This window comes from Antennarius striatus, chromosome 18, assembly GCF_040054535.1.
Source record: "Antennarius striatus isolate MH-2024 chromosome 18, ASM4005453v1, whole genome shotgun sequence".
In the NCBI taxonomy this organism is placed as follows: Eukaryota; Metazoa; Chordata; class Actinopteri; order Lophiiformes; family Antennariidae; genus Antennarius; species Antennarius striatus.
In genome coordinates, this window is record NC_090793.1 from 12,628,829 (window position 1) to 12,697,755 (window position 68,927).

General features: G+C 39.7%; 8 protein-coding genes across 13 annotated transcripts; 1 reads left to right on the plus strand and 7 right to left on the minus strand.

The window, feature by feature from the left end:
- Positions 1-1,477: 1,477 nt before the first annotated feature.
- On the minus strand, positions 1,478-22,110 carry gpt (glutamic--pyruvic transaminase). The gene is made up of 11 exons (XM_068340532.1): positions 21,515-22,110; positions 16,589-16,678; positions 16,315-16,423; positions 16,054-16,187; positions 15,689-15,932; positions 11,707-11,786; positions 11,497-11,633; positions 8,569-8,743; positions 7,759-7,914; positions 5,923-6,035; positions 1,478-4,298 (listed from the first exon to the last, which is right to left on the minus strand). The coding sequence occupies exons 1-11, from the start codon at positions 21,860-21,862 to the stop codon at positions 4,208-4,210; spliced, it is 1,677 nt and encodes a 558-aa protein (XP_068196633.1). The 5' UTR covers positions 21,863-22,110; the 3' UTR covers positions 1,478-4,207.
- Positions 22,111-22,521: 411 nt separating this feature from the next.
- On the minus strand, positions 22,522-25,259 carry fuz (fuzzy planar cell polarity protein). Its single transcript, XM_068341227.1, has one exon. It carries the CDS (start codon positions 24,290-24,292, stop codon positions 22,991-22,993), a length of 1,302 nt encoding a protein of 433 aa, XP_068197328.1. The 5' UTR covers positions 24,293-25,259; the 3' UTR covers positions 22,522-22,990.
- A 437-nt stretch (positions 25,260-25,696) lies between these two features.
- LOC137612787 (guanine nucleotide-binding protein G(I)/G(S)/G(O) subunit gamma-5-like) lies at positions 25,697-27,376 on the minus strand. The gene is made up of 3 exons (XM_068341500.1): positions 27,218-27,376; positions 26,460-26,602; positions 25,697-25,987 (listed from the first exon to the last, which is right to left on the minus strand). The coding sequence occupies exons 1-2, from the start codon at positions 27,296-27,298 to the stop codon at positions 26,477-26,479; spliced, it is 207 nt and encodes a 68-aa protein (XP_068197601.1). The 5' UTR covers positions 27,299-27,376; the 3' UTR covers positions 25,697-25,987; positions 26,460-26,476.
- An 83-nt stretch (positions 27,377-27,459) lies between these two features.
- On the minus strand, positions 27,460-32,806 carry ssx2ipa (synovial sarcoma, X breakpoint 2 interacting protein a). Of its 3 annotated transcripts, none has more exons than XM_068341498.1 (14): positions 32,745-32,806; positions 31,773-31,917; positions 31,405-31,562; positions 31,008-31,217; positions 30,595-30,705; positions 30,347-30,482; positions 30,180-30,255; positions 29,910-30,084; positions 29,517-29,664; positions 29,275-29,411; positions 28,908-29,081; positions 28,700-28,808; positions 28,255-28,405; positions 27,460-28,054 (listed from the first exon to the last, which is right to left on the minus strand). In XM_068341498.1, the coding sequence occupies exons 2-14, from the start codon at positions 31,813-31,815 to the stop codon at positions 27,910-27,912; spliced, it is 1,773 nt and encodes a 590-aa protein (XP_068197599.1). In that variant the 5' UTR covers positions 31,816-31,917; positions 32,745-32,806; the 3' UTR covers positions 27,460-27,909. The 3 variants fall into 3 exon arrangements, with proteins under 3 accessions (XP_068197599.1, XP_068197600.1, XP_068197598.1); XM_068341499.1 differs by lacking the exon at positions 32,745-32,806 and adding an exon at positions 32,605-32,744; XM_068341497.1 differs by lacking the exons at positions 31,773-31,917; positions 32,745-32,806 and having other exon boundaries at positions 31,405-31,724.
- Positions 32,807-33,821: 1,015 nt separating this feature from the next.
- LOC137612819 (mucolipin-3-like) lies at positions 33,822-38,810 on the minus strand. The gene is made up of 13 exons (XM_068341538.1): positions 38,114-38,810; positions 37,476-37,713; positions 37,241-37,408; positions 37,008-37,161; positions 36,605-36,686; positions 36,435-36,531; positions 36,228-36,327; positions 35,924-36,036; positions 35,317-35,466; positions 35,099-35,200; positions 34,890-35,012; positions 34,586-34,792; positions 33,822-34,461 (listed from the first exon to the last, which is right to left on the minus strand). Exons 2-13 carry the CDS (start codon positions 37,692-37,694, stop codon positions 34,321-34,323), a joined length of 1,656 nt encoding a protein of 551 aa, XP_068197639.1. The 5' UTR covers positions 37,695-37,713; positions 38,114-38,810; the 3' UTR covers positions 33,822-34,320.
- Positions 38,811-39,011: 201 nt separating this feature from the next.
- On the minus strand, positions 39,012-41,245 carry bcl10 (BCL10 immune signaling adaptor). The gene is made up of 3 exons (XM_068341539.1): positions 40,792-41,245; positions 40,058-40,346; positions 39,012-39,960 (listed from the first exon to the last, which is right to left on the minus strand). Exons 1-3 carry the CDS (start codon positions 40,837-40,839, stop codon positions 39,554-39,556), a joined length of 744 nt encoding a protein of 247 aa, XP_068197640.1. The 5' UTR covers positions 40,840-41,245; the 3' UTR covers positions 39,012-39,553.
- Positions 41,246-44,106: 2,861 nt separating this feature from the next.
- LOC137612844 (outer dense fiber protein 2-like) lies at positions 44,107-50,718 on the minus strand. 4 transcript variants are annotated; one of them, XM_068341578.1, is made up of 16 exons: positions 50,680-50,718; positions 50,215-50,336; positions 49,995-50,097; positions 49,705-49,836; positions 49,466-49,540; positions 49,183-49,254; positions 48,634-48,687; positions 48,357-48,542; positions 48,157-48,266; positions 47,918-48,053; positions 47,145-47,255; positions 46,653-46,757; positions 45,664-45,764; positions 45,387-45,588; positions 44,627-44,752; positions 44,107-44,490 (listed from the first exon to the last, which is right to left on the minus strand). In XM_068341578.1, exons 2-16 carry the CDS (start codon positions 50,331-50,333, stop codon positions 44,314-44,316), a joined length of 1,809 nt encoding a protein of 602 aa, XP_068197679.1. In that variant the 5' UTR covers positions 50,334-50,336; positions 50,680-50,718; the 3' UTR covers positions 44,107-44,313. The 4 variants fall into 4 exon arrangements, with proteins under 4 accessions (XP_068197679.1, XP_068197678.1, XP_068197677.1 ...); XM_068341577.1 differs by having other exon boundaries at positions 45,387-45,549; positions 48,634-48,750; XM_068341576.1 differs by having other exon boundaries at positions 48,634-48,750.
- Positions 50,719-51,119: 401 nt separating this feature from the next.
- On the plus strand, positions 51,120-53,248 carry ift22 (intraflagellar transport 22 homolog (Chlamydomonas)). The gene is made up of 5 exons (XM_068341035.1): positions 51,120-51,179; positions 52,243-52,325; positions 52,429-52,515; positions 52,665-52,867; positions 52,951-53,248. Exons 1-5 carry the CDS (start codon positions 51,141-51,143, stop codon positions 53,097-53,099), a joined length of 561 nt encoding a protein of 186 aa, XP_068197136.1. The 5' UTR covers positions 51,120-51,140; the 3' UTR covers positions 53,100-53,248.
- Positions 53,249-68,927: the final 15,679 nt, after the last annotated feature.

Consider the following 68,927-nt stretch of genomic DNA (forward strand, 5'->3'; position numbering starts at 1 on the left):
TGCTTGTTTTAACCCCCCTCCGATGCTAATGCTTAACTAAGTTGCTCTGCTTCTGATGGTACAGCTATGTTTGACACACAGGTATGAAGTAGGTGTTAAGCTTTTCATTCAACAAATGCTAAGAATTTATATCAAAATATTTACTCTTCTACAGGCGGATGTTTCTCCTGAAAATGCCATTGATTTCCTAGTTTCTCTTTTCCCCATCATCTTTTTTGCAGGATTATAGAAACAGCGCTTAATGGATTTTCCTGAAACTTGCTGGTAGTGTTGGACATATCACAAGGGAGACGGTGGATCCAGAAAAAAGTTATGCTCCAAGTTTGTTTTTAGTTTCTTCAACATTTTGAGAACTCAGAGGGCAGCTGTTTGAACGGTGCAGATATCTTGATCAACTTCCTGTGAGTAACGTAAGTGCTTGTCAATTGTTCAGTTCATGCTCAAACAGAAATGAGAGACAAGATGCAAAGATGATACTAAATATTACATGGATGCAAATCAATATCAAATTCTGATACAAACACAAATTATGTGACATAGGAAGCAGAAATCTGTTTTCAGCACAGCTGTTGTAGTGTGGTAACCCCACAATAAACAGACAATAGTCTGGGTGTTAGTTTGAGAAGCTTTCCCACAATTAATTGTTTCCCCTTTCAGCGTGTTTAGTTTAGAAATCAAACCATGTAATATATACCTTGTGATATTGTGAAAAAACAAAAAAAAACAAAAACTCATTTAGATTCCAGCTCTTTGCGTTCCACAATCCTGCAGATCATCATAGCCAACAACATATATAGCACAGTGCTAATCCCCTTTGAATATTTTTGTGTAGATTGTCATTCATCCAGGTCATGGTAACGCTGTAGGCTGTATCACAAGCAACTGGCCTCCCTTTAGTGTCTGAAGTCATTTTGCCTCGTCTCAAGTAAAGAAGCCTCTTGGATGAGAGTTGAAACATCTCTGAACCCTAAATAGAAGCCCGGGTTCTTCTGATGAACCTTTGGGGGCTGTTAAAATGTCATGTTTTCCTCTCTGCTGCATCCCTTTGTCCTCCAGCAGGAGCTCCGAACCAAACGCGTAATCACTCACGTGCAGGCTGTGAATAAAATGTTGAATCACGAGGTGCATTTGAGGATTGACGGTGACAATATATAACAGAATATAAATGTTACTGATGTGCTAATCTAATCTCTGAGAAGAAGATCAAAATAGTGCTGTGAGTAAATATTTGAAATGACAAAAATAGTTTTCTTTTTCTGAGTACATAGAGAGCTGTTTGCCAACATGTCAGCCATATCACCATCGCCATCATTTCAACAGATTTTTGTGCTGGACCCAGACAATTTCACACATTTTGCCGTATCTGTGGTTCATGACATTTCTTTTAAATTCTCTATAAGACTATACCCTGTAGTGTTTTTTAAATATTGCATAATGCGTAATAAGGATGAGGAAGAATGAGTTGACAAATCTGAAATTACTTTTATTCTTTATCATCTTTAATGGCACATTTCAGTTTAACAATTAAAGTCAACCGTGAATCGAGAGTTTCAATATTGAATACCTTTGGTATGAGTCTTATTTGATATTTTCTGTGCAATCCTTTCATTCCTGAGCTAAATGCCAGCCAAATTTAAAACTTGGAACAGCTAAAAGACTCTGATGGTTATCACTTTCCACACATACAGAATAATGTACGGAGGATAATTGTCAATTCTCAAAACCCTCAGAGTCTCAGTAAGTTGTTCCAGTCAGTCAATCTCTACACAGAAGGCTGTACAGAGCGAAGAAAAGTACCAGTCAGGACAGGACAGCCCAATGACATCCCTGCTGTCTGATGCATGACTCTTTCATCCTCACCCGAACTAATGATAACCTTTGACTCTCAAAGATGTCAGGAGATGGGAGAGAAAAAAACCCAATTAATCTAGGGTGAAGAGGACTGGAACGTGTGAATGCGTCATGCTGCTGAAGTGAATGGCGAGGAGCTCCAGGAAAGACAAGGCTCTGTATAATTAGGATTCAGGAGGCTCATTGTCAAACATAATTAATGCTGACAGCCACTGTGGGGTAGAGAGGAGAGCAGAAAACACCTTCAAACTACATGCTCCACTTTAACACACTCGTCTTTCAATCTCTGAAAACCCTCAGTAATGTCCACCATCCTGTATCGCTCACAAAGTGCACACAAAGCAATAAATCAGATGAACAGAAGTATTAAAGGCTGCATTGCTATCCACACATGATGCCCGTATCTGGAACTGAACTCAAACTGTGTAACATGATTATTGGAGGTGATAGGTCAAACAGTTTGCAGAAAGCTGGGGATCTCACTAACAGCTGTAACACTTCAGAGCACCCACCAACAAGCTCATTCTTTAGAGCTAATTGGAAATTGTCTCAGTCACTTCACTATATATTGCTTTGTAAATGGGTTTAGCAAATAACCTTCAACTGCTTGATATTCCTACCAATGTAGCTTTTTTGTTCACACGTTTCTCCATTTTCAACTTTTAAATTGGTACAGCTGGTAAAATAAGTACTCAACACGTCAAAATTTTCTCAGAAAATATATTTATGAAGGTGCTACTGACATGAAATTTTCACCCGATGTCAATAACAACCCATGCAAGTCACACATAAGATATGTGCAAAATTTAAATGATGCAGGGCAAGTATATTGAGCATGTAGAGAAACAGGTGCAAAAAGAGACCTGCTAAAATCTAACAGTAATTAGAAAGGAATCCTGCCCATTGTCAGTGTCAGTTAATGTCATCTGGTTAAGTTCAACGGATGGCCTATGAAAAGGTGTCTCATTGTCAAGGTGTCACAAAAGAAACATCAAATGGTGGGTAAAAGGAAAGAGCTCTCTTAAGACCTTTGTAACTTTATTTTGACAAAACATTCCGATGGCATTGGTAACAGATTTCGAAATTCTAAGACGATGATCCCAAACATACAGCCGTGGAAACTCTCACTTGCATTTAGAGACAGAAAATAAAGCTGCTAGAATGACCCGACCAATCACCAGACTTGAATTCAATAGAAAATCTATGGAAAGAACCAAATATTGAAGGCTGCTTGTGTGGAATCACAACTAAGCAATGGGTGAAACCAGTTTCTCCATACAGGAGGAGTTCAAGACCCCTCTGTTGTTGGTACCAACCAAACTTTTGTACAAAGTATATTAAATAAATGTAGGAGTGTTCCATACTTTCCCCCATGTTATTCCATTTTATTATACAACTTAATGTATGGACCTCAAAGCTTTGATTTCTTTGTATGTGTGAGTTGCATGGATTTGTACCAACATCTGGTGACAATTTCATGTCAACAGCTCCTTCAGATACCTTTGTATCTATATTGTTAATCCAACTTTAAATTGTCTCAAAATAATCCATTATCTTAAATTAGCATCTTTTAGAGTAAAATATTTATTTGACCTAAGACAGTGTAAATTGTACAGCAAAATAATGCTTCTAAGCATTCCTATAAATGCACAATTTAAAAACCAAGATTCAAAATTATTCTTATATAATTTTATGCTGTTTCTTCTCTAATATCAATTTATTGACGAAATCCACCCAACAACAGAAACCACAGTTTTAGTCACCTGTTTATCTTTACATAACCCCCTAACAAATGTGACGGTGCTTTCCAAAATGATCAGACCTTATATGGACAATTTTAATTGGGTTTATTCTACAAAATCATCTGAATCATAATGCATACAGGACTTCTCTGCACATTCCCTGCTGAGTACTGCTTGCAGGAATGGAACAACTCAACTAGTTATACATAGACGGTTATAAGCAGCTTCATTTTCCTTCAGGACCCTTTTTTCAGTTTGATATTCACATCGACAATCTCATTCATATTTCTCAGATCACATAAGAGTCTTCACAGCTGAAACCACACACACATTTATATACACCACAATCTACTTTGTAATTACTTCATCTCATTTTGTTGTCTTCTACTTAAAAGTGCACCTTGTATAAACCAGAAAATGTCCAAGCGAGATGACCACAGAGGTTTAAGTGTGTCGACCTCTGGAGATGCTGTAGGAGAAAAAAGTAAAAGGCACTTATTTTGCGCTAGTTAAATTCTGACTAGTGCAGTCAAAATCTGATTGACTGATTTCTGTGTGTTTTGCTCCAGTTGGTGATCTCCTCCTTTTGTGACTGGAGGAGGAAATGTGGACATTTAAGAATACTGCTTCGTGAAGTTAAGGTGGAACTCCTTCAGTTTGTTCAGCAGGACTTTCAGCTTGTCTGTTGGTGGCAAGATGGTCATTCTGGGAGGGAGAGGGCAAAAAAAAAAAGACCAAAGTTAACAGAGGACTGAGCATTGTAGCAGCAGCGATGGCTAAGAATAAAAATTTAGTGTGGATTTTGAAAAACAATTGAAATCTATAGAGAAACAATATTTAGGAAAAAAAACAAAAAACAATTTCTTCCTTAAATTTAAGAACTGAAATACAATACATGAAGTTAGGAAGTGTAATTTGATACAAGTGGAGAAAGAAAATACACAGAGACCAAGTCAGAAATGTCATGATAGTGGGTAATAAGGTAGATTTTCTCTCAAAATGAACAACAGCAAGTGGCAGGATGATAAGTAGGTACATTTAAGTGTTCTGCTCATGTTCATTTATTGATCCATGCTGTTGGAATGAATGCATATTAAAACCAATTGTTGTTGCGACAGAGTTTGCCGTGGTCACACATTAAGGGTCTTTATTGGTTGATTTCAATTGAGTGGTTCATTTTTTAAACTGAGTTTGAGAACCTGAACATAATAAAATGAATTTGTAACAGGGATATTAAGTTGAAAATGATTTCACATCAATGCAGTAAGTACCGACACTGGCAAAAGTCAGCAGTAGAAAATCATTTCAACAATCATTCCTTAATTTTCTGTACCACTGCTATTTGTATATTGCAAGTTTTGGTGGTGGGGGGAAGTTAGAGAACCTGCAGAGAACTGACACAGACATCGAGAGAACATGGAAACTCCTCACAGAAAAGTCCCAGGTGGATTTGAACCTAGGACCGTCTTGCTTGTGAGGTATCAGTGTAATATTTTTCCAAAATTGCCATCAATTCCACTGACTTTTCTCTGGGCTACTATACAGATGACAACATAAAATCACATGGAATCTGATCTTTTCCAATTTGGATCCAGGCCACTTCAACATGTAATCCTAAACCAGGCATAGGTTGTATTTTTGGCAATGTCTCATCTTTTCATATCAAATTCATGCAAATTTGAGGCCATCTCCCCTTGAATAACTGCAATAATTAGTAATTATTATTGCAGTGTTTTCAATGCTGCAATTGAAATTTTAGGAATGAAAGATATTTGTTTCTTGTAGGCTAAACAGGGCTGATCATTATCCATCCTCTGGAGAAAGACCAAATATTATCCTTTCATAATCAATGAAAGGATAATTCCCATCAATACAAACAATAAACTAGGGGGAGCCCTCCTCATTCAAAGCCATGTATGACCTCCAGAGGTACATATTTTTAATTTAATATCATTTAATATTAATAGGCATAAGGACATGGCTTGAGTATGCCATCCAATCCAACCCAATACCACCAACTGTTAAGCCTTTTTTTTCTGTAAGATTGGTCATGTGACCCAAGTGTGATGCAGCGCTGCATCTGAAGTCTATGTTATTGTTCTTTTGTGCAGGCCCTACAGTTCAGGGCAGAGAACTGTTGAAACTGGAGTCTGATATAATCCCAAATTTAAAAGCTATTTAATAGATATCCACGGGATCTGATCTGAGAAAAACAATGAAACTGTGCATAAAGGCTGTGAAAATATCTTAAGATGTGGGTGAATCAATAATGAATATAGCAGCTAGTTGCGTCCCGAGAATGGAAATACAAATAGCAGTTAAATTGCACCTGAAGTGGTAGGTTCCATCTTTCTGGCCAAACCCACTTCCAGGAACAAGGCAGATCCCCGTCTCCTCCAGGAGTTTCATGCAGTAAAACATATCTGGCTTCTCACCACTGTCCTAATAGAGAAAAGCAAACAACATATTATTTGCATGTTAATATCCTTGTGGACTTATTCCATTCTTTTACTTATCACACAAGATTGGGCAACAATTCATGATGCAGTTCTACATTTAAGATAAACTGTTCACTCCTTTTTGTTGCATATTTGTGTTCCAAAGTTTCATGGCAGCATAATCTACAAGTTGTCATTACACAAGTGTCCTTCAGAGGTAGGGGTTAAGTGGTTATGAATAAGAAAATGAAATATTCTTCAGCCGTAAAAAAAAACAAAATACTGAGGTTTGAGGTAAGTTCAACAGGAGATGAGTATTACCCCCAAATTATCACAAGATCAGCAGCAGTGGAAGAGTTTGTGTGTCTCTGTGACCTGAGAAGCAGAGGTGATCAATAGGGACAATGATCACCTGTAGGGTCTCCCAATGCAAATTGGATAGACCACTTTGAGATATTTGAACTGGGGTACCGGTTACAAAGGGGCTGTAGCACCTCTGCCAAAAACATAGCCCCCCCCCTCTGGAGCCAGACCTGGGAGCTGTAAAATGTTGGTGGCGACAAAGATGTCTGGAATACCATGCTTTGCCTGCTGTCACCATCACCTGATCTTAATCAAGTGGAGCAGGACACAAGAATGGCGACGGCAGTTTGATTCAGTAACAGAGCGGTGAATTAAATGCATTTTATCAAAAGTAACCGCAGATAATCAAAATTCAATGTAAACATTTCATGTTCCGGCACAAAACAGATTCCAAGGGGAAATGAAGTGCAAGTACTTCTAATGTCCTCAGGCTGAAAACATTTAAACAGGGGATGCAGTGGCTCAGTGGTATCGCGGGTCGTCCAATGATTCAAGATCGGTGGGTCGATTCCCGCTCCCGCCTGATCATTTTTCGTTGTGTCCTTTAACAAGACACTCCACCCTCCTTGCCTTCAGTGAGGCACTCGCTGGTGTGTGAATGTGTGTGATTGTTCCGGTGGTTGTCGGAGGGGCCGTAGGCGCAGATTGGCAGCCACACATGCATCAGTCTGCCCCAGGGCAGCTGTGGCTACACACGTAGTCTACCATCACCAAGTATGAATGAGGAGTGTATGAATAATGGATCCAATGTAAAGCGTCTTTGAGTGTCCAGAAAAGCGCTATATAAATCTAATCCATTATTAGTATAAACTCTTGGATGAATCATTTTTGACTGTTGAGCTTAAGAATGAGTCCAACAGCAAAGACTGTTGCTCAATTAAGTGTCAGTATTGTCTTAATGACACAGCACAAAAACAAAGCAACATGGGAATGATCAAGATGGTAAGCAGTCTTTGGAACTTCTAAGTTGTTAGTAGGTCAACTTTCCTCTGATTCCTCTTATCCAATGTAGGGCTAATAAAACGGACTCATTCACCCTCCTTTCTGAGAAATCAACCTCAGGATAAAAGTGAAGGTAATAGAAATTATTATTCCCCAAAGCAAATAGAACCAGCTAGGTTAGTTTAATGCAGTAAACAGCAGAATACCGGATGTTTATTTAAGGACAGTTAGTGGGAAGTGTCTTCAAGTGCTTAGAGAAATATAAAAAGTGAGTGAAATAATAAACCATACAGTAGTGGGAATTTTTACATTATTGATCATCTGCTTCATCCTTCTTTTTGTAGCTTCAATAAAGTATCCTTGAATCAAAACAACACAAAATTGAATCATTGAAACTTTTTAACAGTGTATTGAGGACTAACCATGGCCTCTTTGATGGCCTTTTCAGGGATGGTTATGCGAGGGAAAGAGTACATAGCTCCCTGCACAGGATTGCACCTGATTCCTTCCACAGTGTTGAGGACTTGCTCTGTAAGCTTGGCCTTCTCCGCTAAGGCACTCAAGGTTGCTGTGCGCTCCTAGATGAGAAGAGAAAACATAGAACAAAGAGATAAAGAAAGCAAACCAAAGATAAGAGTTTACTCGCATGACGAGAAAACATGAAAAATCTTATGCAGCGGGCGTCTGCAGGAGATCTGAAGAGAATCTATGGCACTACAGGCTTTTGAGAAAGAAAGATTCTTCAAAAAGGGTTCAGTGTAGGTATTCTTCATTCATTGCTTTACCGTTTTCATTGGAATGTGCTGAAATTTCTATAGACATCTGTAAGGTCCACATATACAGCAAATGAATCTCAGATAGTATGAGATTGAATTAAATCTAATATGAGCAAGGATAATCCTTTCACATCTAAAGGAGAGCACTGCCTTTCCAAAACTCAAATTCAGCCCCTGATTATACATTTTTATTTCTCTAGAAATAGAGGAAAGTAATTTCATCTTAAATGTCTTTGTTGTATTAAAATGCGTACAAAATTACCCTCAACTATAATCTGATATTTTGATATTCATAATCAATATCAATGCACTTGTAGCACTTTTCAAAGAATGTATAATAATAATGTTGTCAGTGTACTGATGAAGTACACAGAGAGATTCTGTTGCAGCATATTGATGTATTGATTAATTTGTCTCTAAGAGAGATGAATGAGAGTTGTGGGACACCGATTGCACCTTGATGAAGTTGTCGTAAGACGGCTCCCCTGGCTGTGGTGGGTTGACCACTAAGTCCATCAAAGCCTGTCCAGGAACAGGGGAGCACAGACGGACTGACTCCAGTTTGGTCAACTGGGCTTTAACGTCACTGTCCATGTTGACGATCTCCAAGTAGCCTCCACGAAAGCCACACCTATGATGGAGAAAACATGTGACCCAGTGACACACAACTATGATAAAAAGTCTGACAGATATGACCCAGCATGAAAGTATAAATACAGAGAGTTGTGTCAGGAAGGGCATCCGACGTAAAACTTTTGCCAAATCAAACATGTGAATCAAATCTATGACTTTCATACCGGATCGGCCGAGGCCCGGGTTAACAACGACCGCCATCGGTGCTGTTCACCTACAGGGTGCCGGTGGAAATTGGACTACTGTTGGTCGAATAAGGAGAGGAGGAAAGTGTGTTCGTAGGAAGAGAGAGAAGAGGAACACCAAGAGTATAGGACTGAGAGTAGGGAAGTTGAATGTTGCAACAATGACAGGAAAAGGTAGGGAGTTGGTTGACATGATGCAGAGGAGGAAGGTAGACATACTGTGTGTCCACGAGACCAGGTGGAAAGGTAGCAAGGTTAGAAGTTTAGGAGCAGGGTTCAAGTTGTTCTATCATGGTGTAGATAGGAAGAGAAATGGAGTAGAAGTTATCTTGAAGGTGGATTTTGTTAGGAATGTCCTGGAGGTAAAAAGAGTGTCAGATAGAGTGATGAGTCTGAAGATAGAAATAGAAGGTGTGATATTCAATGTTTTTAGGGGGTATGCTCCACAGGTAGGATGTGAGCTGGAGGAGAAGGAGAAATTCTGGTTGGACTTTGATGAAGTAATGCAGAGCATACCTAGAAGTGAGAGAGTTGTCATTGGTGCAGACTTCAATGGACATGTTGGTGCAGGAAACAGAGGTGATGAGGAGGTGATGGGCAGGTTTGGTATCCAGGAGAGGAATGCAGAAGGACAGATGGTGGTTGACTTTGCAAAAAAGATGGAAACGGCTACATTGAATACTGTCTTCCAGAAGAGGCGGGAACATAGGGTTACCTACAGTATAAGAGTGGTGGTAGGAGCACACAGGTAGACTACATCTTGTGTAGACGGTATAATCTGAAGGAGATCAGTGACTGCAATGTAATGGTAGGTGAGAGTGTAGCCAAACAGCATAGGATGGTGGTGTGTAGGATGACTCTGGTGGTGAGGAAGATGAAGAGGACAAAGGCAGAGCAGAGGACAAAATGGTGGAAGCTGAAAAAGAAAGAGTGTTGCATGACTTTTAATAAGGAATTAAGACAGGCTCTGGGAGGCCAGGAGGTGCTTCCAGATGACTGGACAACTACAGCTAATGTGATCAAGGAGACAGGTAGGAGAGTACTTGGTGTGTCATCTGGAAAAAAAGTGGATATGGAAACTTGGTGGTGGAATGAGGAGGTACAGGAGTGTATACAGAGAAAGAGGTTAGCTAAGAAGAAGTGGGACACTGAGAGGACTGAGGAGAGTAGACAGGAGTACAGGGAGATGCAGCGTAAGGTCAAGGTAGAGGTAGCAAAGGCCAAACAAGGGGCTTATGATGACTTGTGTGTTATGTTGGACAGTAAGGAGGGAGAGAATGATCTATACCGGTTGGCAAAACAGAGAGACAGAGATTGGAAGGACGTGCAGCAGGTTACGGTGATTAAGGATGGGGATGGAAGCCTATTGACAGGTGCCAGTAGTGTGATGGGAAGATGGAAAGAGTTGAAGAGTTGATGAACCTGGAAAATGAGGGAGAACAAAGACTAGAAGAGGTGGCTGTTGTGGACCAGGAAGTAGCAAAGATGAGTTAGGATGAAGTGAAGAGGGTATTGAAGAGGATGAAGAGTGGAAAGGCATTTGGACCAGATAATATACCTGTGGAGGTCGGTGTAGGTTCTCAGTTATCCAGGTCATGGTAATCCAAAGCTGTTTAAGTCAATCCACTGGACGTTAAGAAAGTTCTTGAAGACGTTTCGTCTTCGGTTCTGGACCGAAGAAGTCTCTTGGATGAGGGACGAAATGTCTTCAAGAACTTTCTTAACGTCCAGTGGATTGACTTAAACAGCTTTGGATATACCTGTGGAGGTATGGAAGTGTCTAGGAGAGGTGGCAGTAGAGTTTCCAACTGGGTTGTTCAACAGTATCTTAGATAGAGAAGATGCCTGAGGAATGGAGAAGTGTGCTGGTGTCCATTTTAAGATGTGCAGAGTTGTGGCAACTATACAGGAGTAAAGCTGATGAGCCATACAATGAAGTTATGGGAAAGAGTAGTGGAAGCTTGACTAAGGGCAGAAGTGAGCATTTGGGAGCAGCAGTATGGTTTCATGCCCCCCCAAAAAAAGAGTACTACAGATGCAGTATTTGCTTTGAAGATGTTGATAGAGAAGTACAGAGAAGGCCAGAGGGAGCTGCATTGTGTTTTTGTAGATCTGGAGAAAGCTTATGACAGTGTGCCCAGAGAGAAACTGTGGTAGTGTATGAGGAAGTCTGGAGTGGCAGAGAAGTATGTTAGAGCGGTGCAGAACATGTATGAGGACAGTAAGACAGTGGTGAGGTGTGCTGTAGGTGTGACAGAGGAGTTCAAGGTGGAGATGGGACTGCATCAGGGATCAGCTCTGAGCCCCCTCTTGTTAGTAATGGTGATGGACAGGCTGACAGACGAGGTTAGACAGGAATCTCCATGGACTATGATGTTTGCAGATGACATTGTGATCTGTAGTGAGAGCAGGGAACAGGTGGATATAGTGAAAGAGGACAGGAAGGTAGTTGGTGTGAGAGAAGAGGATGCAGACGACGGTTAGATGGGGGCAACTGATTTGCTGTGGTGACCCCTGAAGGGAAAAGCTGAAAGGAGAAGAAGAAGATGAAAGTAAGAACACTTACTCTCCCATGTAGCACTTGGAGGTAGAGTGGAATGATACCAGCTCTACTGTATTCGAGTACTCGGGTCCCATCTCAAACAGGACCTTCTTAAAAGAGTGGAACTGGCAACCATCAGCATACACATTGTCCTGGTACACCTGGAACAAGAGGATACGTTAGCACAAGTGCATAATGACCGAGAAAGCAGACAGATAGATTCAGAGACCACACCTCATCTGCCATGAGGAAGAGACGCTCCTTTGCTGCAAATCGGATGACGCCCTCAATGCACTCTCTGCTTTGGACCTGACCTGAGAAACAGAGGGTGGAGATGAAGAAAATGTTGAAATGGTGATTAGGTAGACAGTTATGTCCTTTTGCTGCCATCTAGTGGCAATATTCCAGCACGCAGACAAAATGTGAGAAACTATTTAAAGAGAATAAATGAGATGTGTGCTTCAGGGAGTTGGGTTTCAAATTTAAGTAATAAATTCCTCTGCATCATGTTGAATCAGGTGTAGATACCGGAATATTTAGTTTGACTGTAGCTGATGAAATTTGTTTGATTTGTGTTTTCCCACGTTTTCTGTCTCTCCATAAACTACATCAAAGTGCCTCCAGAATAATCTATTGAAGATTATACTTGCATAATTATATAGTACTAGTGATGTTTTGTTCCAAGTGTGTTGATTTTTTGTCTAACGCTTTAATGATCTAAAAAGAATCATTAGGTTTTCTGGGCTTGCACTAGGAGCAAGTATGACTAAGCCACTGTGGCTCAGTGTATAAGAATATAGCAAGCCACAAATGGCGTAGTGGCGTAGTGCGCGGACGACCGACGCTTGTTGCAGGGGGCGTGAGGGGGGACACCCCCCTGGGGGAGATCGGGGGGCCTGCCCCGGGAAATGTTTTAGAAAATGGGGTTGTTTTCCTGCATTCTGGTGTATTCTGAGGACAAAATCTTGTGTTCAGTTTACCTACAGAAATACACTAAAGTCAACAGTTCAAGCTCAACTATCTTTTTTTCTGTCCTACTTTATGCAGGTATGAATGTGAGATTCAAGAATTGAAAACTTCCATTCACTATGTGAAGATACAGTCATACAAAATATTACTCTATGTTTACTTGTAAGTTTTACTTGGACTAGAAGACATTTTAACTTTGAGCACCATCAACACCATTGGTATGCCACGGTTTATTATATTTATTTATTTTAATTCAACAACATGATTTTTCATTTCAATTTAAAAAGGCGTAAAAAATAGCAAGCGAGGTGAATACATATTTACATGCATCGCTGGTTATTCCTGCCGGTCATAGGGATTAAAGATCTAAGACTACAAACAAGTATTGATAATATCTTTCATTTACCTTCTGATCGGTCTGTCACCACTCGCCCCCCCTCTCAGCATTCACCAATTGTTTATTAATGAGGACTTTAACACAAACTCTACTATAAAACACTGGATTCTTTGGATCGATCATCCTCGCCTTGTCGTACACAAATTTGCGGGTTCAGCTTGTAAAAAAACAAGACTTTGTTTTTCATTGGACGAAAGGAGGTCATGACCCGAGTGCATATTTAATAATCGGGAGCGTTCGGGTCACTTCGGCATGCTTCGGCTAAATTCCGTCGGCATGTGGAAATAGCGGCGCTAGCGCCGCTTGCTAGCGGAAAACTTTGTCGCTCGCTAGCGCCGCTCGCTAGCGCCGCTCGCTATTTCTGCTAGCGAGCGCCGCTCGCTATTTCCGCTAGCGAGCGGCGCTAGCGAGCGGTGCTAGCGAGCGGTGCTAGCGAGCGACAAAGTTTTAAGTGTTAGCCTTTTTTCCGTAAAAATAAGAATGCCACTGTGGCTACACAGTCTAAAAACCTTGCAGCCAATCTGGAATTTACTTCGCCTATGGCGAAGTGGCGAATGGCTAGTGCAAGTCCAGATTTTGATAATCTACAATACTGTAATGTATATAATGCAGCCCTACAGGGACACAAACCAGTGTCAACTGTAAGCCGGTCCCAAGTTCGGGTGTATGCAAACGGTTGTGGCAGGAAGGGCATCCGGCGTAAAATTTTGCCAAACAAATATGAGCATTCATCTTAAGGTGATCTGTAGTGAGAGCAGGGAACAGGTGGAGGAGAAGCTAGAGAGGTGGAGGTTTGTCCTGGAAAGGAGAGGAATGAAGGTTAGCCGCAGTAAGACAGAGTACATGTGTGTGAATGATAGGGATCCAAGTGGAAGAGTGAGGTTACAGGGAGAAGAGATCAAGAAGTTGGACGATTTTAAGTACTTAGGGTCAACAGTCCAGAGCAATGGAGAGTGTGGAAAAGAGGTGAAGAAGCGTGTACAGGCAGGATGGAACGAGGATAGTGTCAGGTGTGATGTGAGATAGAAGAGTTTCAGCTAAAATGAAAGGAAAGGTGTACAAAACTGTGGTGAGACCAGCGGTGTTGTTTGGTCTAGAGACAGTGTCACTGAGGAAAAGACAGGAGACAGAGCTGGAGGTAGCAGAGATGAAGATGCTGAGGTTCTCTCTGGGAGTGACCAGGAAGGATAGGATCAGGAATGAGTACATCAGAGGGACAGCACATGTTAGAGGTTTTGGAGATAAAGTCAGAGAGGCCAGACTGAGATGGTTTGGACATGTCCAGAGGAGAGATAGTGAATACAGGTAGTCGTCGACTTACGACCGCGATTGGTCCCGACAGATCGGTCGTAATTCGACTTGGTCGTAAATCGACTCTTAAGTAAAAATTAAATCCAGCAGCGCTGGTGCTTGGCTGGGGGTCGTCCGGATCGTCAGCTGGGGCAGCGTGTGGGTTGGTGGGAGCGGGAGACGATCTTTTCATAATCATTGTGAGCTTTGTCTGAATTGTTTGTTTCTTTTTCTCCTCATAAATTTCACGATATGGACGGAAAGCGTTGTTTGCCATCCGTTCAATCCTTGCAAATGTTTCTATGTTCTATGTCCATTTCTTCAAAGTGTGCACGGAGTTTATTTTACAGGGAAAAGCCTTCTGACAAGCCTTTGGTGGTGAACATTTTTTCTGTTTCCTCCTCTTCTTTCTCTGCTTCTCTTCTCTCTTCTTCTTCCACTCTTTCTTCTTCCAGCGCGATCAGTTCTTCATACAGCGCGATCATTCGTAAGTTCTCCAAGGAGAGGTTTTCTGCCAGTTTCACTATTTCCTCCTGAATCTGATCAAGTTCTTCGTCACTTTCAAATCCAGCAGAAGAGTTCACGTAACGCTTGACAGTTTTTCCATACGCCATTCATACATTTCTCCGTCACAGCCTCTTAAGCAGCCCAGCCCATCAGTAGTGGGCTGGGCTATTGATCTCACAGTGTGACTGAACAGCGTGTGTGCGCCGTGGTGACTGAAGAGAGCGCGGGAGCCTCAGAGCGTGAGTACTGTGGCTGGAGGGAATGCCCGCGTTGCCCGGACATTGTGGTCGTAAAGTCGGTCGGTCGTAAGTTGCATAGGTCGTAAGTCGACGACTACCTGTATATTGGTAGAAGGATGCTGAGTTTTGAACTACCAGGCAGGAGGCCTTGAGGAAGACCAAAGAGGAGGTTTAAAGAGGAAATGAAGGTAGTTGGTGTGAGAGAAGAAGATGCAGAAGGCAGGGTTAGATGGAGGCAACTGATTCACTGTAGCGACCCATGATGGGTAAGGAGAAGACGAAGATCTAAAAAATTCCATACCGAATTGGCTGTGGCCAATCCAGTATGGTTTAACATCATCCGCCTCTGGCGCAGTTAACCTATGCGGCATCCAAGGAAATTCAGCTACTGTGGTTTGAAGAAGAGGTGGACAGCGGATTTTCAGTCAGAAAAAGAAGAGGAAAGGAAAGCCTTAAGATCTAAAAATGGTGACTTTGACAGTTGGGAGTATAACATCAGCCACGGAGTTGGTTGATGTGACGATCAGGAGAAAGATAGATTTACTGTTTGTGCAGAAGAGCAGGTGGAAAGGCAGTAAATCTGGAAGCTTAGCAGAAAGACTCAAATTAGTTTGCTATGATGTTAATGCCAAAGAAATAGAGCACGGGTCATTATAAAAGAAGAGTTAGTGAAGAATATCTTGGAGGTGAAAGGAGTGTCAGATCGAGTGATAAAGGTGAAACTTGAAATTGAGGGTGTTATTAATCTGAACATCCATCTCTAACTCTAAAATATATTTGTCACTTTCACTAAAATCATTGATGGAGACTTTACCGGTGGGGTTTCCAGGGTTGATAATGCACAGGGCTTGGGGTCTGCAGTAGCTCCGGGCCTCATCCAAGGCTCGCTGCAGCTCACTGATATCCAGACTCCAGCACTTTTCTTCATTAAGATAGTAGTTGATCTGCACAGCATCCAGTTCAGCCAGCGCAGCAGAGTACAGTGGATACTGAGGTATAGAGATCATGACGCCTGTACGAGTCGCACCCTCACCACACACCAGCAGCTTCATCATGGTCTAAATGTGAAGGAAGAGGAGGTCTGGACTTTCAAGCGTTATGAGCCAAATCTAAAATTTTATCTGATTTAAAAGTACTGCATGACTTAAGTCATGATCAGTAGATGAGTGGTGATTTTACCATTATGCCATCACTGGCCCCTGTGGTGAGGTAAATGTTGTCTGGGTCACAGGGTATGCCACCATCCCTTCGCTCGATGTATCTGGCCACATTCTGACGCACATGCTCGATGCCCTGACTGGCACTGTAGGCACCTAAGAGTCATGCAGACAAAAAAACAAAAAAAAGATATCCTTAAAATTTTGACATAATAAAGATACAAGTGACGAGGTGATGATTCACTATTGGGCTTCCATAATACTTATGGTGAGTCATACAGACCTATACTGTTCCCTCCACAGGACTGCAGAAACTGACGAGCTCTACTTTTAGCATCCTCTGGGAATGTGCTGTCATTCAACAGTTCAGGATAAGAGCACAGTGCCAACACCTTCAAACAAAGGGAATGTCAGTATGCAAGGAGGAAGGAATGTTTAATCTTACAAATAATACTTCTCAAATAAATAATCCACAGTTTTAGAAATAGTTTCATAGACATCAAGATGCCAGAGAGATATAATTAGATGAAAGGCCGGGGGAGTGTTTGGGTGCAGACCTGTCTAAAGAAGGTGATTGGCTGCTGGCCCATTGCGTGTGCGTCACCAATGTTTGCCTTGATGACCTCAGAAAACGGCTTCTTCACTCCCTACAGGGCATAATCACAACACGCAGATATTATTATGTGCAAACAGCTTTTATTAACCTGGTGCACAGGATAATATCTGCTATCCACAGATATCAGAAACAAATATATCTACAGAGACTGCCATAAACAAACAACAACATTAGGTACACTGTACATTTTGTATCATTCTGCTATCTCAATTTTTAGTATAATATCTGTCATCAATTTAATAGCTGCCACCTTTAAAAAATTATTCATTGTGAGTCAAAGTTCACAACAGCACCGCTAACGCTTCGATGCATGTTAAAATCATTGCAGTTCCCATGATGCACTGAGCTCCTTTCTACTCCCTCCCACTGACATTATTTTTATCATTCTTATCAAAATACAGTACAATAATAATAATAATGATAAGAATCAATGCAGTCAGAGACTGCAACATCCCGCAACAGCCCCGAATTCAAAATTTTACCCTGACCTATTTGCATAGGTCAAAGGTCAAAGCTAGTGCTCTGACCTACTTTTACAGATCATAGCACTAGCTTTGATCTATGGTTTTACTCACACTGACCTTCTCCCTTTCGAAGATTTTTGGTGGACTAATGGACGGACGGACTAACACATGTACACTGATAATTACAATACATCACCGCTTTGAAACGGGATGTAATAATAATAGGTATAATAATACCAATAGTCTCTCTCTCACACACACACACACACACACACACACACACACACACACACACACACACACACACACACACACACACACACACACACAAAGTTTCTTCCTGTTAAAAAGAGAGATTTTCTTTGCCACTACCACTGAGTATTTGCTCATGGTGGATTGTCCGTGTAGACCTACTCTTATTCTTTGTCTCCTTACTCTTACAAAATGGTTTGACATAACTGTTGCTGTGATTTGGTACTGTATCTCAAAGCAATTCGAAATTGATGTACATTCATTAATTCATCTTCTTATGTTCTTCTTCGGCTGTTGCGGGTCATAGGGGTTGCAGGGGCCTATCCCAGCTGGCTTACGGGTGTGAGGGCGGGAGACAACAGTGCACTGGGGAGAATTTTTGTCCACCATTCTCTGATAAACTAACCAAATCTTATCACAACAGAATCTTTTAAACTGATTTTTGAGAGTCTAATCTTTTTTTTTTCATTAAAGGCAATTATTACCCAAGGATGACAAATATTAAATACATCTTTCTCAATAATAAAATGCCCTGTCTTGATTTTATTTTTATTTCCATGTAAGATGCTATTGGTTAATTCTTTATGCTTTCTATTGTCTTATCCTCTTACCCCCTTCGTTACTGACATTATAAAGTGAAATACACACTTTAATTACAGACACTTAAGCCCAAGTACATACTTTACATTCCTTGATTAACAAAGAAGATTACAGAGCAGCACAGAAAACTCATGTGGTAAGTAAGTTAACTGATCCAAACTTTACAGCTGATAGCCTGTATAAATATGGAAACACAACATCTTAACTTATACGTAGATAGCATTACCCTTCTGACACATGAACACAGACAGGCTTTTAACTTCCTAAGCACTGACTGAGAAAGAATAGAATGACAACAGAGGCCATAATATAGATATCAAAATTATGAGAAAACATTACCGAAGCATTAATTCATTTATTTATTGTTTTCCAGGCCATTAATATTTTTTGAAAAGATAATCTGTGGAGCGTCTCAGACCACTGACAGAGGACAGAAACCAACACCAGCAGACAAGTGCAGGTACACAAAGACACACATGCTGTGACCAGATGTTTGGAACAGCATGGGACAGTTTGGAACAGCATGATACTGCAGAACAACCACCTCAAAAACACACACTGCAGAAATTGAACAAGCCTCTTTGAATTGTCCAATGACTTCACATTTTGAGGGCCTCTCTCACGCTCTGACTGGTCAGATTTCATAGGCGTCTCCCAGTCATGACCAATGACAGAATCATCCCCTAGGTCAAAAGCATTGCCTTCAGTGATCTCTGCTCCGAGGAACCAACTGGAAAAGCTGGTGTTTTCTGTCCTTCACCGCAAACGAAAACTACCCAGTAAACAATGCTGACAAGGAAAAAAAGGTGGACCTGTGCTCTTGATGCAATTCCCATAAGCACTTTTTAACTTCTTAACAGTGGAAGTATTCCATTAACTAAACAAGATAATGAAAGCATTTCATGGCTTTTAAAGCAGATAGTATTATACAATAAAACCCAGATAATAAGAAAACGCCCTCTGAAGTCTCTGTTGATGTCCGCACACTCCCCACTCTGACCAAATGGATCACAGAACAGTTGCACACAGTTGCATTTTTTATTTCCAATCTAGAAAAACATATGGAAAGAATTTTCTATTGGCTGCTCTGTCTCTCTCAGCAGATCCTCATTTACCGCAGCGAGCAGCTTATGAGGACCAGAATAATGACCATGTGTGTGCTAAGGCTTAATCTGTATGAGTCTGGAATTATGGGAAAAAAATATGAACAAGGCTGCATTTGTGCTGTAAATGAAGATCTAGTTCTAAAAAAAAAAAAAAGCGTTCAGGAAACAGGAGGACGGAAGTCATGGTGTGCGTTCATGTGTGCATTTAATTCAAGGACAAAAGAGTGAAAACCACAGTGACCCAGTGATCCAACCCCCAGCCAAACTGCAGTTTCAATAGGAGGTGCTCAAAAACATGATGGTGAGTGTGCTTTGATAAAAGAGCAACAAGTACAAGTTTTAAGCAGGGCAACTAGTGATTACTTGCTGTGGTTTTGCATTGAGGCTTGAAAAAAGAAGACACAGAAAACAGTGGACAAACAACAATCCTTGTTGAGTCCTGAGTAGAAATGCATTCACGCACCAATGGGCTTCTGACACATGTCCTTGGTACAATCAAATGTGGCTTTTCCTTACACATTGACAAAATGTGGTAAAAGTCTGTCATAACAACCAATTTTTTTTCTAATGCTGATACCATTAATTCATCACAGATAACTGATATTTTTAATTGCTATATTAGCAAAAATGCCATTATTGATACAAAATATTAGTTCTTTTACATACGGTATATCGTCATTTATTTTAAAATTCTGATTATCAGAAAAATTCTGCATATACACTTGACAATCAATCTGGAAAATTAGGAATTGACTAAATTCTCCAATGTATGACACCTTCTTCTACCTTTTGAACATCAAATATCACCAGACAACTGATCAAACTCTTGTTCGGTCAAGAGGAAAATACATTTGCTGCAAAGACTGTGGGTCAGCTGGTCAAAGTAAACAGAACAAGAAAGCTATGTTCACACTGAGCCACCTGGACAAAAAGGTCAACCTGGTCATTACAGCGTGTGCTTTCACCTATGAGAGAACATTTATTGTAAACTCATCCCTTCCTGATGGAAAGTCTGAAAAAAGGACAGCTTTCACACGAGACCGCTCTGGTGTACACTCACAGCTGGATGCCACATCACCAAGAGTGATACATGAGGAAGCAATTAAAAGAGAGAAATGCAAAAAAAAGAGAGAAAAAAGTGGCTCCGGGAAGAACAAATAGTCAGTCAGTCAGTCATTTTCAGATTACCAGCGCCGTAGCCACCGCAGCGGGTCACGGGGACCCGGAGCCTATCTCGGCGGCATAGGGCGTGAGGCGGGGGACACTCCAGGCACGACGCCAGTGCACCGCGGAGCCACACAAAGACATACAACCATGCACACACACACTCATTCCTACGGGCAATTTGGAACGGCCAATCAACCTGAAGCGCATGCTTTTGGAGGTGGGAGGAAGCCGGAGAACCCGAAGAGAACCCACGCAGACACTGGGAGAGCATGCGAACTCCGCACAGAGGGGGACTCGAACCCAGGTCCGCCGTGTTGTGAGGCGGCAGCGCTAACAACTGCGCCACCGTGCCGCCAAGAACTAATAGTATCAAGGATAAAAAATTTTTAAAAATTCACAACAGCAGGAAATGAGAAGCTTGACAGATACTGTTGATGATTTCCACAAAGATATCAGGCTGTGTTCGGCTGTTATAATGAAAGGGTAAACTAGAGGATAGGACGGTCTTGTTGGCAACAGGTAAGTGTAACTTATTTTGAGACAGAGATATAAAACTGATAGAAAACACAGGTGTCTGGATTGACCCATGGACTTTCTCCACCCAATAAGGATTGTTAATCATACTGAGGAATAACTAATGGATGGCAAGCGTAATTCACTAACTGCATAACCTCCTCTAGGACCGATGGCTACCTGTTGGACTTTGTTCTGGGGGTGTGCATGCTGGGCATGAAGTGATAATACAGACAGATTGTTCTTTTGACATAATGTTGAAACTACCAGGATGAGAACATCAGCAGGAATGGAAACTTGCTGATCTGCAAGTATGTGTCAGGAAAGAGACACTGGCGGCACTCATACTCAGGCAAAAGAAAAAAGAAAAGAAGAAGAAAGTAAACCACAGTCAGTTGAAGGAAAAGAGGACACAAGCTTCAAATGTATCTTGTCATACAGATTTTCAGGGATCAAATTACTCTTAAAACACTTTCCACTTCCTTATACTGATCCAAAGATTCCAGACGTCTGTCAGTGTGGCAGGCCTTAAAGTAAAATGAAATTAGATCAGATGGTTTCAGTTTTGAAGTGAAAAGACTCTCTGATATATGACATATACTGGGCAAACGGGTTTAATGGTAAACAAATAGTATCCAGTTCAAACCACAGACTAAACACGCAACCAGCCGACCAAACGTTATGGATCAAAGACATTAACTTTTTTTTTTAAATTAACTACAAAGTATGGGTACATGGATTGAATCCATTAACAGACAGCCCAACCTCAGCGAGCTCCTTCTCCAGCTCCATCGCCCGGGTCACGATGGGACCCCGCACCGCGTACTCCACCTTCTTCACCGTGGGGTTCATGGTGTCAATGGTCAGCACTTTTGTCCGGGGCGACACTCCATTTTCCGTCATTTTTTCTCTGGGCAGCCCGCGTCTCGTCGGACTGAGGCTGGATAAGGCTCTGCCGGGATCGGTGGAGGACAGAGGCGGACGGGTCAGAGCGCGGACCCCGGAGCCGCCGATCCGCTGCCCGCCGCTGCAACCGGCGAGCAGCTCGCTTCGCCCGCGGCTTAAGAGCCGAACGTTCGACATGGATAGCAGCTTCATCATCGCTGCTGACATGCTGTCTCTTTCTCTGTCGAGTTAAGTCTGAACGCTTCTGCTTTGCACAGAGACCTGAAAACCACGCCGCTTTGCTTCCCTCGATGAGCGAAATAAAAGTCGTGCGAGCGAAAGAACCGCGCTCCTAAAAATACGCGCCGCGTTTTGTGACGCGAAAGACGAATCAGGTGCGATAAAGCTGCTAGGATGTTTCTTTTGGGGACGACTTGCATCCACACACTCTGATTGAACTATGCACCCCTAGATATAAAGATTTGTTTCCTGTACACATGGCAACTCCGCCGCCTTCCCTCCCCTTTGGGTCGGCCTCCTTTAAACCGCTATGCCGCCCCCTCTATCCCGTTATCCCACGCAGCCTAAGGTTGGCAGGCGGATTCGGTTATCTAGTTACTGGATTGAAACGGGTTTGGAGAAGTGAGCGTGTTCCTGAGACAGGGTACAGCTTCTACAGGGTACAGCTTCTACAGGGTACACCTTCTACAGGGTACACCTTCTACAGGGTACAGCTTCTACAGGGAGGATCACTGTGGGGGGTCATCAGCAACGTACGCATAAAGGGTTCTGCTTCGTCTACAAAGGTGGCTTTGATCACACTGGAAAAGTAACATAATACGACAAAATACTATTTATTTAAAAAGTCTAAAAAAAATTTACAGGGATATTTTAATGATATATACAATATCATTCAAATCTGATATATTTTAATGATATATAGTATCATTTAACTCTATATTATATAGTTACAGGTTTTGTATCTATTTTGCTCTTGTGATAATTGTCCCTTAAAGGAAAAGACAGGCAGACAGCCAAATCTCATGAATTAAATTTTCCGTTTCGCATTTTAAACAAGGGGATCCGGTTTCTTTGAATGGTTAATCCACCTGGAAGGTAGGAAAATGTGCACAAGAAGCATGACATTATTATTGCACTGTGAGGTGTTACTGATCCTCTGTGAGGCTGTCAAGAAATCCCTCCCAGAAAACTAGAATAATAGTTGTGGTTTCTCTAAGTATTGATTATAGAGCTGTCTCCCTGACACACCTTTAACTTAATTATTGAAAATGATAACTATTACATTCAAATAAGTACATGCATATAATGAACAGTGTCCACTTAGATCTTGTTCTCTTAAAATCCAGTGGCCGCAACGATGTCAGAGAGAGTTTGTGTGGCAACTGTACGCAGTACATAAGTGGGCACTGACAGTGGGATGAGCAGGAAGAGCTGGTGCTGAGGGGTCTGAAGTCCATAGCTTTTGCACTCTTCTGTAACCAGATAGCACTGAAGTGGTTGGTGGGAGAACCCAAAGACGTAGTCTACAGTGGTGCCTCTCTGAGCCCTCTCCTCTGTGGAGACACTCAAAGTGTCCTGCTGGGTGAAATAACGTGTTGTGCTGAAGATGTAGAAGAGCTTCAGCAGCTCCCAGCAGCGGGTCTTGGAGATTAATGGAGATCCAGTCTGCGAATGATTGGTCTGCACGCTGGAGACAGATCGATGCGTTTCACGGTTGATAAGAAGCAGTGCCATCACTTCAGGTCGCAAGGTCACCGATGCTGGTAAGCAGTGCTCTCCAAAAGCCAGACAGTCTCTTAGGGTGTCCATCACAGGTCTCCAGAAACGTACCACCAGTCCAGTCTCAGCTCTGTGCAGGGAGGGGGTAGGGCCACATAGTACGCACACATCTGCCCCAGGGAGCAGCTGGAAACGGAGGAGGCGATGGGCTACGGTGGGGCTGCCCTGAGGCAGGAAAACTGGATAATCACAAGAGGCTGATCCAGACGCTGAGAGTGACCGCATCAAAGCCGACAGCAGCACAATCTCCTGAGGTGCTAAACGCCACCACTTCTCTGTGGCGGCAGCTATCCTCCCGTGAATGATGAGACAACCAAATTCACTGTCGGCACACTGGGCAAACCCATCCACAGCCTGCTGAAGCAGAGTGGAATTAGGTGGTAGCAGTAAATCCGCACAGTGTGTCAAGTTACCCAGGATGCCCTCATGCCTGTCCTCCAACAGCTGATCAATGAGGCTGAAGCAGGACCTCAAGTCCCTCTTCAGCCTCCCAACATTCCTGACACTGACCAACTCATCTTGGCCCAACACCAGCACCATGCAGTTCCACACATTCTCCAGCAGGCGCTGTAAACACACGTCGCTTTCTCTGCTCTTGCCTGGACCACCGGGTCCACTTCCGGTCACAGCGATGAGCATCACACTGTCTTGAAAAACCCTCCACACCAGCTTACCCCCGCCTTCAGTCTCACAGCAGGACAACACGACTCCTTGACCCCCTCCGAACATGTGAACACCGTTCAGGGAGCCGATGATCGAGAAGGGCAGCTGTTTGGATCCCCCCCGGGTGAAGAGAGGAACTCCGCTGCTGGCTGTGAGACAGAGAAGCTGAGTCGATCCATCCTGAAGCATCATCATGAAGTTTGCTGCAGTTCATTCTCCCATGCACAGTCAAAAACCTGTATTTCAGCAGTAGTGGAATAATTAGCCAGTAAGCAAAACGTTTCAAATAATCGCTGTTGGGTATCTACGAACATAGACCTGAACCGAGTCGGATAGACGTCATGAGCTTTGCGCAGGTAGCTGTATTTAAGTCTGTTAAGGCAACACAGGAAGTTACCGTAGTTTCCACAGTAACGCGATCCCATGATTCTTAAAACAATGAACGTGACCTCATTCGGCTGGTCAAGATGCAGTTCTGATTTAGGACCTCCTTTGTGAGTGCATTGGGAGCGGGACTGGAAGACTGACCCAGAATCAGTTCTCGGATACGTGTCAACTTCTCGCGAGATTAACAATCTCTTTTTGAATATCGCGGTCCCTCCACCTGAGGGCGCTGTGATGATCTTAACATCAGAAGACACTAGAATTTTGAAGATTATGCACTTAATTTTGGGGGGGAAATCATTTTAAATGTGATACGCAATGCGTTTCAAAATTTGGGACAGTGGCAACAAAAGACTTGAAAGTTTGACATTCTAAAAGAAGACCCTTGGTTGAACATCGCAAAGTTCATGAAATTAACAGGCAACAAGTTAATCCCGTGAGTGTTTATAAAAAAAAAAAAGAATATCTCGATGAATCTGCCTTGATGTAACAATGGTAAGGGGTTCACTATTCTGTCACGAGCAGCACCGGCAAATAGTGTTTTCAGTCACAATATCAACATGAATCTGACATAATCTCTACACAAGGTACAGAGCTGAAAACCATTACTGGATGGCTGTGATTTTTAGAGGGTGCTGCATTGAAAACTGACAGGATTCTATAGTGGCATCGCTGCAATGATTTAACAACACTATCAAAAGACATTGTCAGTGAATCCAGTTTGTTGCCGCATTCACAAATGTCAAATGAAACATGAAAAGAGGAAACCATACATAAACCAGATCCAGAAATTCTGCCTGTCGAGTGGTCAGAACTTGATTTCTTTTTAGAAAGTTACACATTTTACACAATATCCCTACATTTTTTTGGAAAGTGGTATACTGAATTGTGCTTTTTTCACGAGTAAAAAGTTCACCACCAGTGATGTCCTTGACACACAATTCATGTAATATATGTTATACTAAGTCACTGAGATGGATTCACGGTAGGTCACAAAGCATATGGGTAGTGGTGGTTGGCTTTCCTTCCCTTGTTTTTTGAGTTGACCTATAAAACTGGGAAAATGGTCATGTAGCTTAACTTTTATTTTTAAAATTTAAATATCGAAAAGCATCACCTGCCTTTTACTGCCTCTCGATTACCTTTAATAACTTCAAGACGCATTCATGTCTTTCAAATTATTTCTTCAGTAACGACACAGAAAGTACCAATAAATAAATATGAGTAGTAAAGAATGTTTTTTTTTATTTTTTAAATACAAAAAAGTCCAGAAGAGTGATGACTAAAATAGAAAAATTGAAAAGGCACAATAATTTCGTCCAAAATTATACTGTGCCATGAAAAATAAACTTGTTTGCTTTCTTCTACTGTGGCTGAAAATAGATGGTCATCTTCCTGACATGATTCAAATATGTTCTACGCTCAAGAGATCCCATGGCAGTATAATGGCTTGGCATGACGAGCAGTGTTGAGGTCGACTTTTCCCTGTAGCATCAAAATGAAGGCCTGAAAGACAGAAAAATGAAGAAAAATAAAACACAGACAGACAACCAATGACTGTTTGAAGGGAATTAATGTCAGCAAACTGACATGAATATCTAGAAACAGTATGAATTTTCATTAGATTCTGTCCAGTTTCTGAGGAGATGTGGACTGACTCTTATCCAGTATGGGTCTGTGTGTGGGGAAAATATTCCTTTAGAAAAGAGTGAGCGTACATGTAAGTAGAAAATAAGTGTGGTTTTTATGGATTTTGGGGTTCTTTCCTCAAAATAAAGTTTTTAAAGGCTGGCAACAAGAACCCACCAACCTTTACCTGCCACCCTTAGAATTAAAAAGCTTTTGATTACAGAAAACACAAGCAGGAATATTTGTATCATTCACAATGATAAAAAAGATTCATACCCCTGCTTTCAAACCAACTGATGGGCTGTATATACACAAGTATTTCCACGCGTGTTGAAGACGAAGGACTCACCAATGGATACAGTGATTTCACAAGAAGGAGCAGACTTTCTGCGGCCTGAAAGGGTTGGTGCTGGAGGACACGCCGGTGAGGAGAGGGTCCTGCAAGGCATTCTGCATGCAGAACTGTTGAAGGTCAGCCGCTGCCTGGGAGACCTGGTCACAAGAGTGAAACCAAATTGTTAATCACAATAAAAATGAGATTTATAACAACCTTACAAATTAAGATTATTAATCACATAACCCCAATCAGTAAATCTACAGTGAGGCTTCTCGGCCACTAGAGGGAGCTTCATATCAGTGTAATCAGATTACTGAGCTGCGTAAGGCAAATCGAAGCGATATTAAGCTTTATCCACACTAGATTAGGTAAATTCAGCATCCATTCGCCATTGTGCCTCAACATTCAGCATTTCTCACTAATATTTCGACGAGTTTGGACGATTTCCCCTTCATTCACGAATGCGGTTTGATTGAAGATTACTTCGATCAAAGGACCTGCTTGTACTTTCAAGTAAGTTATGCTAGTCCGGTAATCGTTAAGTTAGTAGTAGACAGAAGATTACAGCAAACAAAATTAATATTTCCACCTGACTGCCAGATGACGACAGAATGATTTAAACGGTGTAACGTTATCACGTCTTCCAATACTTCACCATCGGCTGAATAACGCCCTTCACCGCCGCTAGCCTCCCGTACGTGTTAGCGTCGCTGGTGAACTCGTGTAGCGGTTTAGGTCTCCTCCGTTGTTTGACAAAATCACACTTTTACCTTCACTCTGTTTATGCTCGCCTCAAAGCGGAGCTGCTGTACGACTTTCTTCATGGCTACGAGATTGGAAGAACCCGACATTCTCGAGGTGTTGGTGAAAAATTCACGCCGAGCTGTGGGTGGGATTCTGGGGTAGATGCTGAAACAAAGCTAAAGATGATGACATCCGGAATCCGGTTGTTCCCTCTTCTGGCTGCAATACCATTTTTAGACATCAGATGGCGCCAACGACGAAGTACAACTTTCTTTTTAAAATAACTTTATTGTGCTCTTACAGCAGAGAAGATAAACACCAACGTATTGCTAATATATACTTCATTATATATACTTCATCAAGTTATATTTATAAATCTACAATATGTAAACAGAACATGTTTGAAACATTCCCATCCGATATCAAACAATCTACATGTAAAAAAAATAACCGTCAACATTAAATAAATTCAGCTTAGTGCTCAATACCCTCCCCTGAATATAACTATAAATCTGATTGGTCAGTGTTGATTGTAAGGAAAAGGAACAATGATAGAATAAATAAAGTGCTTGCTTGTTTGCTTTGGTGATAATCTGTGCATGTCCACAACAAAGCAATAAAACCCTGCTGCTGAGGAAATAATTTTACAAACGTAGTGTTTATCAGTGGTAAGGGCTTCAGGCATCAACTGTTCTCACACACACACACACAAAATTTTTCATGCGAGTTGGTTCTCATCTTCACACAAAGAGAAGATACTCAAGTCTCCATGTCGATATCTGCTTTTTGACTTGAACTGAACATCTCCATCTTGAACGGTGCTGGATTCTTGCCAGTATCCTCTATTTGAATGTTTGGAGGAACTGAAACAAAAGCACATTAGGTATGACATTTTACAAACACTACAAGCAAAGATCATACAGACATACATTTGTGTTTCATATTCTTTACTGGAATGAAGCATTTCTATACAAAAAATACAAAAAACAAAAACCTCATTAAATCTCAGCACTGAAAGTATTTCTTAAAATACATGCAGTGGCATTTTTGTACTGAATTATACCTATCTGGCCTTAACCGCAGTGTCCGGTAAAGTTCGGCTGTAGATGGCACACTGGCATTTTGTGTGGGTTTGGGAGTGGAGAACGTAGTGTAGGTTGAGGATTTGGCCAGAGGAACTTCGATGTCAGACATCCTTACATCTGGCTCACTTTCTGAAACACGAGGGACATTCACCCATTCATTCATTCATTGAGGATCATATTTATTTGTGCTGTGACTGATGTGCTTGTGTTAACAGATGATTGAGTACTACTAATATTTTTGTGTATCATCAAAAATGCTCCACATTCTTCAGCAACTCATAAAATGGATTTTTTTCTCTAAACATTTAAGCTAGCTATAATGTCTCCTTTCTCTAGTGATTTTTTCTTGAGAAATCATAATTACAGTCTGTTTTAACAAAAAAGTTCTATCATCTACAGACCGGAACTGAATTACAGACTTACTGATTGATAAGGCACACTGAGCATCCGATGAAGAACGGTCTATGAAGGGAGTCGTGTTCAAAAACTGATTCTTGAGCCAAGAAGCACGGTCCTCTTGAAAAGCCTTTTTCTGTGGAATACAACATTTTTTAAAAGAATACGATGTAGTTGTAAAATCAGCAGTAGAGGCTGATTTAAACGAGGCAATCCACCACAAGACTTAAACTACCTCTCGTCCAAGGCGAATGGCGGCATCTGTGAAGTTCTTTCTCTCCCTTTCAAAGTTTCTCTTTTGTTCCTCAAAGAGTCTCCATTCCTCTTTGAGGCGCTCCTTCTCCTCTAGCGTGTAGCAGTCGTTAAGAAGAGCTGCCGTCTCATCATCAAATGATGTGTTGAGTTGTTGCTTCATAGGCAGAAATGGACACACATCACTTCAGATTAAGTATTCTTTAGAATCTCACAGACATATTCAATAATACATAACATAAGGCTCATTCCTATTTCCAATGATTTCATCCATAAATCTGCACAAAAGTCTTGCATTGTTAACAAAGTCCAAATTGAGACATATTAACCCGAAATAAGCAAGAACTGACCTGGAGGAGTTGCTGCTGGGCATGAATGAACTCTTTGCACTGCTGCACTTCACGCCTCATCTGTTCCATTTCCTCTTCATAGTTCACGGTTTGAATCACTTCGTTATTGGACGACTGCTGATTCTGCACTTGCAAAGCTTAGCAAACATGGCAACGGTTGATAATCTAAACACTGGAAGAACAGCTACACCAAAACGCACACACGCACAGACACTTAAAAGTATTTTAACAGCTGCCTGTACCTTGGTTGTCCAATTTCTCCATGTGGTTCCTCAATTTCCGCCACTGCTGGCGGATGCTGTTAGTGAGCTGCTCCTTAGCATGTTCACAAGACTGGTCCAGAGTTTCTTTGCTTGAATTACATGCTCTCTCCTCTCCATCTGAGTCACCCTGAGCAGGGCAACAGAAACAAACGACAGACCTTTAAACATTAAAAAATCTATATTTTTTTAACAAGATCACTGCTTTTGTTTCCTTGAATTAAAAAGTGTTCCATATTTGCAGCCTTCCTCATAATCTTGACAAAATAGACAAAACCCAGTGGTCAAAAGACTTCTAAAACTCATTTAACAGGATAATTACTAATGGATGAATGATAGGAAGTTAAAAAAGAAAAACAAATTATATAGTATTACCTGCTCCTTACTGTCATCAGTTCCTCTGGTAGACTGCTGGCATGGGCTAAGGACATTTATCATCTCCTTCTTCATCTGCTGGAGGACTTTCTTAAGCTCAGCATTCTCCAGCATCAAGGACTTCTGACTCATCTCATAATCACTGAGCATGGACTTGTACATCTCACCTTCATGACTGCAGAGAACAATTAACAAATATTCAAAAGTTATAGGGTTGATGGCACATTCAACAAATATGGTTAGTAAAGGGTGAGGCAGCTTTCAGCATACCTTGCTGTTGCTTTTGCAGTCTTCCAATGGCTCCTTTTTCCATCTGACCGGCCCAAGCAGTTCAGTACATCAATAGCTAGTTGGGAAATGTGAAATGTTTTTTTTTCCTAAATTGCCAGAATACAGAATAAGATTTGTACATTTCACACGACAATTAGAATATTTACAGAGTTTCTTATCCTTCCTGTCAACGAGTAGCTGGCCAAGGCGTTCCTTGAGCTTCACAGCTTCTCTTTCTTTTCTCTTGGCGTCATGGCTGTACTGAGAAGCACGGCTGGCAATAATGCTCTGGAGCTTCTGAACCTGTTCATGTTGACTGAATCATGACATTTGCAGTCTTATGCACACATCAGGCTCATAAAACATTGTGTTAATAAAAATTACTAAAAAAATAATAAAAATTACTAAATGATACCTCATCTTTTTCTGTTTTCAAACAGCTCTGCAATGTCTTAATTTTGAGTTGTAGCTGCCTCTCTGTCTCATGTAGACCTAGTTTCTCCCTTATGGACAGTTCTAACCGATCCTGCAAAGGGATAGACACAAATCACACTATTTGCACATCTTAGCCAAGTAAAAGCAACTTGTTCAGAGTTAAAGCTGTAAGAACAGAAAATATCTAGGTTGTGTACATCCACACCTGTTACTGACATATAACTAACCTCGTTTTTATGTGTCTGATATATTAGTCGTATTCTTTTTGTAATGAGAAAAAAGAAAAATTACTAAATGATAACTATACACTTAATGTTAAAACATGCTAATGCACCCTCAAAAAAGAGTTTACAGACTGTTCTGTAAGAAAGGGATCAGTACTACTGTACATGCCTTCAGTCTGGAATTGTTCATCTGCATGTGTTCTAAGGAGCTGGATTTCTTTAGCTGTTCGGTCTCCAGTTGCTCTACGTTGGACATGTTGCGTCTATGAATCTGGAGCAGCTCATAAATGGCATTTAGGACTGGCACTGTATTTAGGCTAGCTCCCCCTGCTGAGCTGGCCTCAATACATGTGGAAGACAAGCCCAGTGAGGCAAGTTCCTGTCAAAGAAACAAGACATAAGTCACCATTACAGTGATCTCTACAAATATAAAAAAAAAAAAACTCCACAAATATTTTGCAATAATTGAAATTTAGAACTTGTTCAAATGTATCCGCGCATGTTAACTAAATTAAGTGAATTCTTTTTTAGGTGGGAGACATAACAAGAACAAGATACTTTCGTACCTGATTGATGTATAGAATACACTGAGGAATGTTATCCTCTGTGCAAAAGGCACTTATCACACTGTAGGAGTTCTTGGACAAGGAAGAGTACATCGACAAAAGACTGTTTTGTCTCGAGGGTGACATCATCACATGTGATATGCTGGAGTGATAGTTTTCTATAAAAAGATAAAGGAAAGCAAAAGTATGCGACTGCAGACACATGATGTAGTATGCAATCTTCCTGAGAAGTATGAATTAGGTTACTGCTCTAAAATGAGAGGACAAATGTGTGTCACCTCTAACAGAGTCTAAAATAAGCACAGCTGATGATACCTTCTATTCTTGAAATTTTCTATCAAAGTCACAAAATTAGCAGAGAAATTTACCCCTAGATGTTCCTATAGGTATACTTGTCCACCACTCTCCCATTTCGAAATGTCAGGACATCAGAATGCAAGGTTAGGATTTATCAACCCGGGAGCTGGATGGGCAGTCTTGTTGCAGATTGGAGACTTCCACTGGAACTGAGCCCTGTAATGGAGCATCAAACCATGAGATAGAACAGCGACAGATAATGTGGCATGCTGTTCCACCCACATATGATTAACTGTCCAGTGTGTGCCAGTGGGAATTATGCAGATTGGAATTTAAGAGGTCTATTTTTTGGGCAATTGCAAGTAATTCACAAGATAGATAGATCTTATTCTGAATCCATTTATATTGACAACGATGAAAGAAAACCATTAGAGGCAAAACCTGCAGCCATCTTGACAAATGCGACAGTAAGCACTTTCGCGCATGTTGGTGTTTTTGCAGCATCCTAGCATACGATCTCTGGTTTTAAGTTATCTCACAAACCAGACGACATGCGCCACCTTTATCTAAATTCACCTGGACTTTAGGCGGAGACGGGCGTGTTTCGTTTTATTAGACATGTCGTCATACACTGTTAGCTAGTCAGCTAGACGTACTTTATCACGAAAAGTTAGCTAGCGAAAAAGTTTGCCAAGTCTTACATATAATAGCAGAATTGGAGTAGAATAATTTATTAAGCTCTGACAAGTGTTAATTAGTAAACTTAGCTTACTTAGTGCCACATTCCTGATTTGTCAGAAGAATTGAATTAAATTTAAGCAGCGGCATTATCCATCACGTCCTTACGTTCCGTCCACACCGCTAACGTGTTGCATAGCGTTATGCCAAACCGAACACACTCACAGCAACAGGTTGACTCAATCCGACAGATGACAAGTTCGTAGATGCTGACAAAATGAGGGGGAAAAAAATCTAAAATGGAAAGAAACCAGAAAATCCAGCGACGAATCAAGCCAATAAAAACAGACAAAACACAAATTTACCTGCAGCAAAACACGGGAGTCCAGACAGTAATCAGGCTCGCTGTGCCTTCTGGTGATGATCATGTTTTGAGGCGAACTCCTCCTCTATCAGAGCAAGCGTCATTGTGATTGGTTGCGTCGTTGCTAAGCAACCAGTATCCGAGTCGTTCATTGGTTTTGAAGATGACCACCGCACGATTATGCAAAGAAGAACGCCCTGTTCGGGGTTGAGACAGCACTGCGGCAGAAAGAGGTAATTACATCCCGATTCAAAGCGGTGATGTATTGTTATTGTCATTGTTCATGTGGTCGTCAGTCCGTCCGCTCGTATGTCCATCAAATATCTTCTCAACTGTTGCAGATACAAAGATGAAACAAAAATGACATTATTCGGGCGGCAAAGGGGATGACAATGAGATGATGACTTTGACCTTGAGAAAAGTAGGTCAAGGTCAAATTTAAACTTTTGTACACTCAGGGACCTGGTAGGATAGAAAGGCAAGGGAGAAGGCCAGTGTGAGTAAGGACATAGATCAAAGCTAGTGCTTAAAATCAAAGATAGTGCTTTGATCTACCTATGCACTAGCTTTGATTTATGGTCAAAGCTATGCACTAGGTTTGATCTATGACCTTTCACCTTTCAGGTTAGGTCAAAGCTAGTGCATAGCTTTGACCTACCCTGAAAGGTCAAAGCTATGCACTTGTCTGGTACTACCTTCAGGTACCCTGACCTACCCTTCACGGGATGTTGCAGTCACTGACTACCTTGTTGTTACTGAGAGAGTCCGCATATCCCCACCTCTCTGTACCTACCAACTATATATAGTTGTTGGATGACTTTAGGAAGTTTTACCGGTCAGACAGGAAGATTACTACAGCTGTAATTCATGCTGATTGAGGACGCACAAATTGCTGATTATGCAACGTGTATTAAAAGTCGTGACACCTGAGGGATTTGTGGTGTTAATGAAATAACTAACAAATACAGGTTATAATTTTCATACGGCATTGACTAGCCAGACAAAGGTACCAACAAACAGTGGAGCATTTTTAAATCCAATTGTTTTATTTTATTAACAAATGGTTAAATCATTTTCAGAGGTGACAAAATACACAAATCAAAACCACTGACAGATTACACAAAATTCATATCATTATATTTATACACAGGAAATGTGGAAAGTCATACAAGAAAAGATGAAGTCAACCAACTACAATTCACTTTCCTTGATTTACAGTACAGTACTTAATTTCCTTATTTACAATACAGTACTTTCCCATACATGCTAGTGTACAATAATGTTTGCAAAAATAACACTAGATTTAATACTATGCTTTACTGTGATTATTGATTACACGATTTTTGAAATATATAACCAACTCACCCGAGCAGAAGAATTGTGAATTTATTTTCAGTTGTGTTTTTGGATGTCATTTGAATTCAAACAGATAATACTCCTATGAGAAGAAATTTTAAATTCTCATCACACGTCAGTATAATCAAAAGCTCCATTCAGAAAATCAGGACAGGTTGTGGGGTAATGAAATGCAAATTCTTGGTTAGGCATTCAAAGGTAAGAAGCCACCTAATCTCAATTCATCCCAAACAGTAGCAAGGAGGGATGCAGCAGGAAGTTTCATCTGATTTAATCTGGCATATTCCAGGATCAGGCTGATCCCTATGTGCTGCAACGAATGCCTGGAGCAGGGACACTTGCACCTTGTCTTGCTGGTGATGCTGGAAAAAGAGGACCATTGCAAGGTGTTAGGGCACTCGGGATAAATAACAGCAATGACCTGAAAACATCTCCTTACAGTAAGACCTAAAAATATATCTCAGTCCATGAGTGTAAGTGGCTGACCTTGATGGTTTCGTACGTGTCAGTGATGAGAGCAATGAACAGGCTGAGAACCATGTAAATGAAAATGGAAATGAAGGAGTAGAGATAAAGTCTGCTGAAAAGCCAGACCATGTAGCTCTTGCTCCTCATCTTCAGAAAGGTGGCGTACATGTCATCCCCATTGATGAGGGAGAACAGGCACTCAGTCACCTTGTCAAGTGTTCGGAACTGAGAAAATGTATTTGATAAGGAAGTCAGATATCATTCATACTTGACAATTTTATTAGGGCATTCTTATTTTTGAAATAAATTATTGTTGTCATACTTTGTCATGGTACGGCCCGAGGACGATCCAACCACAGAAACAGTACCCCAGGTACATCACTGCCACGCAGCAGCAGAATCGGATCACATTTGGGAATGCTGCCCTTAGGGTTAGGATTAATATCTAAAAAAGAAATACAAGTTTTCCTTACATATCTTTGACACTTTTAACACATTTCAACAACTTAAAGCAGAGTGGAAAAGTCTCACATTGTACTTCTGAAAAAAACCGAGGTAACAAATCACCCCGACCCAAACGAGCATCGTAGCAGTTCCCAGCAAGATACTGCACACATCATAGTTTGTCAGGTACTGCAAGAGCAAAAAACGTGCAATTACATAAACTTTAACACTTAACACTTTTACATCAATCATACTCCAAGTATAAGATTTACAGATTTCCCTAAACCCTCAGAGAATATGTCTACCTTTGTTTGAATTCCAATTTTGAGCGCTGACCCAGCGATGGTTAGCATGTCACTCACGATGATGAGAATATACCAGCCATTCACAAACTCCAGACGGTCTGACCATGACACAGTTTTATTATAGAAGGTGAGGGAGAATGCGCTGAACTCCTGCATGAGAGAAATTCAAGGAAGTTAACACAAAGCAAACACCCAACACAATGGAGTTTAATAAATTTCTGCTCTTTGAAGTTGGATTTCTCTATTTCTATTTTAAATAAATATATTATGCTTTTAATTATTCTTATTCATTAGTAATAGTCCCAAAGCAAATTCCTCAATAAATGATTAAACAAAAACAGAACAATTGTTGAAATTTGCTTAGTAACATTTCTCTCTGAAGCCAAAAACACTAACTACTATTCCAAAGGATTTTTCTCACTTTAAAACAAAATCCATAAAATATTTTTGTTATTCATTGTTGGATGAGAGCGGCAAACTTTAAATATATTAAATCTGAAACTAATAAATTAGTCTACAAGATTTCCTTTTGTGTTTATAGTTTTTTTTTTGATCCTATAAAGTGAAAAGATAAATTTCAACCATTAATGCATTCCACATAACTTACAAACTGCAGCCTGATGCCGTTGATGATGGATCGCACGCAGAGGATGACAGACGTCAAACAGGAAAGGATGACCACAGAACTGAAGGAAAGGAGGAGGTAGTCGTTTCTACCAGCTTGGAGCCAGATCCACAAGTGTCAGGTCAGTTATTAGAGGTCAGAGGTTAGGGTTAGAACAGTTGCCATGGCCTGTGCTGGCCTTTAAAGCAAATTTAAATGTAATTTAAGAATTTAAGTTGTAATTGTTTTACATTTACTTAAGTCACAACAAATCAATGGCTGAGATGAAATTGAAGGTTAAACTCACAAGTGCCTTCCACGTTCCAGTCTCTGCATTCATAAATGCTTACATCATTTTCGACATTGACCATGATTTTTCCGCTGTGTGCACGATTGTCAAACAGAATCTGATGGCAAAGTAATGATGATAATGACAAAACAGAAATGATCTATTATCACATCTGTTTCAAAGGCTCCAATGAGAATGTGGTTTTCTTTTAATGTTGTCAACAACCTTTATATGGAAATTATAACAGTCTGGAAGCTCATGATGGTGCATGGTTTGCAGATTGATGGATTTCAGAGCGAGGTAGACACTCACTGATAACAGCCTGGACATAAAATACATGTTAAGAGACAGGAGCTGCCATGAATGTTACTCGTATCTATGTTATGTATAGTTACCGTTTGAAATTTAAGGAGAAATTCACATATGTTGACAAACCACTGCCATCAAATGACTGCATGGGATATACGGAAAAACAATCTGTCAACACAAAATAGAGTTGGTAAGTTCACAGGTGTACTGTAGATCAGCAGATAATGAATTGTTCAGCAAAGGAATTATTCAGTATTTATGCCTCTGTTTGTGTGGCATAAGCTTCCTCTTTTTCAGAGTCACACAGAAAACACATTATGATTATTTTCCAGTCATGCTATGAATTTGCTTCCATAAATAAATCTCGCACAAAAAATATGGATGTAACACAAGGTAGGTAATCAAATTCACAACAATTAAAAAAATATACCGTATTTGATTTTTTAATGAAAGTTTATCATCTCTAAAAAGGGATTTTACTGTTTGTACCTTTTTCAATATGCGGATCAATATCAAAGGTCTCATTTTCAGGATCTATGCTGCTGTTTCTGCACAACTCTTGACACACAGACAGCGGGGTGTACTTTCCACCGACCATCTCGTGTGCAAGGTTACCAGCCGTCAGATTTGGGAGATTGATATACTATAAAATAAATATAAACAGAATTATTTTTTTATGAAGTAATGTTAAGATGTTGGTTCCAAATCTAAGAGGTCAGTACCTGGTTGATGATATAGTAGATGTGCTCGTTCACATCTGCTTTCTTATACAGTGCGTATTTTCCCAGCTGGTGGTCATTGTACCCTTTCAGGAATAGGTGTCTGAATATCATCAGATTGTCATCTTTAAAGGTGACCATCATTTCGTTGCTCAGGCCAAATGAGACCAACTGAAGACATACAATAGTACATATGATTTGAGATAAAGAGACGTTCAATCAACATTCTCTCTCGTACCTGGAATGTGATGATGGCAATTTTTAATATTTGTAACATCAGCTTCCATGGTTTCCGACCCCTGGCCTTGTGCTTCTCACACGGGTTCATGAAGAAGTACTTGAGCCTCCGCCTGAAGTCCTCCACCTCCTCTGACTCCAGGCTCAGAGTGCTCCACCTGAGACGGTTCAGCTTCCTCACGTCTGACCTCGGATCAGACTGCTCTTCACCATTCTCCATTACACCGACGTACAGAATACTGCCATTGTTCAGAAAGGACACTCATCAGATATACACTGAAGTAACAGTTCCTCCATTCTAGTCATTCCGATTTTAATCAAACTGGTTCCTCAGCATGTCTAAAGTCTGTGCTATTAAAATGAAATCAACTGGAATGCTCTACAAAACACAGCAGATTCAGTTTTGTTTTTTTATGTGGCAATTTACTCTCTCACTATATTTGAAATAGATGCAGAACAATCACAACACCCAGAGACGAATGAAGGTAGACAGTTATGTTGTAGATTATTATGATTATGTCATACTTTTACAACTCCTGTCTCTGAAATATCTGTACATCTCTATTAAAAAATAAAGACTAATCTGAAGGAATACAGTCACCATAAAAACAATAATAATGCAGATAATAAGCGCTTTACCTCCAGTGAGCCTCAGAGTGACTTGTCTCTCCCCGTCTGTGAGGATCACTTGCAGATACAATCACTTCACCAGTCTTCACCACAATGACAGTCTCTCCTCTGAGTCACTTAAAGCCTTTCCAGTTTGACACAAAAATAGATCTCCACATTCACACCAACTCCAGGCATCTTCTTCTTTTCCTTTCAGCTGGTACCGTTAAGAGTCGCCTCAGCATGTCATGCTTCTCCATGTCAGCCTGTCTTCTGCATCCTCCTCTCTAACAATGATATAGGAACCAATGCTGGCCGGATTAGGTTTCTGCCCAGAAGCAGTAACTGGCGCTAACGCTGAACTCTGAATGTGTTGCTATTTAATACTAACTATTGGTGGAGTTAACAGAGAAACCTAATGGAAATAAAACAATCATCAAACATGAAGTGGTGTGTTGGATTTTTGTTTACAAGCAAGAGCATCAATCAGCACATCATCATTGTGGCGTGGACATAAGTACATTGGAATACCTCAGTGGCTTAAAGTTTGGTTCAGCCTCTACACCCGATAGATAAAATTCATTCAGCTGAGGTAGAGACGTAAAAGGTGCATTACGATACTCAATATTTTATTTCATTTGTGTTATTTTCACATCCTATAATTGTTTCTAGTAAGTCTTAGGAAATAGTACTTTCGTATTTAGAGGAGTATTGTCATTTAAATGGCCTCCGCAGGGGATTTATACGTTGAAATTTAATAAAGACTTACGAACTATTCAGGTGACAAACAACCACTTGGGACCGATTGTGTCTGAAGGTCTAGGACTACCTGTCTATCTGCTTCTGAACAGCGTCACAGTAATTAATAAAGACAGACAGGAGTTTAATTCACAGAAAATAACTTATATATATATTTTCACACTATGCTTTAATATGTGTAGTGGCAAAAATATGAAACATTAACTTTATGCAACAGAGACTAGAAATCTTTCTGATTTGGAGCTACATCACTCTGGTCAAAGGGAGCGTCTGATGAGATCACACTCGATGTGAGCTGTGGTGATCATTCCAGTGTACAAGACTTTCAAACTGAATCCAAAAAGTAAGAACAGAACAGCTTATTGGGGAATGGGACATTTGATAAAAGGAAAGGCTGGGTAGGGCGATTTTCTTTATTACATGTGCATCAACCATTAGTAATCTGAAATTCTTTTGTGGCGTGGTCAATAAAAAGTATTTAACAGTTTTGAGTTCAAGTCAGCATTCTGTTTTTTAAATTTGAATTAAAATAGCGTTTTGTTGAAAAGTTTTGGTGGTTATTTTGGCTTTATTTTAACTGGTCATCTCATATCCCACGTAAAGTATTTGTCATACGTGGGAAGACACAAAGAAAACACCAGAGACGGGGGGTTTGTACAGGTGGAGCAGCTGAAGATCCTCTTGATTCGTCCCTTTATCAGAGTTGTGACATTAAAAGATGCTCTTATGAGTTGCTGGAGTGAGTGAGCGTGACCGGAGTGGTTGGAAGTTGGGGTCCCCCCCGCTGCTGGTGCATTCCGCTTCTCCTTCATCCACGTTGGATTGGGATTCAACCATTACCTCATCCGGCAGTGGAGGTGCGCCTGGTTCTCCAGGCCTTGGGAGGGTGTTGGAAGTCGTGCAGGACGCTACGTCTATACTGGCTCCAACTTCGAAAGGTAGAACGTCGGTTCTCTTTATTGACGGCAGACTGACTGAGCTCACAACGGTTGAGGTGGAGAGACTTTGCTCTCCGTCAGGGTGGAGGAGCAGGGTGGAGTTGTTCGAGTACATCACGGGGAGATCTGTGGTTGTGCTTGGACTTATGAGGTTGCTGTCTGATGAACTGGAAGCAATTGCTGTGGAGTGGTACATAGAGAAATGAAAAGTGGTTGGAATGTTGAATTACACCATCATCATCCTCATATACATCATAGACTGACTGATTTCATTCACCTCTCAGAGACTCTATCTTTTCATTTTTGGCCTTCTGAACTTCATCTGTTATTTTGGTAATGATGAAGTTTTGCGAGCGCATCTCCCTGATGGAGTCGGTCAAGGCGTCCAGGCCCCGGGGGTTCTCAGCCAGTATGTCCAACAGCATGGCCGTCCTCTTGGTTTGCGTGGTCCTGCAGCTGATTTCCTCGGCATCGTCCCTCGTCAGGATTCTGCGTGAACGCAGGTAGTCCAGGTGGCGTTCGGCTCTGATCTTGTCACAGAGGTAGTGCCGCAGTCTGATCAGCACCTGGGACACGACAGCGACCATGTGGGAGAGTAGAAGAAGAACAGAGTGAGATGTTAGGGGAGGTCAATGACAGGCCTTGGGAGGGTTAGGGTGAGTTATCTTCTTCAAAGTCTACAACAGCTGATCTGAGATCATTTCTAAGCCCTGATCTCCTGCTGCTCTCTGTGGAACACTGCTGATCTAGCTTCAGATAGTAATATAGATAAGAACAATATTTACAAAATGATACCCTCATTCTCCAGCCCGCGTCTCAACACAACCTGAAGAGCCGCACAGGCCGGCGTTGGCGCTGGTGCGGACAAAATGTCGAGGCGTGTTTCCTCCTTTAGCAGGCCTTTGACCCCCCCGGATGGATCACATCAAGTGTCAGCAGAGCAATAGATCTGCTGCCAATAACAATCAATAACTGACTAATGATTTCTTTCGTCCGATCCGCCATACTCACGTCTTTTTTAAGCTCTGCCATTTCTTCTTCAGTGAGATTGACATCCATCTCTGACCCGCAAAGTCAAAATCCTGTGTTCCGGGTACTGAACGACCACGAAATGTGAGTAAAAGTAATACTGATTAAATATGATATACCTCCAAGTGTCAACAAACACGGCTTTTCATCACTTATCGTTACAAGATGTCGTGTCCACAGTCCATTCTCTTATTTTGTTCCAAAAATCCCCGGACTTCCTGATTTTGTGGGAGTTTACGTCGACACGACAAGAGACGTACAGACAGCAGGTTTAAGACTCTGGTGTCATTAATGTTGTTCAAACCTCTTCATTCAAGATAAAACGTCTTTGACAGCAAGCAGACTGCGTTACAGTTTGATAATGTCTCCACCGACAACTTTCGATCGAAACTTCCTAAATCCGACAGCGTGTCTGATGCAGGTGGACCTGCCTTTCCGATAGCTTCCGCTGGGGGGCACTGTTAGACCTCCGCACGTCACCACCTGCCTGCGGGGAAATCCGCTGCTAGAACTGGTTAAAAACATCACATCAGAACAAATGCAATTTAAAAAAAAAAAAAAAATGTGTCAAAGATTAATTTTTCAACAGTTAAATACAAAGGTAGACAAAGCTTAAATGAAGTGACACCTGCATAAATTGTCCATTCATTTCGCGGGCCGTGGGGGGCTTGAGCCGATCCCAGATCCCAGCGGGGAACATTTTTCCACACACTAAAATAAGTCAAATTGTGCTAAATAAGAAATCTTAAGAAAACAAAAAGCCAAAAATGGTTGGATGAGCCAGAGAAAGAGAAATTGACAATCTGGGAAATTTGGAATACTTCTGCAGTCGGGACCTGTGAATATGAGGAAGGAAAAGGCTCTGGCCATAACAGGATCAAAGTGGCAAAATCTCATTTTAGATGAGAAATACACAACTCAAAACCCCACAATGTAAGTTAAACTCGATAAATCGTCAAACACATACAGAATAATGTCCCAATATATGTGTTGTGTTTAGTATTAACATTATTTGAATTACAGATCATGTAAACATGCTATTATCCATTTTACTATCTTGTATTCATGTTTTATTACTTAAAAGGAGCTGGTTTACTTTGTGAAGGACAAATTACTTGTCATTGTACTTAATGATAGTAGAACAAATTTTAAAAAAATGTTTGTTAAAAAATGTTGTGGATGAATAGAAGTTATGCAGGGTATTTCTTGGCTTGGTGAGTGAGCAGTGAGGAAAAGAGAGGGCAGCTTCTTATGGGATTATGGGAGGACTCATACAAAGAATTCCTCTCATAGTTTTAGGACACCTCTTCATCCCACACATGCGTCAGGTCTGTAGAAGTGTATAAAAGGAGATGAGGGAAAGGAGCACTCACCAATTTTCTGCTGTTTGAAGGAGATTTTCTTCAGTTCGTAAATATGTTGAGACTTTATTCTGTTGTGCTCCTCTGCATCAAAATGGTGAGAGATACTTAGCTGCTTGTTGTGGTTTTGAAAAGGAGACTTTTTGGGTGAAAACTTTTGATCAGCATGGCAGCTGGAATGCAACATTGTATGGTCCCGTTAAAAGAATTTTCGAGGTATTGTTTTGTTTTGTTTTTTTATTTACAGTAGCGTCTTTTACTCTTCAGGCTGCCTGTTGCACACCTCGGTGAATTTTGTACCTTGAAACAGCAATATCAGGTGGAAGAACATTCGAGTAGAACAAGAAGATATTCCAAAACACAGAAATCTTTCATCCAAACTGCAAACAACCAGTGCACGTGTATGGATGGTGCAGGAAAAAGTAGGGAGACAGAGTTGCAAATGCCTTGTCTGCCAGGATGAAATCAAGAGTGGAAGCTCTGTGGTGAAGAAACACAAGACAAAAACATTGCAAGTACAGTAGACCACCTGAAGATGATTTCACCAACAGAAAAGTGCTGAATCAGTTTAAAAATATGCATGAAATTAAAAACAGAGCATCATCTGCATTTTAGTAAAACTCAGTTTTATTCCCTGCTAAATTTTAGCCGTTGCTTGATAGACGACATGCTGGCAAGTAGGTGAGTGTGTGATTAAAACCACATCTGTGAAGTTCGCCTCTGCAGCCAAAAACCATTTCAGACTTCTGTTGTCCTAATTGTTTGATCACTGACATTCTACTGTTGTCTTCAAACAGAAGGGTCAGAGATTTAAACTCACAGAAAAGGCTTGCCTCCCAGTTAAACTGGTCTACTCAGGCTGCTGCAGCCTGAAATAGGTCCAACTGAGGTATTGTGGATCGTGCTTAGACAGACGATGCTGCATCCCTCACCAAACTCTACATATGATTTTGGTGCAGAAATGACAAGTTCTGCAGCATGATGGTGGTGATGACAGAGTCATGCAAGAGTAACCTGAACTGCCCCAACAGCAACAAGAGGGCAGCCACAAGCTGATGAGTGTAAAGTTCGAAGTTTAAATGGAAAACAGTGATGTAGACGAAGAGTGCACCGACAGTTCACCATGAGGTCAAACAGAACAGAAGATTAATGCTTCATAGCACTGGAGTCTTGTGCTGTTGCTTCTTTTTGAAGTGCATTTTGTAATAGCTTTTTCTAGTTAAACCAAATTATACACTTGTTTTATACCCGCCAGTCTTGACATGACATCACATCAGTTTGCAAGTGATGCAAATGCATGGCAGCTAAATCAGTCAATTTCATGCATTGTTAGTCAATTGTGGGTGTGATACTGTACAATATTGGTTTGACCTCCTATTTTGACAGAGAGCTGGAAATATACTGTACCATATGTAGGCTAGCAAGGTAACTGTAAAACTTAAACATTTTAATTTATCAGAAATAAATCAATAAACTAAAAACTAAGATTTTCCTAATTCCTAAGGAGTCTGGACACAGGTCTTACTATAGATACTTTTTGGGTAAAGGAAAGAAAAGAAAAAGTAAATTCAAGTACAAGAAAACTAAAATATTTTTAGGTAAACCATACAACAGCAGATGTGTTGTTGTCTGTATGCATCCTTTCATTACAAAAGCATGCCAAGTAAAACAAGTGTTTAGAGTGATTCGGAAAAAATCACCCCTTTGTATATTTGTCAGTAATTATTTTTTCAAGCTTCTAGACATGTTTAGACGGAGCACCGTTGATCCTCCCCACACACAGGTAAATGTAGCAGAGATGTATCTACTCCCCATAGAATGGTTTTCAATATTTTCTTGATTGCTTCTAGAATTAGGTGAATGTACAAAGTGTAAATATGTGAAAAACACAATTATGTTTGCTTTGTCTTGTAGTAATAACAGAGTGTCACAAGAATTTACAGTCAAAACATTTACACCTGTGAAAATACCACGTGTACAACTATAGATTTTCCCTGACTGTCAGATAAATACAGACTTACACATTTAAATACAGCACAAATGACAAATAAGCTTTATTTGTGCTGAATGTATGAATTAATATGATTGAAATTACAATGCACAAACAAACAAACAAAAAAATCAAAAGGAAAAAAAATTTCAGTCATTTCAGAACATATGGAGATGATGCAAAAGTTGATGTTTGTAGTCCTTCAACAAACATGGTCTTGTAAGAGTTTTTGAGAAAATCCACATAGTTCTGAATGCTTTGCTTGCGGCTTTCTGATTGGTCCAGTCTGAGCTGCAGGTCATTCAGACGCACCTCGAACTGCTTCTCTAACTGAAGATTAAGGTATGAACATTTAAATTTCCATGACATTGTCATACTGCAGGATGTATCAAGGATGAGTTCAGTACTAAGTGAGCATGCAGTATAACAATTTGTTCTGTGAGGACAAGAAGAACACGGTACGTACGGAATGTTTGCTCTGGACAAGAAGTCGAAGCTCATTCTCCCTTCTGCTCTTCTCTGCTTCAAGCTCCAAGATTTTGGTCTGAAGGAACTTCTCTTTGGAAGAAGCCTGGTCTTTCACCTTGTTGACCTAGTCGCATAAAAAGTTATTCAGTTATTTTTTTAGTGTATGCACATTTGGACAGCAAATCTGTCTCTTCTTTGTTTAACCTACCTATAAATATGCTGCAAAGACCACAAACTGTCACTACATTGCACGTCACAGTGTCGTACAAACAGTAATAACTGACCCTGCACTTGGAGTGTATGTTTGGTTGTGCGGAATTGTATCAAATGGAACATTTGCATTGCTATTTAAGTGCTTGACAGTCTGCTCTTGTCCATACTGGATGACAAAGCTAAAACAGCCATATATGTAGAGAAGTATTTAATCAAACTATTATTTTATAAAACAGGACTGTAGGCAGGAGAAAGATGCAAATATTTGAGCTGGATAGAGATCTGGAAAAAGGAATAAACAAGACACTGTGTCTGGCAGGTTATTACCAGTAACAGCAAATGATTGCATTACAGTAAACCTTTGAAAACATCTGACTTGAGAAATAAGTTTTGAAACATAGCAAATCAGCAAACGCTCTGTGTAAGACAAGTGGAGAGAAGTGAATGTCTTTGAACTGACAACACGTGGATTCAAGCTATATTTGAAACATAGTTTCATTAATAACTTCTTTATTACATGTAATTAAAGTTTTTCTGAACCGTACCTGTTGTTTGACGTCTGATAAAGCTGCCTCCAGCTGTCGGCTGAGGGCATGACATTCTGAAGAACGCTCATCTAGCTGACGGTTACTGTAGCTCTGAGCCTCCTCCTGAGCTGCGAGCCGACGAACCAGCTCAAGGTTCTCCTGTTGCAGCTTGTCTATCTGGCTACAGGCAAACAAACAAACAAACAAACAAACAACCAAACTAATATGTTTTTTAATTTGCACAAAGGAAACACAAACTTTTGAATCATAGACCACAAAATCAAGAGGATCTTACTTGTAGAGATGATTCACTTTCTCTTGCAGTTCCAGATTGGCCTCATGAATGGACTCTCTCATTTCTGCAGTACATCTAAGTAGTTTTGCCTGACTGCCCATCTGTGCATGTAAAAGTGGAAAATTCAGAATCACTTGGATTGATTATGAAGAGAAGAAAGCAAACTACGCATGCTGGGCAGTTTTCAAGACACCAAAACATCATTGCTGAGAGGAAAATATAGAGGATCGAGAAGGACTCCACTGTACTACAGATTCCACTTCAAACAGAATTTTTGTGTGACGACAAAATGAAAACAACCTCACAACAGGTCAACAAACACCTGGGATTCTACTCCCACCCAGTGGTCACAAATTGGAAAACGACTACATCTCACACTCTGAGACCACTACAGACCAACATTGCACACCTCAACCTGCAATTGGCTAATGGACTCAGATTTTTCTGAGCACCTCCTCGCCGAGCTTCGCAGGTTCTCCTGACACTCAAAGAGACTCTGCTCAGCTCTATTCAGTAACTGAGGGTAAGATTTCAGCTCCTCCACTCGACCCTGCAGTTCCTGCCTCACCTGGGGTGCAGACGATGGCAGAATGAGTTTGATGTTTGGAAAAGAAAAAATGTTAGGATGAAGATTCGTCATATCTCTCAAAGTGATGCACAAAGGTTGGTGTCTTTTACGGATGTATTGGAAGTTGTTAGCTGAAATAATAATAATAATCTATACTTTAATCATCCTTCTTGAGGAAATGTTTTGATGCTCAGGTTTTACTTGAGAAAGTTAAGTAATTCGCAAAACATTCAATAATAGGAGAAATGCATGGCAGAACTGAAAATGAGAAAAACGACAAAAGCACTATTTTTACTTTTGTTGTTTGTATCTGTTACTCAAGAAAGTTATAAGACATAAGACTATATATATATATTGTATAATATTTATTGAATTTATAACCTGATATAACAGAGGACAAAACACAGAGAGCTGAGCTTACCTTTTCAACTTCTGTTTCTTTTTCATCTCGTGCCTTGTTCATTTCTCTTAAAAGTTTTACATATTTTATCCTTAGGTCATCGATCTCAGTCTGAAGCTCTGTGATCTGAAAAATACAGTGTAAAGCTGCAAACTACTAGAACAATCAGAATCATTCATTCAGTGATCAAAATACTGATTTACTTATTATTAGTTAAAATGATGTCAAATGGTTACAAACACTTAATGTAGTCATTCATTACGACATCATTTCTTGTGAAGGACTCTATGAAACACTGTTAAATTACACTGTGAAACATACAAATGATAATACAACAGTAAAAATAGTTTTAGAAATGCATAAAAAAGGACTGATTTACAATAAAAATTAAAAAAAAAAGGTTAACTGCCATCTGGATCTAAAGTGTCACTGTGTGTTGTCTATAAAGTTGTTCCATGTTGAAATTGGTCAAATAAAAAAGGTGAAAAGGAATGTTATTAAGCACACGTCAACCTGGCATCGACACTGTTCAGCTTGATGTTTCCATTCCTGACACACAGCAGTCTCCTCTAACAGTGCAGACTCAGAATCAGCCAGCTGCTGCTCCAGTTTAGTAAGAGAAACCTAAAATCACACAAATATCAAAACAATTTTAATGACGATAAATTCGGAGAGGAAAAAAAAAAGGGGGGGGGGTCAGAGAGAATCCCTCACAGGATCAAACAATAAAAAACTACAATCAAATCATTTTTCTCACTGGATCAGCCCTTCAACCTGCCTCAAACTACTAACAGGACAGCTATTCAGTACATCTTTTAAATTTCATCAAAGTTGTTTACAAGAGAATACTATTATTACACAGACCATAGATCCCTTTAAATCAAGACTGTAAAGAACTCAGGATCACCTGCCTGAAACCTGTTATGTATTGTGAGTAGCCAGTAAACAGTTTAGGACATATCAAGACTTTTGAGAGTATCTGTGTTCCAGTATATACAATATATAGTACTTGAGAGAAACACACCTCAATCTTCCCACACAGAGCCAAAACCAAAGCCAGTAAATATATAAATAAAAAAACAACAATATTTGATTGTCAGAGCCCTACGCAATCCAAAGATCTCCTGACTACTTTGGAAGAGGAGGACCTGGCCCCACAATTTCTTTTGGTATGTGTGCCTCAGATTACAAAGTGGAAGAAAAAATGTAACCAACACAATGTTCTTCGAATGTTTTTTTTTCCTGCTGTAATTATTCTCAGGTACAAACTGTTTAATATCATATACCTTGAGTCCTGCATTATCAATGGAGAGTTCTTCATTTTCAGCTCTGAGTTTTTCAACAAGCTGCGTCGCACTTTCATTCACTGCAGTAAACTCATCCTTCTCGCTCTGAAGCTTCGCTGTCAAATCTGCAATTTGGCTTTGAAAACACATTTTAAATTTAGTGATACTTTGTGGTTGCCATGTGTGTACTGATTCCCACTATAAAACGTGGTAGTTTGTGGAAAAAAGAAATGAACAACCTTTGTAACAGCTCCACACGAGCAATAAGTTTGTTTGTCTCATCCATCATCTGCTCCTTCTGCTGTCTCTTGGAGTCTCTTTCTAAACGTGCACTGGTCAGTTGAGCTTCCTGTTTTCCAAAAAAGACAAGAAGGTCAAAACAAGACCCTGAATCCCACTACTACATGTAAAAAGTATATTATTTTGGAAAAAAAAATACTTTTTCCTTCAGCTGTGCAAAACATTTCTCAATTGCAACTTCAAATCTCTCAGCTCTTTGTTTCTGAGCTCGAGTAGCTTTCCTGAAAGATTCTTTGTCCTGTTCTGCCTTTACAGTCAAGGAGGAGATGCAGCCTTTCAGATCATCAATCTTCAGTTTTTGCTCTGCCAGGGTTCCCTCCAGAGACTGGAAAAGGCAGCATATCCATAAGAATACATGATGATATTACAACATTTTCTTTAATTTAGAGAATTAGGTTGATAGAAGGCAGTTCTACCTGTATGTGTTCAGACAAAGAACTGTTTTCAGCTTCCTTGTTGAGTAACTGTCCCTGTAGGTGAGTACAAATTGCCTCCACAGATTTAGTCAAGTTAACTGCACTCTTTAAGTTCTCCTGTAAAAGATCAAAGAAGGCAGAACATTTAAAACACACTGCATTTTTAAAATCTGAAAGAAAATCAATGCATATAAAAATGAATATAAAATTGGCACGGCAGTGGCTCAGCGGTAAAGCGGGTCGTCCAATGCTCCCAAGATCGTCGGTTTGATTCCTGCTCTCACCCAGCCACCTGGGTGGTAGGTGTCAGCTTACCTCCCGAGCACTGCCGAGGTGCCCTTGAGCAAGGCGCCATCCACCTTTACAAGTTGCTCATTTGGGGCGCACAGGGAAGGGGCTGCCTGCCACTCTACCACATACTGTATGCTTACAGGCCCCCTTGTGTATATGTGTATTAGAGGGGCCTGTACATATTAATATACATATGCATGCATTTGATTGACTTACTAGAGTGTGCTCTTAATTACCTCTTAAGTCTGGTCTCCTTACCTGCCCTTCTCTCCGCAGATCCATCGCTTCCTCAAGTCGTCTTTCTGTCACACGAAGATCACTTTTTAAATGCTTGAGAAGAAAAATGATAACAGTTAATTTGAAATTGGTACCTGTATGAATCAACAGTTTCTTCAGAATAACAAGTACTGTATTCACTTTCACCCAGTAGAATTATTTATGCCATCCTCATCCCTTTATGGGTAACACAACCTTAATATTATATAGACTATCCAACTAATTTGACTTGCACTTTATTGCAAAAATGGAATAAAACACTCACCTCGTTTTCACTGTCAGCCTGTGAGACCTTCCTAAGTAACATGTCAATTTGGTCGTTGACATCAATTCGACCTGCCTGTACAAAAGGACATGGAAAATATATTAAAATCCAAAAAACGATTCTTATTTCCAATAAGCACTTAAGCCAGTTTTACATTTGCTCTTATGAACTACAGCACTACTGCTCAAATAGCCCCATGAATACCTATCCAAAACATATATAATGCGACTATAACCTACTTCCATTTCTTGAAGCTGTTTAAATTTTTGACGAACTGACTTATTTTTTTGTTTAAAATCCTCCAGTTTCTCCAGCAGAAGTCCTTTCTGCCTTGTGAGTTGATGCTTATTAGTGGCTAAATGTCTTGAATCCTTCATTTCAAGAGAGAAAAAAAAAAGGTATAAAGGCGGGTGATGAATGTTTGAATTATTTTAAAATAGTTAAAATGCTTTAACTTCCAAAAATGGCAGCTCATGTTTGAACGAAACTTGTAATGAAAATAAAAAAAATATATGCCAGATTAATTTACCATGGAGTCTTGGAAAGATACGAGTTGAATGGCAGCAGCATTGGAAGCAGCTTCTGCATCACTCAGCATTTTAAGGAAAAGACTTTCCTTATAGTTTCTTTGACTATATGAAAAACAGACGGACAGTTTCTGTCAATAAGATTACAGCTGCTGTTAAATGTATAATTGATCTTACAAATTGGGATGAAATGTACACGTGGATAAAATTTTAGAACCATACCAATTGGGGTCTGTCTCTTGGGATCCTGGGATCACCTCATCGGAGGCAGCTAGATCACCACAGCTCATACCTGCGTCCTCCTGGGTAGAGCTGACACTAGCAGGGACTTTAGAGTTCATCCTCTGAAAACATTTTACGTTATTTCGTACTACAATCAAAAATACATACAGTTTAAGATACTGTCGACATAAAAAGGACTACGTGAAACTAACACACAACTCTACATTAGCTTACACCGCATGTAACCACTTGGATAATAGCAGGTTGTAATAGCAAGCTAAGTTAGTAATGAACATTGGACAAATATTAGTATTAACGGTTAAGCTTTTTGAGACACGAACAAGATGTTAATTCCTTTACTCTTGTATTGGCCAAGATGTAGCATGTACATCTTGGCCAATTCAACGACACACTTGTATTTATTTACAATAGAAGGCCGCTTTAAAATGTAAACACAGTGCTTACGTTTTCGGCATCGCTCTGTTGTGAATACACAAAAGTGAAGTGCCCCCACCCCTATCCCCCCCAAAAGTTCGAAGCGGATTGGTAGCTTTGATGTGACGCAATCGCTCTGAGTAATTTGCTCGCTTTTCATTTGTTCCCCAACAGTATAGTGGGAGGATCTACATTTAATTGAAGTTGCTAACGACCAATGAACGGAGGAAAACAAAAAGCAAGGTCGAAACCATAGAAACGAAACAGAAGTTTACCTGCACTGCATTTAAATCTGAGATCGTGCCACTTTAGGTTGCGAAGCTAATAATATTTTGTAAATCTTATTGCATGCGTGCACTCAAAACCCATACAGTAATGTTCAGATTATATTGACGTTCAAATTTACAATTATTAACCACGTTTTGGGGGGCGCAAGTTAGCATCTCCGAATTTAGCCACGTAGATCGCTAATATTGAATTTTCGAGTGGAAATGTTCAAAACAAAAATACTCTTCATTGGACCCAGTGAGGTATGTAAATGCACGACCTTTTTTTACCAATTTAGATAATCGCTTTCCATAATCATAAAACAGTTAATAATTTATTTGAGTGGCCCATTTATGCTAGCTAGTAGCCCTACTCATACACTTCATATGACGCCAAAAATTGCAAGTTTGCTTACATCAGAAAAGAACGCACCTGTCAGAGCTTTCAATGTTGACAAAAGTTATGCTTATATATGTTGGTGTTTTTTTTTGTAACGTTGAAGTTCACAAGCTAAGTACGTGGTAATAGTATACTAATACACATACGAAGTTTTCTTGTACATTACTTGTCTGGGTAAGTATGCAATCAACCGCGGATCAGATTCCCTGGAGGTGTTTGACTTGACATTCAACTACATTCATGTAAAAACAAAAAAAAAATGTCTGCAATTACAGCTGATGACTTTGAAATATTTTGCTTTAAAACCTTTTTAAATTGGTTCCAACGCAGCCGGCCGGAGTGAAAAGCTGCTCACAAGGCTTCAGCTAAGATTTCCATATATGATGACACTGAATGATATACTTTACATCTGACTAGATTATAATTTGACTTTTAAAGAATTAAATTTTAGGAGATAATCAAAGTAAAGTTTTAAGACTATCTGTTCCATAGTTATAAGGTGTTTGAAAGTCTCAGAGTCACCTATTATCTTACAATGAAAAAGAAGATACCACCAATTACATTTATGATGGCTTATTCCATTCATATCTTCCACACATGTACAAATACCCCTACCTGGATTGCAGGATTTATTACAATTGAATACACTCGTGTTTCCTGCTATGACACCAAATGGTTGCCACAATAATTTTCCCGACAGTAATCACTGCAGTACTTCCAAAGACAAGTGGACCATAAGGTGCATGTGTAACTGAATGGATCCTTTACTTTTTCTTTGTAAGACCTGTGTGTTTCTCGCTCTGTTAAATGTCCGCTGTGGAAAAAGGGCCATTAGAAGTTAAAGTCAGTCATTTTACAACCCTTTACCGAGTGTACATGTACTGAATATGAAGGATATTCTTCCAGTAATTTGTTGATTTATTTCAGAGTGGGAAAACAATTCTTGCAAATTTTCTCTCAGATATAACAGAAAATGTGGGAGGTGAATACAGACCAACTCAAGGAGTAAGGTAAAAGCCACATCAACTCTTAACTCTTGACATTGGCAGTTTCTATTAAGTCATTACTATAGAAAGTGCATTAAAAAAATTAAAAAAAATGTTTTGTTTCCAGGATAGTGGAATTTGAATCACAGCTTGAGGGCAGCGGTGACAACAGAGCATGTGATGTTGAACTATGGGACTGTTCAGGAGATTTGAAGTAAGTTGATTATCATCACTTTGTTGAACAGCAATGAGACATCATCCATTGTGTTATTTAACAGAAGATCTTATTTATGTAAGTTGCTTGCTATGTTGTGTATAATATCAAGATACATATATACTATACATTGTGTCCTTGTACGACAGGTTTGAATCATGCTGGCCTATACTGATGAAGGACTCAAGCGGTGTGGTGATCATTTTTAATCCAGATGTTCCGAGTCACCTCAGAGAAATAGGAACATGGTATTCGACGTTCATTGCCTCTCAGGGTATGCAGGACAACCGGTGTTTACTCATTGCACACCATAAACCTGGCAGTGGAGTAGAAGACAAACGGCTACCTTTAGGTACTTGTACTGTACGCCTGTCAGAGCTGTTGTGAGTTTCTATAGCTATTTGTAGGCTAAACAATTTATTTTCTCTGATGCAGCCTCAGATTTGAGCAGACTGATGCTCATTCATTCCAACCTGGAGGAGGAACCGGAGGATGTGAGACGTGCTTTCAGCAGATATTTGGGAAATGTTGTAAATGCAATGTCTGAAAGTCAAGAACAAGAGGAGATGTCTATCTTCACATAGCGGCAAAAATCTTTTTTTTTTTTTTTTTGAAGTTGTTATTCAAGACATGTGTTAGAATCAGAAATCTTTGTTTACAGTTTGTTTGACAATTGACAGTTATGAGAATTTCCTTTTTTATTAATAAACTCATCCAGCTGCACATGAAGTCTCCCAAATGCCCTTTAAAACAACGCATTCTGATGTATTCTGTTTCTGGTTTCTTACACTTTTTAATGTTCTGTGTTAACATAAATCAGTCAAAAGGCATTGAAGACAACTGTTTATGTGAGAATTAAGTGCACATTTTTTATGACATGCAAATTAGAAGTGCAAAAGAAGAAAAAAATCCAGCCTTTAGACATATTCAATAATGCCTCCTTTTGTTTTGCATTCGCCAACGTAGGACCACATCAGCACCTCATTGGTGACAAATCCATTCCTGACAACCTCCTATTGAAAAGAGTTTTTAATCAGAATTACCAAACATTATGATTAATGTTTTATATTTAAATTAAGGGCGGCACTGTGGTGCTTGGGTTCTCTCCGGGTTCTCCGGCTTCCTCCCACCTCTAAAAACATGTGCTTCAGTTTAATTGGCCAGTCCCAAATTGCCCGTGGGTGTGTGTGAGCGTGCGTGTTTGTCTGTGTATCTTTGTGTCTCCGTGGTGCGTTTGGAGCGTCCCCTGCCTCACGCCATCAGTCGGCTGGGATAGACTGAAATGGAATTTGGAGCAATTATTCTTCACCAGATCTGGAGTGTGTTATAAAATAAATCACTAGAGGGTGCACTCTAATAAGGTATGAAACCAAAGATATCTCAAAAGAAATGTTATACATCCACCAGTATGTGGTTTTGCTTGTTTGAGTAAACCCCATTGATTTTCACAGCAATTAAATGTGATATTAAAATAATCTCTCTCCTTGCCAGGTAGGGGAGTTTTTAATCCATTAAGATTTAGTTTTTTTTTTCATTATAATAACTCCTGCACAAACAATCAAGGGAACAGCCAAGGTGAAGGATTTTGGAGAGAAAGTTGGAGAGAGCAGACTTCAATGGTTTGGACATGTCCAGAGGAGAGCTTGTGAGTATACTGGTAAAAAGGTGTTGAGGATGGCGCTACGAGGCAAGATGAAGAGTAAAGAGAAGGTGGTTAGGTGTAATGAGGGAAGATATGAGGGTGGTGTTTGAGAGGAAGCTGTAGAAGATCGGCTGATATGGAAAAAGATGACACATTGTGACGACCCCTAATGGGAAAAGCTGAAAAGAAAAACATACTGTCCCTCTTCACAGACAGTATTCTGTCACAGTCATCGCATGCTCATTGGCTAAAGATAATTTCAAAGAGGGTTCAAGATGGATAGATAGATGCATGAAAGCATGATGTAAAAGCAAGACAACCTGACAAATTTTTCTTGTTTGCAAATAAAAATGTTTCATATAATTGAAGTTTAGCTAGTCCAATTAAAAAGCGTACAGTTGGAAAGATAATCGGGGCTGTCTTTTTCTATGTATGGGAGAATGCTTGGTTTAGTTTTTGAGAGATTTTAGAGAAATATTCATATGCAAAAAAACAATTGACAGTTATGAAAACTTCCTTCCTTGTGGGTCTAGAAACCCACAAGGATTCTGGATCAATTTTGCAGCACTGCAAGGTAAGGTCTGTTTTTAAATGTTGTCAAGTTCATAAAATATTGTAACAGCCCACAGCACACACACATGGACAACCAATGATAGACAAACCTCTATGAAAATTATAAACCAGTTCTGGGAAATTAACATATATGCTTGGAGGGTGGTATTACATTAAACTATTTAACTTGGAATGAGGCAGATTGGCGTAAAGCTACAATGTGCTACAATGAAAATGCTCGAAGTTATCAGGAGGCTGTTCTTTCAAAATACTCTTTCATTTTTCTTTTTGTAAACTTAAATTTCCCCATGACCTTAAAAAGCAAGAAGCAGATAAGAATATGAAGGAATGAATGAATATGAAAGGAATCAGTACAGTTTTAATAGACTGTGATGTCAATCATCCAATTTCACTGATTAAAATAGGAAACAAGCATTTGTCCCAAAAAAGTTGAATAATCTTGAGGTAGAGCTGAAGAAGAGCAGAATAAATCTGATGATGAAAGACGTCATAATGATGAATATGTACTTCTCGAGTTTTTTAGCTGACAGATTTAATGAGAGTGCATCTTTGTGAAAAGTTCTTCAGTGAATCTAATTTTCTCAATAACAAGAAGATAAGAAACCAATTCTAAGGAACATGATTCATTGACTTTGGGTCCTTTTAAGTTTTCCCCGTGGGTTTGCAACACAATGTTCAATAGAGAGATACGTGTTAGTTCAGCAGACAGAAGGACTGTGAGTCATGGAAAAATAGAGAAGAAGACAAGTAAAATCACAAGATGACTTTACTTGTCTTTGAAGCCTGAAATGTGGCAAAATGTCAAAAAGTTCTTGTGGGGGGCCAACACTATCGCAAGGCACTGTATATACAGATTTACACACAGATAATAAACCTTGTAAAGTTAGCAGTTTATCCTGTGGTGTGTTTTGTGATCACAATGAAGCCTTGGTGGAGGTATGTGTGCTCCAAATGTCCTTAGGGCTAAAATGATCGTAGTTTTTACTTTTCATTTGATACTGTATTTTTCACCTCTCTTATATACTTTGATAAGCCATTGCACAAAATTACACAAAAGTCCAATATAATTTGTTTAACTGATGCAGGTCTTATTTTTCATCATAAAAGTAATGCACAAACACAACAGGAGAACAGGAAGCAATGAATTCTGAGTTCACACAGTGTACAGAAGCTACTTAAAACCAAAATCCAAGCACTTTGTCCTAAAGGAATTACCAAGGGACTTAGCAGTAGAAATGTGACCATTATGTCAAACCACACAGGTGGTAAGTGTTTTAAATGTCATGTTGATTTACGGATTTATCCTCAAGTAGTGCACAGCCAGAGGCTAAAGGCAAGTCAGGCAGTCAAAATGAAGAAATGAGGCCTCTAAACAGTGTGACTGGCCTCTTTTCCCTGTGGACCTTCACAGTGAAGAAGGTATTCAAACTGAAAAGTTTACTAGAGAGCCAGGTCATCTGGTGGTTTGGTTTGGATCATTGTTAGATCCCAACTAAGAAGTGGAAAAGTGAAATTCATCCACATGCCCTCCTGCATTAAATGTTGATGAACGTGAGTTGGAACTCTGGAACTCCCACAGTTATTGTTCAAGAGGTATAATGGCTCTTTTTTCCAAGACAGATTGCAAGCTAGCTCACACTGTCGATATTTGCTCAAGAAATACCTATTTTAGCGATACTGGATGGAGATATTAATAAAATTAGATTTGGCTGCCTGTTCTTTTCTATCTACAAGAGCTGAACTGATTTGAAATCCAAATCATTTGGCTTGAATGAAGACAGTCTCCCTTTAAAGCCGCCTTTGCGATTTTGTGAGATTATACGTTGAGAACTTTGTCACACACAGAACCTATAAGTTCCCCCCCAGCGTGCCTCGAGCAATTTTGTTGCACGAGTCAACTGATGCAATGTCTGTGTGCTCAGATGGCGTCTAACTGAACCTCTGTGGTTTAAAGTTGAGTTATTTTCCTGAATCCATGATTATATATTCAGATAAACACATTATTTTCCAAAACAGTAAAATAATGTGTTTTGATTTGTGTTAAGAAACTGCCAGGGAAAAACAATATTTTTTACAAATTCATCAATCTTCCGATTGATAACTTGGGGGGGGGGGGGGGTTTAAACATAATTAAATGTGTTTAATACTGTCATTAGCAGAGCTGTGTTACCATTAAATTCAATAACATTATAAGAGGAAAAGTGAAAGCAGAAACAGTATACGTATGTGATGACAGATGAGCTGCAGGGGGGAGGGGGGCTCAAGACAGATACGTCATTAGTTAAAGACAGACCTTCAGCACTTCCTCAGGTGAAATGGGGATGCAAATCTCTACTGTCCTGGGAAATTGTGCTGAATCATAATGTAATATGAAGTATAACAGGATCATTTAGTAATGCAGGAACCAGCATTAATCTGCACGCATACACACTTTTTAAAAAACATTTCCTTAAAGAAATGATAAATGCGCAACTAGTTATAAGATTTATGTTTCACCTTGTATACCTTGCACAATCCCTTGCTGCTCTTAATGATGTTGATCACACAGTATTTAATGTGCTTGATTGGTTGCCAAATTGTCGCTTTCATAGCCTTCAGGATATCTCTGTGGAAACATAATGATTTCTCGTCAGCTGGCCTCGGGTTATGTCAATTCCAGCGTTACACTCCTTTGAAGCCTCTAACTCCCTTCCAAAGTGTCAGATTTAAACATCAGAAGTTTCATGTTTCATGTTTTCCTGCTCAGTCGTCACATTTTGTTTCAAATAATGGTATGACAAACCTTTTTTTTTTACTTCACTTGATGAAGAAGAAGCTGTTTCATGCTTGTATTAACATGCAGCTGATACCTTGGCTCAGCGATTGTGTGCATGGTAGTACCAATGAATTAAAGCATTGCTGATTGATTGATTGATGTCTGTTCCTTCACCGACACTTCAACATCCACCTGTAGGCTGAGTCACAATCATGTTATCACACTCTTCAAAATCTGCTAAACTGAGCTTGGTGATTGTTTGCAGGGAGTGGTGAAAACAGCCGCAGTTATGTGCACACATCTGTTTTTTTGTTTTTTTTAACCTAATTTTCCATTTCAGTTTGAACCAGCGGCATTTTTAGGAGTTGACAAGGTCTGGGGTTCGGCCCAGACCAGTTTGAGCTGGGTCTGGATGCCAAGGAAAGTTCTTTTGGGTGGTCTTTCATGTTTGGCACAAACGATATCTCTGATATTTATTCAGATTTACTTCAAATTGATGTTTTAATAGTAATGTCATATCTCTGGACAGGACGGGGCAGCGCTCCAAAAGGCAGCTCAGAATTCTAAAGTTCTCTCACCAGTGTTCAACTGACACACCTATGAGTAATTTAAAGTTGTTGATGCAGCTGAATTGCATGTTTTGGACTGTGCAGAAGCAGAACAGATGCGGACCCAGGGAGAACTGACAGACTTCACTCAGAAAAGCCGGTAGATATTCAGAGCGTTCATGCTGTGAGCTGGGAGTGTTAACCGCTAACCCGTGTCACCCAATAAATTTTCAGTGATTTTGGAAAATGTGCCTGGAAACAATTTAATACAACTGCCTAAAACTCTGTTTTGTTCATCTCATCTCCATCTCAACCAAGCGAACACTCATGAAAGGATTTCAATGTCCAGAAGACTTGGAAAAAAATGTAAGTAAAAGAAATATGATTAATGTGATATCATATCAGCTGCTGTTTCACATTAAACTTTAAGGCTAGAGACTTCAATCTAAAACCAAAGATAGCTTCAAAAATAGCTTTGGTTTCATTAGTTTTATCATAACTCCTTTATCTTTTATGTAAAAAAAAACACCTATGTTTTATAATTGACTATATTTTCCTGATTTAATTTTGAGGAATGTTTCAAGTGATGAAAAGAATAGTGGGAGTGTCACATGGTAACACTCCCACTAGCAGTCTATTTTGCTTATCAGAACTCCGTACTTCATGCTGGGGTTGGTTTAAAGACAAAATGACATGTCAGAGATTTGATTTATCTCCCCACCTATATACCTGTATTTGAAATAGCTCACTTGAAAACCTCACGCTGTCACGCTTCCGGCGTCAACCTGAAAGTTTGGGCCACTAGCCGGGTTAGCTTTGGTCTTCACATTTGTCCATGTCTCTCACTTACAGAGCCGTCTTGGCTTCGTTTTTTGACTGTGATGGACCTCAAGTTGTCGTGCGGGGAACCCCGATGCTTTATTCACCAGGACCGAACTCACGAAGCCGGCGTCTACCCGAATCGTAACGCCGAAGCGGCCTTCGTCTTCGCGTTTGTCCGTTCCACACACATAGAGCTGTTACAGCTTAGTCGGTTTGTTTTCTTGTGATGGAGAAGAAAAAAAAAGAGAACTAAACCAAATCTGATATTATTGTTTTATCGTGGAATTTCAACGGGTTCTTGCTATTCTTGATAAATTTTATTGTATTTTTAAAGCAAATAGAGACACATATTCACACTCACAGCTGTTCCTGTGGTTTTTCTCTGATGTAAGATGATCTTTTGTCACGCAAACGGGCTTCTCCTTCAGTATAACATTGCAGTGGTATTTTTTAGTTTCTTACTAAAAGAAGATCACACTGTGTACTGATGTAAAGCCAATCTGAAAATATATGTTGCTGTGGCAAGTATCCCGTATGTTCCTGTGAAGGGTGATGGTTATGTAAGGCAGGATTTTGTGTGGATGCAGGTGTGTTTTTAAATGTTTGCCCGTGTTACTGCTAAGACCTGATATGACAGGCCACATGACAAACAAGAACAAGTACATGACTCATGGTTGTGGTATCCAGATGGAGAACAGAAGCAAGGACTATTATGTTCTTACTTTTTGAACCGTGGACCACCTCCTACCCACACACACACAACACAAAACTTTAAACCTGATACGTAATGTTGTTACTTTGTCCCGCCAATTCATTTTTCTCTTACAGCTAAAATGACAAAACTTTAACAATAAATCCATGTATTTAATGAATGAAACTCAATCTTAATAATAAACTACAGGATTCACTGAAGGAGGATTTTTTTAACCTTGCATTAGTTATATACATTTTAGTGCTTGATAATTTATTTACTTTCATGATTTGTAGATTAGCTTTAAATAGTATTGTGAGCATTGTAAGGCAAGCAGTGTGGGTGCCAGTTTGACATCTGACTAGAGTCAGATGTCACCAAGACAGATTCTTTTCATTCTTTATTCCCTTCCTGACTGATTTTTTGTGTGTGCAAAAACACAACAAAGACTTGATAAAGGATTAAAGTTATACCTTAAAGGTCAAATACCAAACAAGAGTATGAGAAATACACTTTTTAACCGCAAAGGATTTGAGTAACGTCTCCACTCTCCTCCTGGAAGTCGAGCCAGTTTGAAGGGTCTGTTTGTGTTTATTCCTCCCCAAGGTCACACTGGCCCTGGCTGTCTTCTTTGGAGCTTGTCAAGTTTCAGCTGCTGAGCAGTGCTCTGCCCCTCTGGTCTATGTCCACAAAAACTCTGCAAACCTCTGTGACAAAAGACATTTTTTAAAAAAAAGTCATTGCAATGATTTTTTTCTGGAACACACTATTAAACATACAAAAAGGATTTTTGAGACTTAACTAGAGTACGAACCTGCAATTTATTAACATTATTCCAAGAACATTTTAGTACTGCAATTTTCTTTATTTACTGACCCCCCCCCCCCAAAATAACAAAAACAGATCCGGAAGGAGAGAGCATTTCAGTCCAGTTACCTTTTCTCCAGCATCTAGAACTGACCTCAATGACTTCCTCTTCCTTATATACTTAGGTCTTGCTGTGAAATCTCTTTTTCCATTGTTTTTAAAAAAAACAAAAAACTGCAATCATCTACTGCTGATTTGTTTGAGGTTCTCAGAAAAAGTCAAAGGAAATATGGGGATACATCTTTTGTCAATTATGGCCCAATACTACAAAACCCGCTACCTAAAGCCATGTGAGGGTCCAGCTCTCTCATTTTCATCTCTATTTTATGTGTTTTTAATATTATTGTCCCTATTTTCCTGCATTTCTGCTTTTACTTATTTACTATTCTTCTTCCTCATTATTATTATTGTTATTATTATTGATGGAGGCAATTGATTCGATGTGGTGACCTCTGAAGGGAAAAGCTGAAAGGAAGAAAAGAAGATTAATATTATTATTATTATTATTATTATTATTATTATTATTATTATTATTATTGATTACTTTAGCTATCTTGATATGGTTTAATTTTATAATTAAAGGAAGAATTCATTGTCCCATGGTTTAGTATACATTGTATGTATTGTGAAACCTGCATATACGTGTGCATAGGCCGCTGAAGCAAACCCCTGAAACTTTTATGGCTTTTTCTTCTTTTCAAAAGGTGCTATGTAAATGAAGTCATTATCATTTATAAAAAATCATCACTGCGATTAATCTCAGCATTACTATTTTTTTAAAATTAAATGCAAACACAAGTGAAACCAAATTACTGTGTTCAGCAGGAAAATATTTTAACTCACAAATACAAGACAGTTTATTTTATACCCCCTTTTAGCACTTTTATGTTTTACTGTCTGTGATGAAAAGATACAATTAAGTATTTATCACTATAAGTCAGTAACTGATCTACAGTGAAAATCAATAACCTTTCCCTCTTTGGAATACTAAAAATTACTTAGATTGTTGACGAAATGGTTGTTGTTACCAAGTAATGACCAACTCCTCTCAAAATAATAACTGTGATTTTGAGAAGAATGAACATTGTAAAATAATGACAATTTTTTATATGAATACTAGCAGGAACCTAAGGAAATTCCACAAGAAAACAATAATATCAGATATCATACCAAACATATGAAAACAAATGTACTGGTATTTTAAATCAAGCGTACCCAGCAGAGTTCTCCCACCAGCAGGCAGCGCATCCTGGTCTGACCCAGAACTGGCGTCGGCATCAATGAATGAATACATAAATATATAAACTTTATGACTCATAAAGAAAGAAACACACGAACAAATATCCAACTGTCAAACATGTTTATCAACGTGTCTTCGACGTGGAGCTGTTACGTATATGTCAGAAAATAGCTGGTTTTAACTCCGTCCATTCTGTGTCTACTTGTAGACACGGGTCACACACACTAAGGTCACAGCGGTTTTCGTCGCAGGGAGACGCCCCCCGGATAGAAAAAGTTTTGGTTACAGCGTCAACACAACGCAGACCCGGCGTTTCTCAAAAAACTTCACTTTGGCCAGTGTTTTTGTCCCGGATATCTGCGTTGTCGTGTGGACAAAAGGCGTAAATGCAACAAAAAGCCTCGCTGCCCGATGTCTTACGCCATATTGTTCACGTGATTTCTTCTGGCAGATGCGCCATGACTGGTTGGGCGCCGTGATTGGTTGGACAGGTAGTGGGTGGAGTTAAAATGTGACAACGTGAGGTTTTCAAGTGAGCTTTTTCAAATATATACTGTAGGTGGGGAGATTTATAAGAAATGTAAAAGAAAATCAATTTCAAAAATTGATATGAATTTATTACAATTATTATTACTCTGTGAAACACTTATCAGAGATACTCTGCCATACCACCTAAAGTGACAAAAGTCATTTGGAGAGTTTATAATTATTATGACACACCAAGACATGCTTTTATGACACGGTCTTATTGAAATTATTTTTTTCATCAGATTGGTCTGTCATAACGCTATAGAATGATTATAAACTACAATTTCACAATTTCACAGAAGCACTCCAAGCTCTTCATATTTTGTATAAAGAATTGGTCTGATTTATTCATTTCATTCTCTTTCATACTAATTTTCTTCAACATGGATAATTCCTTCTAGATCAAAATTTCCCTTTCATGAAGATGCATACACAGGCAAACATAGATAAAAAAATGTTTTTGTAAGTGTACGGAAAATGTTATTTTTGAACCACTAATTGCGCACAAATATGAATCAAAGTAGAATACTTTCTTATTAAACCATGTTTTATTTTTGGAAATGATTAAATCCAAGCATGTTATATTGGACTGACAACACAGCAATTTATTGGAAAATGTTACATGATGTTACATGCCCACATGCAATCCTCTGCTAAATGAAACTGCGATTTGCTTACAAATACATTTAAGTTGAAGGACATAGCAGCTGAAAGCATCCATTTTCTACTCAGACAAATCAAAATGTATGAAGAATGCGGTTTTCATTCAGTTTAGGAAATCCCACAAGCCAGAAAACATTGAAGTTTGCACTGACTGACCAACTGATTGAACAGATATCATCTCTGTTGTAAGGCCATTAGTGAGGGTTTTTTCTAAAATAATTGAAAACAATTCTCGAGGTATTCCTCCTCTTCATCTGTTTCCAAACATAACACAAGTACAAAAAGTTGTTCACATTGAAAATATTGCAAACCACATAATACTGACATTAATAGACCATGATACACCAAAAAAAAGGGGGGAAAAAAGGATTTTATAGCACAATAATTTATTTTACTTCTCACACATAACCCTGCATGCATACAGACAAACTGACAAACATTATTCCAAAGATAGTTTTAACCAGGATGTAGCATTTTATCTATTTTGAAATATTAAAAATTTTCCAGGACAAAGATCTTTCCTTCGGGGCGTACCGGAAGGTTTGACTTAACTAGACAGAATAAAACTATTAGAGAATTATCAAAATACTATTTCTGAATCAAAAGTCAAAAGAGTTTTCTTGGAACCTTTGTGTGGTGCATTGCAGATAGTACGACTGGAAAAAACACTGCTCCTGTGATCTTTTAGTTATACCAAACCAACAGAAGCAGATTTCCTCCATCATGAGACTCACAGTAAGAGATTTAATTTCAGGGCGGATGTGTGGCCAAAGCTATGTGTTTTAGAACTTCCCCAGACTCTGATTAATGGATGATTACCTTCTGTTTGTGGAGACAAAAGTCAAATGGGTTTTAAGAGGATTAAAGAAACAATGAGAACTGTAACAAAAAAGAGTACACCCCCTCTCTCCCACAGATAAGGCAGTCATATTTCCTCAGATGCAAAGACAGGTCCAGCATTATGGAGGCCTTGCATAGAAATCAGTGATGTGTGTATGACATGTCGTCTTCAGAGTCGATTGCAGCTGGTGACCAAAGCTGATGCTGTTTCTAGAGGGCACAACTCCGGTTCCTGCTGAACTGAGCCAGTGTTGGTTTGATGTCAAACTGTTATCAGCTCAGTAGGCACAGGAGGTTGAGCCCAGGCAATACCTTACTTTCACCACGAGGGGAAGCAAACAACAAACACGCACATCACAACTCTGGACTGCAACTGAACACATTCCACTGAACTAAGTTCAGTGGAATGTGTTACATAGAGTCTAAGACATAGTTATGTCTAGTAGATAGTTTTCTGTGTATCCAGATTTAGAGACATGACTGATATTTCTCCATCAGCAGAAAACAGAAATGACATTTTTTCAACAGAAAAATATCTTTCCAGAACAAAAATCATCATCATCCACAGATCAACAGAAACACAATGCTAAGATTTTCATTGAAAAAAGGCCACCATTCTGTCAAACCGATGTTCCATTCATATACATTGTAAGTGTTGAGCAGAATTATAAGAAAGAAAAGTGTTTTGTTTGTATGACATCATGCAAAATGGTAAAACTACAACATAGCTACAACATACATAAAAATGGCAAAATTTAATTAGCAAATAAAGGATGATAAAAGTGTGAAAGATGTTACATTGTAAATAGTGTCTTCAACAATATGACAACACTAGGAAACAAAATGCCTTAAATATTTAGAAAAAAATATATTAAAATGCTAAATGTGATAATTTGGCACTCAACAAAGCCTCTTTCTCTTTTACATGTTTACTCACAGCACACACAAACATAGGCCTAGACACACACAGTCATTGCTTTTCTCTCATGACCACCCAGACAGTAAATGAGCTCAGGAATCCATTGCTACTTGCTTTCCTGATGGGACATTTCCTGTACTTCCTTCCTGTATAATAAGCCCTCCCTTCCCTGCTTCCTGCCCTCTCTTCCCGACCATTCTTTTTTGTCATCTTAATAAGATTAGTCAGAGAAAAAGAAAAGTGCCTGTTATTCTCTAATGCATACCAGAGCTATACATTACATGTTTGGTTTATATGAAACATGTGCTCAGCAATGGAATTCATACAACCATTGGGTTAATAATATGACAGGTGTATACATAGCTTAATATCTTCATTTTTGGGAGACAAAAATGCAAATATGGACTCCCAACACAATTTTTTTATTTTCACATCCATTAATTGAAGCTCTTACGAACATTTATGATGGGATAAGGCAGCTGTTAGTGGTTGTTGAAAGCTGAGTGGGCTTGTGAGGAGCGGAACTTAGCCACTGTGAACACCGGCTTTCACTGAACTGTTCACAGAGTGAGCTAAGCCCTGTCCCTCGAGCAAACTCTCACCAAAGGTACCACTGCTGCTGACAAATTAAAACATTATGGGCTTGATCTAAGTGAGCAAGTACGTTTTCAACAAATCCAGCTCCAAATTGTCGGTTAAACAATGCAAACCTGGCCTTGAAGTAAGGTGATACAAAGGAGTTATAGTTAGTCTCATGAAATACACATGTAGGTGTATTTGGTCATTGAAAGAAACCTATTGCATTCCTTTTAAAGTGAAGTATCCCAACACCCAGTTAATTGCTATTTAACCAGATAGTAATAGGTATGTGGTCCTCAGTTGATGGACCTTCTGGCTCCTAGTCCGCTGTCTCATTATCAACTCTTTTACTGATAAAGGGCAGATTTAGCTGAGGGGGAGGTTGGCTGCTGTGCATCACATGGGTTGTAATAATGATCATAGTCTGCAGATCTGTGCATTTACACATGAAAAACAGCTGCTTAGTTTCAATCGTTCATTTAATCTCCTGACACACAGTCAAGCTCAGCCGGTAGCCAAAAGCAATGGTTTGAGAGTGGCTGTCAATCGTCTCATCCAGCCCAGAAATGAATGATTATTTCCCACACGAAGATTCCTTTGAAATGTGAGATTATATAGTATTGCTGCCGTCGCGAGGGATGTTTTCAAAATATTCAGAAAAGGATTGCGTGTTGACTCCTGCTCATGCAGGTGTTTGTGAGTAGTTGTCAGGAGCTGGAGACTGGTGTGGGTTTCAGCTGTAGCTGGTTGGAAATCCCTGGCAATGTGATTTACATTACATCACAATCAAATCACTCTGCCAGGAATCCCTCCAGCTAAACCAACCATTAACCATCCTGTTTTGGAAGATGGAGATGGAGGAGGAGGAAGAGGGGATGGAGTGGAGGGAGGGTGAAGGGCAGTGACAGGAGGTCAAGTTGATACACCAAAAAAAAAAGAGAAAACTTTTATGGCGTTGATGTGAGAAAGTTGATTTCCAGGACGGATGGAAAAAAGATTCAGACTGCAGGTGTCTATCTGTGCACAGATCAGCATGGCTGAGCACATTTGTTCCCTCATCACTATGTAATTATAGAAAACATACACATCTCTCTCTCTCCCTCATATACACTTTTAAATGTTAACACATGGACACGCACACATCACACATGCTAGAGAGGAGAGCTGGAGAGCTGGCCAAGGTTTCTTTCATTGACACACCTGAACAAACAAGAGTTGAGTGTTAATTCTATAGGCACCGGCTCTGAATGAGGGAACGTATGCAGGTGTGTCAATGAGTGCTTACATCTGATTGATTGATCAAGTTTGTGCTACGGTTTGATTCAGGGCTGTACGGGGCTGAGTTGAATAGCGGCTCAGTTGTGAAACGTCATCTTTGTTTTCCTTACAGCAGAGAAAAACTTCTAAAGCAGAAGGACACATTTTACTTCAAATTACTAACATGGATATACTAACAATTGCCTTGCAGGCCCTTCACTGTATTTTTTTTAAAGTTCTTTTCTTGTTGTGCCATTGCAAAAATTATATGTCTGGTTTTATGAACTTGATCGATCTAACAATGCTTTATTTTCTGTTGACAGATGATGAAATCATTGGCTTGTGATCCTTTTTGAATGGAGCTCACAACCATTTTTTGTTTGTTTTAATTTTTACTAATAGAAGTGAAAAAAAAAATTCACAAGATAACTCATCTCCTAATTTCATTTGGTGGGTTTGATTGAAATATATTTTTAATGGTTAAAAATGATCTAAAAATAATAACCTACTGATTTTTTTGCACTATTTGTACTTTTCCCCCATCTGATTGTGTCAGATCAATTTTACATTTTCAACACAAGGTGATGAAAAGTGTGGGCCAGCTGGAAAAGACAAGAGGAAAAATTGAGTCAAGTAACACACTCGATATCACAAAAACACTTATCTAGCATAACAATCAAATGACTATGCACTTTTTAGTGTTTTAAAACATTGTCTCCATTTCTTGATGGTACTTTATTTACGATAAAATAGTAGCGTTCTTTACCAGGTTAACAGGCTTGAAGAGATAAACAAAATGTGATTTGAGTACTCGAAAAAATCCTGTTGACCTGCTACTTCACTTTTCATCCCAGAATTTAGAGTTAATGACTGCACATGGGTTGCCTTTTACAAATATTTATCTTGACATAGTGTTAGATGGGGCAGAAAATATGAGAAACCAATCCAAAGTAAACAGTGTTTCCTCTCCCTCTGACACTGATATTCAATTAAATGTTCTGGCTTGTAGGAATCGCTCATGCAGATACATTCATTCACTTAAATGACTGTTCTTTCATCTGTCTGGAGTAAGGTGGGTGGCACTGTAGATGGAAGGGGATCTTTTTCAGTTGGATGGACGTCTGGCCCACACACACACACACACACACACACACACACACACACACACACACACACACACACACACACACACACACACACACACACACACACACACACACACACACACACACACACACACACACACACACACACGAGAGGTGTAAGCATGTAAATTGATGGTAGAGTGGCCAAGGAGTAGCTTGTAGGGTTTGGTGCCTTGCACAAGGGTACCTTAGCAGTGTTCAGGAGGTGAGCTGGCACCTCTTCAACTACCAGTTCACACTCTGTACTTTTTGTCCACAATGGTCTTGAACACTCGGTTCACCAAGCCCAGACATACAGTAGTGTTCTTGTCAGAGATAATAAATACATTAAAAACAACAAATTCTGCAGCCTTCAGGTCTACTGACTATTTTTTTTAGCTTTAATGCCTTAGGTTTGATTCTAAAGGCCAAAACGCTAAAAGTAATACCCAGCTCACACCCGATATTAGTGAGGAACTGGTGCACAAAACACAGAAAACCAAGTCTTTATGGATGCTAATGTTGTTGCATATCATGGATATGAAAACAGGAAGCAGGTAAAATATCTGGAAATGTAGGTTTACTTTAGTGAAAAATAAAAACAATACAGCTTTGATTATCAACATTAGTACGTTCATTGCCTGTAGTAGAAATTTTTCACAATCTCAGACCTTCTTCTTGATTATAAGGTTTCATGGACAAAAGACAGAAAATGCTCTTGGAGTGTGTGTCTCTATGCTTGACTCAATAGCTCAGTGTTGTCTGCCTTTTTAATGTACTTTTTGAAGCACTTAAAGGGTAGCATTTTTGTATAATCATTTTCACTAATGCAACACCACTGTACCACTCTAATGCTGTCAGTCGCGATAAACCTTTTTGAGCACACGCTTTCATCTGCATGGTTATTTGCATGGAAGTCTAGCAGTGAGACATCTAAGAATGACAGTGACATATATTACAAACTCGACTTAGACTATCTCTTACTGTATTTGTGGCTGCTTTTGGTTACTGAGTGAACAACAATTGGCTTGTTTCCATCATATCTTCTGCATGGTAAGTCTGGCAGGGCTATCGTTTTCCATTCAACCAGGATGGAGATTACTGAGCCTTATAAGGTCTTACAACAAATTATAGCTAGTAATTCCATACCAAATGTAGCAACCAAAGCATTGAGCAGTAAATATACATGTGAACTTCAACATCACCTGAAGCTAGCCTGCTGAACAATGGCAGCAGACTAGAAGTCTACAAACGATGGTATGTTCTGGAAAATTATAGTTATAAACCTACCACAACTTTCTGATGACTCAAAAAGGTATCATATGAAACACAGCAATGACAGACCTTGAAGTGTACCCATATCT

Excerpts from the sequence above, each read along its gene's own strand:
- LOC137612787 (XM_068341500.1), bottom strand. The coding sequence starts at position 27,298 with ATGTCGGGTTCTTCCAATCTCGTAGCCATGAAGAAAGTCGTACAGCAG. Across the intron at positions 26,603-27,217 it reads CGAGCATAAACAGAGTGAAG|GTCTCCCAGGCAGCGGCTGA; the intron begins GTAAAAGTGTGA and ends TCTTGTGACCAG.
- ssx2ipa (XM_068341497.1), bottom strand. The coding sequence starts at position 31,608 with ATGTGTCTGCAGTCGCATACTTTTGCTTTCCTTTATCTTTTTATAGAA. Across the intron at positions 30,706-31,007 it reads TGAACAATTCCAGACTGAAG|GATCGGTTAGAACTGTCCAT; the intron begins GCATGTACAGTA and ends ATCCCTTTGCAG. Across the intron at positions 30,256-30,346 it reads CAGGAAGGATAAGAAACTCT|CTATTGATGTACTGAACTGC; the intron begins GTAAATATTCTA and ends TTTCCCAACTAG.
- ift22 (XM_068341035.1), top strand. The coding sequence starts at position 51,141 with ATGTTCAAAACAAAAATACTCTTCATTGGACCCAGTGAG. Across the intron at positions 52,516-52,664 it reads GACTGTTCAGGAGATTTGAA|GTTTGAATCATGCTGGCCTA; the intron begins GTAAGTTGATTA and ends CTTGTACGACAG. Across the intron at positions 52,868-52,950 it reads AGACAAACGGCTACCTTTAG|CCTCAGATTTGAGCAGACTG; the intron begins GTACTTGTACTG and ends TCTCTGATGCAG.
- LOC137612819 (XM_068341538.1), bottom strand. The coding sequence starts at position 37,694 with ATGGAGAATGGTGAAGAGCAGTCTGATCCGAGGTCAGACGTGAGGAAG. Across the intron at positions 35,467-35,923 it reads ACGGCATCAGGCTGCAGTTT|GAGTTCAGCGCATTCTCCCT; the intron begins GTAAGTTATGTG and ends TCTCTCATGCAG. Across the intron at positions 35,201-35,316 it reads AAATTGGAATTCAAACAAAG|TACCTGACAAACTATGATGT; the intron begins GTAGACATATTC and ends TTGCTCTTGCAG.
- gpt (XM_068340532.1), bottom strand. The coding sequence starts at position 21,862 with ATGTCAGCAGCGATGATGAAGCTGCTATCCATGTCGAACGTTCGGCTC. Across the intron at positions 16,679-21,514 it reads TGGAGAAGGAGCTCGCTGAG|GGAGTGAAGAAGCCGTTTTC; the intron begins GTTGGGCTGTCT and ends TATGCCCTGTAG. Across the intron at positions 16,188-16,314 it reads CTGTGGAGGGAACAGTATAG|GTGCCTACAGTGCCAGTCAG; the intron begins GTCTGTATGACT and ends CATGACTCTTAG.
- bcl10 (XM_068341539.1), bottom strand. The coding sequence starts at position 40,839 with ATGGATGTCAATCTCACTGAAGAAGAAATGGCAGAGCTTAAAAAAGAC. Across the intron at positions 40,347-40,791 it reads TGGCAGAGCTTAAAAAAGAC|GTGCTGATCAGACTGCGGCA; the intron begins GTGAGTATGGCG and ends GTCGTGTCCCAG. Across the intron at positions 39,961-40,057 it reads AAAGATAGAGTCTCTGAGAG|CAATTGCTTCCAGTTCATCA; the intron begins GTGAATGAAATC and ends ACCACTCCACAG.
- LOC137612844 (XM_068341576.1), bottom strand. The coding sequence starts at position 50,333 with ATGAACTCTAAAGTCCCTGCTAGTGTCAGCTCTACCCAGGAGGACGCA. Across the intron at positions 50,098-50,214 it reads CAAGAGACAGACCCCAATTG|TCAAAGAAACTATAAGGAAA; the intron begins GTATGGTTCTAA and ends TTTTTCATATAG. Across the intron at positions 45,765-46,652 it reads AAGAAACAGAAGTTGAAAAG|ATGGGCAGTCAGGCAAAACT; the intron begins GTAAGCTCAGCT and ends TTACATGCACAG.
- fuz (XM_068341227.1), bottom strand. The coding sequence starts at position 24,292 with ATGATGATGCTTCAGGATGGATCGACTCAGCTTCTCTGTCTCACAGCC.